A 60948-nucleotide genomic window follows, 5' to 3' on the forward strand; every position below is an offset into this window, starting at 1 on the left:
GTTGCTTGTGTCTGCACTTTCGTTTGTAGCTTCACGGTCATTTGTTGTTTTTGTTCAGTGTGTATTAGTGTTCGTGTTCATTTTCATCTCTTCAAATAAATAGAATATGTATCTATATCACGCTGCGCCTTGGTCCTCTTTTTCACTGAACGACGATCGTGACAGAATTACCCACCACAAAAGGACCAAGCAGCGCGATAAGCAGCAGCAGGAGCAGCGCACACAGGATTCATGGACTTGGGAAGAAATACTGGACGGTAAGGGACCTTGGGCACAACCGGGAGAATGTCGCCTCCCTCGTGAAGAGCTGGAGGCAGCTAAAGCCGAGAGGAGGCGATACGAGGAGGCAGCACGGAAGCGAGGCTGGAAGCCTGAGAGTCAAGCCCAAAAATGTCTTGGGGGGGCTACAAGGCAGTGTGTCGAAGTCAGGTAGGAGACCTGCGCCAACTCCCCATGCTTACCGTGGAGAGCGAGAGTACGGGCAGACACCGTGTTATGCGTTAGAGCGCACAGTGTCTCCTGTACGTGTGCATAGCCCGGTAAGGTACATTCCAGCTCCTCGTATTGGCCGGGCTAGATTGGACATTGAGCCAGGTGCCATGAAGCCGGCTCAATGCATCTGGTCTCCAGTGCGTCTCCTCGGGCCGGCATACATGGCACCAGCCTTACGCATGGTGTTCCCAGGTCGCCAACACAGCCCAGTGCGGGTTATTCCACCTCCCCGCACTGGTCGGGCTACGGGGAACATTCAACCAAGTAAGGTTGGGCAGGCTCGGTGCTCAAGGGAGCTAGTACGCCTGCACGGTCCGGTATATCTGGCGCCACCTCCCCACCCCAGCCCAGTACCACCAGTGCCAACACCACGCACCAGGCTTCCAGTGTGTCTCCAGAGCCCTGTTCCTCCTCCACGCACTCGCCCTGTGGTGTGTGTCTCCAGCCCAGTACCACCAGTTCCGGCACCACGCACCAAGACTCCTGTGCGTCTCCAGAGTCCTGTGCTCCCTGTTGCTGCTCCCCGCACTAGCCTTGAGGTGCGTGTCCTTAGCCCGGTACCTCCAGTTCCGGCGCCACGCACCAGGCCTACTGTGCGCCTCAGCCGGCCAGAGTCTGCCGTCTGCCCAGCGCCGTCTGCACAGTCCGTCTGCCCAGCATCGCCTGCACTGCCCGTCTGCCCAGCGTCGTCTGAGCTGTCCGTCTGCCAAGCGCCGCCTCCGCTGCCCGTCTGCCCAGCATGGTCTGAGCTGCCCGTCTGTCCTGAGCCGTCAGAGCCGTCCGTCTGTCCTGAGCCTTCAAAGCCGCCCGTCTGTCCTGAGCCTTTAGAGCCGTCCGTCAGTCAGGAGCCGCTAGAGCCGTCCGTCAGTCAGGAGCAGCCAGAGCCGCCCGCCAGTCAGGAGCAGCCAGAGCCGCCCGCCAGCCAGGATCTGCCAGAGCCGCCCGCCAGCCAGGATCTGCCAGAGCCGCCCGCCAGCCAGGATCTGCCAGAGCCGCCCGCCAGCCAGGATCTGCCAGAGCCGCCCGCCAGCCAGGATCTGCCAGAGCCGCCCGCCAGCCAGGATCTGCCAGAGCCTCCAGTCAGCCAGGATCTGCCAGAGCCGTCAGTCAGCCAGGATCGGCCAGAGCCGTCCGCCAGTCATGATCTGCCTCTCAGTCCGGAGTTGCCCCTCAGTCCGGAGCTGCCCCTCAGTCCGGAGCTACCCCTCAGTCCGGAGCTGCCCCTCTGTCCAGTGGCGCCCTCTAGGATGGTATTCAGTCCAGGACTCGCAGAAAGGGTCGCCGCTCCAGAAGCGCCACCAAAGCGGGTAATTAAAGCGGGTGACCAAAGCGGGTGATTAATTTCCAGAGGCGCCACCAAAGCGGGTGATTAATTTCAGTAGGCTAAACTAGCTAGCTGCATTCGCTAGCTAAGTAATTGAAAGTGAGTAAAATATGAAATATGGCTAGCTCTCTCTCTCTCTTGCTTGCTTCTCCTGTTATTTTCATTCTCTCCCTTGAGTCAACTACTCACCACATTGTATACACTGCAGTGCTAGCTAGCTGTAGCTCATGCTTTCAGTACTAGATTCATTTTCTGGTCCTTTGATTGGTTGGACAACATGTCAGTTCATTTAGCAAGAGCTCTGATAGGTTGGAGGACGTCCTCCGGAAGTTATAATTATTGTGTAAGTCTATGGAAGGGGGTGAGAACCACGAGCGTCCTAGGTTTTATATTGAAGTCCATGTACCCATAGGAGGATGGAAACTAGCTGTCCTAGTGAGCGCCTCCGCCCAAACAAGGCATTTGATTGGTTTGACGTGCTGCGAGGAGTCACTGATTTATGCCGGGTTCCACCCTTGTTAAGCAAATTTTGTACTATGGACTTCATCAGGCCTGGTTTTTGACTAGGTTATTGGTCTATGAACCAATTTACTGCCTGGGGATGTCACCTGGCAAGCCAAAACTCCCGCCCATGCAAACAAAGTCCTGTGTAGAGACTTACCCAGAAAGACTCAGCTGTAATCGCTGCCAAAGGTGATTCTAACATGTATTGACTCAGGGTTGTGAATACTTATGCATTTGGAAAATATTCAGAGTGTTTGGGGATTCCTCCATTCTTCTCTGTAGATCCTCTCAAGCTCTGTCAGGTCGAATAGGGATCGTTGCTGCACAGACATTTTCAGGTCTCTCCATAGATGTTTGATCAGGTTCAAGTCCGGGCTCTGGCTGGGCCACTCAAGAACATTCAGAGACTTATCCCGAAGCCACTTCTGCGTTGTCTTGGTTGTGTGCTGAGGGTCGTTGTCCTGTTGGAAGGTGAACTTTAATCCATTCATCTTTCCCTCGATCCTGACTATTCTCCCAGTCCCTGCCACTGAAAAACATCCCCAAAGCATGATGATGCCACCACCGTAGGGATGATGCCAGATTTCCTCCAGACGTGACGCTTGGCATTCAGGCCAAAGAGTTGATCTTGATTTCATCGGACCAGAGAATCTTGTTTCTCATGGTCTGAGAGACTTTAGGTGCCTTTTGGCAAACTCCAAGCAGGCTGTCATGTGTCTTTTACTGAGAAGTGGCTTCTGTTTGGCCACACTACCATAAAGGCCTGATTGGTGGAATGCTGCAGAGATGGTTGTCCTTCTGGAAGTTTCTCCCATCTCCACAGAGGAACTCTGAAGCTCTGTCAGAGTGACCATCGGGTTCTTGGTCACCTCCCTGACCAAGACCCTTCTCCCCCGATTGCTCAGTTTGGTGGGGCGGCCAGCTCTAGGAAGGATCTTGGTGGTTCCAACCTTTTTCCATTTAAGAATGATGGAGGCCACTGTGTTCTTGGGGACCTTCAATGCTGCAGAAAGGTTTTGATACCCTTCGGCATGATCTGTGCCTCGACACAATCCTGTCTCGGAGCTCTACGGGCAAATCCTTCGACCTCATGTCTTGGTTTTTGCTCTGACATGCACTGTCAACTGTTGGACTGTATAGACAGGTGTGTGCCTTTCCAAATCATGTCCAATCAATTGAATTTACCACAGGTGGACTCCAATCAAGTTGTAGAAACATCTCAAGGATGATAAATGGAAACAGGATGCACCTGAGCTCAATTTCGAGTCTCATAGCAAAGGGTCTGAATACTTACGTAAATACATTTTTTATATATTTTTTTATACATTTGCAAAAAAATCTAAAAACCTGTTTTCGATTTGTCATTATGGGGTATTGTGTGTAGATTGATGAGGATTATTATTTTTTTAATCCATTTTAGAATAAGGCTGTAACATAACAAAATGTGGATAAAGTCAAGGGGTCTGAATACTTTCCGAACGTGCTGTAAATTTGATATTTCTGTATTTAATTTTCAATACATTTGTAAAAATTTCTCTGAACACATTTTCACTGTCATTATGGGGTATTGTGTGTCGATAAAAAATACAAATGAAATCCATTTCGAATTCAGGCTGTAACAAAACAAAACATTCAAAGTGACTTACAGTTGACAATTTCGTCTTAAGATGGCTCGATGGGACAATCACATATCACAGTCATATTAAACAAAATTTTCCAAGATAAAGTAGCTGTCACAAAATCTGAGCTAGTGAGAGGAAAAAAACTCAAGTGCAAGTGTTGGTTCACGAAAGGCAGGATCAGGTGCATGGGAGACTCAACAGCGCACTGAAGCCAAATGAAGTTGGTTAAGACGGCATCTCATGGAGACATAACATGTTGATTTAAGGCAGCCCCAGGCACCTCTCTGATTCAGAGGGGTTGGGTTAAATACAGAAGACACATTTCAGTTGAAGGCATTCAGTTGTACAACTGACTAGGTATCCCACTTTCCCTTTCTATGGTTTGAGCTACTCCAGGAAGTGAAGTTGCAGGCTACCTTAGTGCTGCCCCCTCTCATTGAGTAACTGAAATGTAAGGCCGACCGGGGTAGTTGCCATTAGCAACTAAATTATCCTTAGCTTCTTCTGTGTGCATTTTTTAAATAATCGGTTCAAGGACATACATCTGGTATAATAGAAGCAATTACTGGAACAATTATTGCCTGTAAAAAAAATTACACAAAGATTAACATTTTTTCATTCACTGTGTTCTGCTAACAATGCCTGCAGTACCATGGTCGGCCTTGAACTGCTGTGGCTCAAAGCCACCACTAGAGTGAGTAGTGAGTCACGAACTCCATTACCCACAGCAGTGGTCAATGGCAGTCCATTTTCACATATAGTCCTCTTTAAAATAGCAGATCTTTGTCCTCTTTAGAGTGAACTCTGGGTAAAAAAAAGCTAAATAACTCCGTTATCTTTGTATTCTCACTGTCCTTGCCTTTGAATGAGTACTCAACTCTTTTGCCAGTTCACTTCACCTATTTTGTGGTCTGAGTCCTCTTTGCATTCACATGTTTCGCTATGTATTCGCTATGTTTAGAGAGGGATCTTTTCCCAACATTCACTCATTGTACTCTGGGTTTTTACAAAGTGCAGCACAAGCCATTCCATCTTAACGTGTTATCGGAGGGCTATATTCACTGAGTGTATATGCCCTTTCCAAGACATAGACTGACCAGGTGACTCCAGGTGAAAGCTATTATCCCTTATTTATGTCACTTGTTAAATCACTTCAAACAGTGTGTAGTATATTATTCTACACAATACCACAAAATTCTAAAGTAAGTACTACATATGATCGAGGGTTACTCCAGTGTGGAGTATCGTATTCTACAGTTTACTACCAAATGCTATAGTAAATACTATAGTATTCTATAGTAAACTGTAATATTTTGTTCATGTGGGACTAGTTGACCGGTTTCCTATGAATGATCAGATAAGACACACACAATTGGTGGTCTGTTGCAATGGTCCAGGATCTACAGTATAGGTAATAGGCTTGGAGAGTCCAATTCTTAGAAGAATAACTGTAATATGTAGGCTACCTATGAATGAATAAAGTTGTGGCTGATGTTCGGGAATGAGGTTTCACAAAGACACGGAATGCACGCACAGACAGTAAAGTAGATTACTGGATTTCCCAATGTCAACAGGAAACTTTGGTCATCATCCCAGCTCTCCCAAGACACAAACAGAAGCCCGTTGAATACCTGGTACTCACACATGTCCTGATTGTGCCCACATTTTTAGACAGGTGTGTCAACAATTAAAATAACTGATTCTGGTTGGTCCTTGATCCGATTACGAAAAGCACAAGCTACTGTACATAGTGTATCCACGGCTCTACATACACCCACAATCCTCCGGTGGCTGGCCCACCTCTAACCTATAAGTGTCTCCCCAACAATGGCATTAGTTAATTGCTCCTCATCCTCTTCTGTGTCATGTGGATCTGAGGCGTCAATGGTCAGTCAATCTAGTGTGGTGTGGACCTATACACTCTTAGAAAAAAAAGGGTTCCCAAAGGATTCTTCGTTTGTCCCTATAGGAGAACACTTTTTGGTTCCAGGTAGAACTTTCTGTGGAAACCAAAAAGGGTTCTTTAAAGGGTTTTCCTATGGGGACAGACAAAGAACCCTTTAAGGTTCTAGATAACGCACGCACGCACACACACACACACACACACACACACACACACACACACACACACACACACACACACACACACACACACACACACACACACACACACACACACACACACACACACACACACACACACACACACACACACACACACACACACACACACACACACACACACACACACACACGCGCGCGCATGCAATAAAAAGCACTCCCTGAGGTCAGTTCTAAGGACAGCTGGTTTAGTATCCACATTTGTACCCAGAAGTTCCAGGAGAGATCACTGGTATAGTTTAGTGACTAAATGTCTATGGTTCCATTGTGAATGAATCCCATATAGGTCTTTCTCATTAGATTCAGCACCTGTGGGGGTTACAGAGAGAATTCATCACATACAGGTGGAGTCAAGGCTGTGATGGACACTTCAAGGAAATTGACACACACTTAAGTCTTCACACACACACACGAAGAAGAAGAGAGGGTCAGCTCCTCTGGGGTGAGAGAACCAGAGACTTCAGTATGCACACACAGAAGAAGCCAGTCACATAGGTGGGGAGTCAAGTACTTAGAGGGCTCCGAAGGATGGTCCCAAGACAGAAACATGGACGGGAAATGACCACAGAGAGAGCGAGTGATGGAAGAGTAGAGGAGACAGAGATGAGAGGAGGTTTGGCAAATGTCAGGTCCATGAACTGACCTTACTAAACCATACACATGGGACAAACATTATGAACCTACAATGATTAAAGGGACGATAGATGATGTGTGTGTGGTGTCACTCCGCGCCAAAGAAGCCTTACTACGTTGTTCATAAAACCCTTAACCTTTCCTTTTGATGAACTGCTAAATTCGAAACACACACTCTGAGACATGAGGCATTACAGTTTTGAAACTCACGTCAGCCACAAATATTTTATCTCCTGAGACCCAGAGGCTACCCGCTACCTCTTTGTGTGTGTGAACTTCTGTGCTACTCGCTGCTAACAGCAGTAGTAATTACATTTTACCAATCACATGATAGTGTGCCACCTGCCACACACGCTCTCTCTCACACACATACAGTTGAAGTCGAAAGTTAACATACTCCTTAGCCAACTACATTTAAACTCAGTTTTTCACAATTCCTGACATTTAATCAGAGTAAAAATAAAGAAGTTTACATACACTCAGTTAGTATTTGGTAGCATTGCCTTTAAATTGTTTAACTTTGGTCAAACGTTACGGGTAGCCTTCCACAAGCTTCCCACAATAAGTTGGGTGAATATTGGCCCATTCCTCCTGACAGAGCTGGTGTAACTGAGTCAGGTTTGTAGGCCTCCTTGCTCGCACACACTTTTTTTTTATAGGATTGAGGTCAGGGCTTTGTGATGGCCACTCCAATACCTTGACTTTGTTGTCCTTAAGCCATTTTGCCACAATTTTGGAAATATGTTTGTGGTCATTGTCCATTTGGAAGACCCATTTGCGACCAAGCTTTAACTTCCTGACTGATGTCTTGAGATCTTGCTTCAATATATCCACAAAATGTTCCTACCTCGTGATGCCATCTATTTTGTGAAGTGCACCAGTCCCTCCTCCCTCCTCAGACCAGAGGACATTTCTCCATGTGCAGTTGCAAACCGTAGTCTGGCTTTTTTATGGCGGTTTTGGAGCAGTAGCTTCTTCCTTGCTGAGCGGCCTTTCAGGTTATGTCGATATAGGACTTGTTTTACTGTGGATATTGATACTTTTGTACCTGTTTCCTCCAGCGTCTTCACAAGGTCCTTTGCTGTTGTTCTGGGATTGATTTGCACTTTTCGCACCAAAGTACATTCATCTCTACGAGACAGAACACATCTCCTTCCTGAGCAGAATGATGGCTGTGTGGTCCCATGGTGTTTATACTTGCATACCATTGTTTGTACAGATGAACATTGTACCTTCAGGCATTTAGAAATCGCTCCCAAGGATGAACCAGACTTGTGGAGGTCTACATTTTATTTTCTGAGGTCTTGGCAGATTTCTTTTGATTTTCCCATGATGTCAAGCAAAGAGGCACTGAGTTTGAAGGTAGGCCTTTAAATACATCCACAGGTACACCTCCAATTGACTCAAATTATGTAAATTAGCCTATCAGAAGCTTCTATAGCCATGACATCATTTTCGGGAATTTTTCAAGCTGTATAAAGGCAGAGTCAACTTAATGTATGGACATTTCTGACCCACTGGAATTGTGATTCAGTGAATTATAAGTGAAATAATCTGTCTATAAACAATTGTTGGAAAAATTACTTGTGTCATGCACAAAGTAGACGTCCTAACCGACTTGCCAAAACTATAGTTTGTTAACAAGACATTTGTGGAGTGGTTGAAAGGTATAATTTCTTCAGTGTTGTCACATGAAAAGATATACCCAAATATTCACAAAAATATGAGGGGTGTACTCACTTTTGTGATATACTGTATACCTGTGTTCTTGGTTTGTCTGTTGCCAGTTCGTTTTGTTTCGTCAAGCCTACCAGCATTTTTCCCGGTGGTCCTGGCTTAGGTCCTGTTTTCTTGCTTCCCCGGTTTTTGACCATTCTGCCTGCCCTGACCCTGCCTGTTGTTTTGACCTTGTCACACCACCCTGGATTACTGACCTCTGCCTGCCCTGACCCTGACTGCCGTTCTGTACCTTTTGGACTCTGCTCTGGACTACTGACCTCTGCCTGCCCTTGACCTGTCGTTTGCCTGCCCCCTCTGTTTTTGTAATTAACATTTGCTACTTCGAAACTGTCTGCATCTGGGTCTTCTCCTGAGCCTGTGCAACGCCGTCTCCTCCCAAGGAGCCTCCATTGGAAGGCACGAGGAGTTGCTTTGTGGTCTTATGGAAGGGTTCCAGACCTTGGCCGAAAGCCATGACTGCGCGTTGAACACTGCTGGAGCAATTCCGCGGGATGTCTGTCAGGCAGCCTACCATGCGGTAACCTCCCATTCCCTCAGTAACCTGGCTGTTAGCTGCGCTGCCTCCCAGGCCACGCTGGTTTCCCGAGAGCCCCGGTTACCTCCCCCGGAACGCTTCGCTGGAGTGTCAGGAACCTTTCTGGAGTTTCTTGCGCAGTGTTCTCTCATCATCAAGCTGCAGCCCTCCTCCTTCCCCTCGGACCGCTCGAAGATAGCGTACCCTCATCACGCTGATGTCCAGGAGGGTTCTCGCCCGGGCTACGGCCGTATTGGAACAACAGTCGGTCGAATGCTTCAGTCTGGAGTAGTTTGTGGTGGAGGTGAAGAAGGTTTTTGATTATCCATTGCCAGGGAGAGAGGCTGCCCGGAAGTGTGGCAGACATGTGATGGATTTCCGCATGTTGGCAGCTGAGAGTGCCTGGAACCCAGAATCGCTGTTCGACACGTTCCTGCACGAAGTATCGGAGGAGGTTAAGGATGAACTACCAGACCGGGAACTACAGACGGATCTCGACTCACTCATTGCCTTGACCATCCGGATCGATGGGCGGCTACGGGAAACAGGAAGGAGAGGGGGTTCAATTCCACTCGTCCACCCAAGGATTCCACTTCGCCTCCAAGGCAGAAGTCCCCGATGTCTCCGTTGCCGAGAGAACTCGAGGCTACCCAAGTTCACCCAGAGAGTCTCCAAAGTCTGGCGAATCACCTTTTTCTCAGCCGATGCAACTAGGCAGAGCTAAGCTGTCCCCAGCCCGAACGTCTACACCGGCTTCACACAAAGAGTTGCCTGTATTGCGGGACTACTGGTCATTTCGTGTTCTCCTGTCCACTAAAAGACCAGGCTCACTAGTAGGGGCGGGTACTCTGGTGGGCCATACGGAGAACTTTTCCTGTCCCCTTACTCGCACCCCTTTCCATGCCATCCTGCTGTGGGGGAACCAATCATCTACTCTGGGGCCGATGAGAGTTTTATGGATGCTACTCTCGCGTCTGAGCTGGGCATCCCCACTCAAGCCCTCTCCATTCCCATGGATGTTAGAGTGCTGGATGGGCGCTCTATAGGTCGGGTCACCCACAATACCACTTCCATCAACCTACGAGTGTCAGGGAACCAGAGTGAGGCTATCCAATTCATGCTAATTAAGTCTCCTCAGGTTCCTGTGGTATTGGGATTCTCTTTGCTCCAGCGACACAATCCTCTTATTGACTTGACTGCTGGTGCCATCATAGGCTGGAGCCCATTCTGCCACGCCCATTGCCTGAAGTCAGTGCAGCCTGCCCCGGGACGTCTTCCCGGTGGGCTCGGGAAGTTGCCCCGGACCTCTCCGCCATTCCCGCGGAGTACCAGGACCTTTGGGAGGTTTTCAGTAAGGCCCAGGCACCACACAGCCCCTGGGAGGACTGTACTCTCTGTCGGGTCCGGAGACCAAGGCTATGGAGACCTACATCGAGGACTCCCTAGCTGCAGGGTGTATCCATCCTTCTGCCTCCACCGCCGGCGCAGGGTTCTTCTTTGTTGAGAAGAATGTGCGGATACGGATGGGGACGAGTGGAAGACTGCCTTCAACATGGCCAGCGTACACTACGAATATCTGTTCATGCCATTTGGCCTTACCAACGCCCCAGCAGTGTTACAGGCCCTGGTCAATGGCGTTCTCCACGACATGTTGAACCGGTTTGTCTTATTCTACCTCGACCCACTTAGCCCAAGAACACGTGATCCACGTCGGACAGGTCCTCCACCGCCTCCTGGAGAACCAGCTTTTCATGAAGGGGGAGAAATGCTAATTCCATTGCTCCACCATCCACTTCCTTGGTTACATCATCGCTGTAAGGAATGTACAGATGGATCCCGGAAAGGTGAGAGTGGTGTTGGATTGGCCCCAGCCTACATCCAGAGTGTAGCTGCAACGTTTCCTGGGATTTGCCAACTTTTATCGCCTCTTTATCTGGGGCTACAGCACCCTGGCTTCCCCCCTGTCTGCACTCACCTCTCCCAAGGTTCCATTCACGTGGTCCCCAGCTGCTGACCGTGCGCTCCGGGACCTTAAGCACCGCTTCACCACAGCTCCCATCTTGGTTCATCCTGAACCGTCCCGTCAGATCGTGGTGGAGGCCGATGCTTTGGATGTCGGAGTGGGGGCTGTCCTGTCCCAGCGTTCTACCCTGGACCTCAAGTTACATCCCTGTGCCTTCTCCCATCACCTTAACGCCACGGAGAGGAATTACGATGTGGAGAATTGGGAGCATCTCATGGTGAAGATGGTGGTGGAGGAGTGGAGACACTGGTTGGAGGGGGCGGAACATCTGTTCAATGTGTGGACCGACCACAAGAACCTGGAATATCTCCACACTACCAAGCGTCTCAATTCCAGGTAAACTAGGTGGGTGCTGCTTTTCACCCGGTTTAAATTCTCCCTCTTCTACCGACTGGGATCCAAGAATATCAGGCCGGATGCCCTGTCACGCCACTATCGCCCTGCGGCTACAACCTCAGATCCCGAGACCATCCTTCCCACCATGTGCCTGGCAACGGCACTCAGCTTGGGAATAGGGAAGCAGGTCCGTGAGGCGCAGCGTTCCCAGCCGAACCCCAGGGTGTCCCAGATAACCGGATGTTTGTTCTGACGCTGTCCGCGCCTCGGCCCTGGACTGGGCCACTCCTCCAGGCTTGTCTGCCACGCGGGCTCCCGTCGGACCCTGGCATTTGTACAGCAAAACTTTTGGTGGCCGACCAAGTTCCCGGACGTCTCCGTGTTTGTTGCTGCCTGCACGGTCTGTTTGCAGAACAAGACTCATCGGCAAGCTCCGGCTGGTCTCCTTCAACCACTGCCTGTCCCTCACCGTCCCTGGTCTCACATATTCCTGGACTTCGTCACGGGTCTTTCCCCGTCTGATGGCAAAAACTACCGCCATCCTGACAGTAGTGGACAAGTTTTCTAAAGCCGCCCACTTAATTCCCCTCCCCTAGCTACCCTCCACCAAAGAGAGGGCCCAGCTCATGGTGCAGCACGTCATCCGGATCCATGGACTCCCTCAGTTCTCGTACCAGTTCTGGAAGGCATTTTGCACGCTCATTGGGTCATCGGCCAGCCTGTCCTCTGGGTTCCACCCTCCGTCCAACGGCCAGTCGGAGCGAGCCAATCAAGACCTGGAGACGACTCTTCGCTGCCCCACCACCTGGAGCCTGCAACTCATGTGGGTTGAAAATGCAAACTTGCCCCATGTATAATCGGCCCTTTCCCCATTTCCAAAATTATTAGCCCCTCTGCTGTTCGTCTTCTGTTGCCCCGTACCCTCCGGATACATCCCACTTTTCATGTGTCTAGGATTAAACCTGTGTCTCACAGCCCATTGTCTCCTGTTCCTAGGCCCAACCCTCTCCCCCGTCTCATCGTCGGCCAACTGGCATACATGGTGAGGCGCCTCCTGACGGTTTGATTGCTGGGCAGGGGATTGGTCGGGAGGAGAGGTACTGAGGCCTCATTGCTGGGTTCCAACGCCAGCACCCCGGTCAACCTGGTATGCGCCCTGGTAAGATACCAGTTGGCGCCCCTAGGGGGGGGGGGGGGGGGGAGTAATGTCACACCCTGATCTGCTTCACCTGTCGTTGTGCTTGTCTCCATCCCCTTCCAGGTGTCGCCTATCTTCCTCATTATCCCCAGTGTATTTATACCTGTGTTCTTGGTTTATCTGTTGCCAGTTTGTTTTATTTCGTCAAGCCTACCAGCGCTTTTTCCCATGGTCCTGTCCGTCTCTAGGTCCTGTTTTCTAGCTTTCCCGGTTTTTGACCACTCTGCCTGCCCTGACCCTGCCTGCTGTTCTGTACCTTGTCACACCACAATGGATTACTGACCTCTGCCTGCCCTGATCCTGAGCCTGTCTGCCGTTCTGTACCTTTCGGACTCTGCTCTTTAATACTGACCTCTGCATGCCCTTGACCGGTCGTTTGCCTGCCCCCGTTTTTGTAATAAACTTTTGTTACTTCAAAACTGTCTGCATCTGGGCCTTCTCTTGAGCGGTGACAGTGTTGCTATATAGCCTATGTAATATTCTAACATGAAATAATTTACAGGGCAATTACACATGTAGACCCAATGAACAATGTTATAATATAGTGTTAATATACAGGCATTATAACCCCAACCTTGACCGATAGTAAACAGTGCAGGGGTCATGTTAATACAGTGGCTATTATATTGTGGAGTGAATTCTATTAACCCAACTGTTTGAAACTGAATTAATCAGACGTCGTATTGTTGTGAATGGTGCAATATTTATTTGAACAAAAATAAAATCGAAGTCACATGTTTCAGTCACACCTTCAAGAAAAAGTTCACACATTCACATGCGTATTCAATGGTTAATTTTTTGGCATTTATCACCCTTCATACCAACCCCCCACACCCAACACACACAGCAGAACTAACCTACTTTAAGTATGTATACAAACACACATACAAACACACACGTCAAACCTCCATACCTCCAGAGCCCCTGTGGAGCTCAGTCTGTCAGCAGGGCAGAGGGAGCCTCGTCTCCCCGTGACGGAAGACATTTCCCTGGAAGAGACACACCCCCCTCTCACCTCCTGCCCTAATTTTGTAGTCCTCCTCCTCCAGAGAGATATGGTATATTTACATGTCATCGAGATTTATTTAACCTTTCATTTAACCAGGTTAAAGCTTTCCGATGAAGCTTTGTATCTCCCCCTCCCTGGACACCCACACATGCACGCACAGACTCACACAGTACACATACAGACATTCATCCAGCATACATGCAGGCGCGCACACACATGCACATACAGTACACTCACGCACACACACACACGCATACGTACACACACACGCATACGTACACACACACACGCATACGTACACACACACACACACACACACACACACACACACACACACACACACACACACACACACACACACACACACACACACACACACACACACACACACACACACACACACACACGCACACACACACACACTGGGACTATCATATTCAGCTTGCTCTGGCAGTGTGGATGAAGTGAGAAAGAGGTCACTGGTTCCCTAATGACATAGTAAGGAAGGGAGATCCCATCGTCTCAGATGTGAACCCCTTATTTTAGAATCTGATTACTCATTTTCTGGGGAATTCGGATCCTAGAATCTGAATTAGTGGAACGGATGATCTGATTACAAGTGTTCCAATGACGTATGTAGGTTGGCGGCCATATTGGGGTATGAATGTTTGAATCAATTTGGATTATACTTACACACCCGCATGCGCGTGCACGCTCACTCAAACACACGCTGCAGCAGTGTTTATAATGTCTATGCATTGAACAAGCAACAGCTGAACTACGTTTTTGTGGTTCAGCTAAGTGTCTATGCATTGAACACCAATGGTTCTCTTGGGTCATCTCAGGCACTATCAAGTTAGTTATTGGCTTTATCTCATACAAAGACCTAAATTGTAAATGCTTGTCCTGACCCCCTCCGGTGGCAGGTGTCTTTGTGTGTGTCTTTGTGTGTGTGTGTGTCTGTGTGTGTCTGTGTGTGTGTGTGTGTGTGTGTGCGTGTGTGTGTGTGTGTGTGTGTGTGTGTGTGTGTGTGTGTGTGTGTGTGTGTGTGTGTGTGTGTGTGTGTGTGCGTGCGTGCGTGCGTGCGTGTGTGTCCAGTGGCAGGTTCTTAGGGATCAATGGTGTGGTATTATGGGTCCAGATAACAAGCTATAACAGAGGATATGACCTGGTAAATAACTTAAAAGGGATGGATGGTCATAAACCTATGGCTCTCTTATGCTGTTCGCATCGGTGTCTTCAGAAGATCAGTGTCTTTTGTGACGTTGTGGTCAGGTTGTACCCTGACTGAAGAAAGAGGGCCTTTACACTTTTTACACTCTTTTTAGTGATCAGAAGAATAGTTGACTCTAGTGCGCGTAGGGCTATATACTCCTCCCTGTGGTAGCTGATCAAAGCTAAACCTCAGCTGTTTACTGTCCCGTCCCTGTGACTGTTCCCTTTCAGTTGGTCACTCAGTATAACATACTATGGGGAGTCAACGACCAATTATATTCAGCTGAAACAAACCGAAAACACGTCCCACGGGCCAATGGATGGCGAGCACGCCCTCAGAAGTCCCGCCTTCCTGGCTAAAATACCGGGGCTTGCATCCATTTCCTCAATTCTTCGCTCTTCAGCTCGCCAAACTTTTAAAGCATGAAGGCTACCAGATTCGTCTCTGACTTCGGTGTCTGTTAGTGGGGAGAGAGTAATAGTCCCCATAGGTGTTGCAAGTTTTGGCTCTTGGTATCGTTTTTTTGTGATGGCTAAAAATACACACCTTTTTGCTCTGCTTGTGTAGCCAGTGCTTCCTTGCAGGAGTAAGGGGGCCAGTAGAAAGAGTTTGAACCTCCGACAGTGCTGTACGGCATGTGGTTTCACAATGAAAATGAAAGATACTGACGAGTGCTGTCCTGTTGCCTGGGGTGGAAACATGCCCAGAAGGCCTTGGGTCTGACCAGTTTGTGTGACTATTGTCTCCGGCTGGGTTCAACTTCCATTGGGAGTCGGGCTGACTTTGTGAGGAAAAATCAGAGTCCGGATTCCGGGGATGATATATCCTGTACTGCTCTGGCGTTCCGCCAGCGGAACTCCTCCCACATTCCACTGAAAAGGCAGAGCGCGAAATTCAAAATATATTTTTTAGAAATATTTAACTTTCACACATTAACAAGTCCAATACAGCAAATGAAAGGTACACATCTTGTGAATCCAGCCAACATGTCCGATTTTTAAAATGTTTTACAGCGAAAACAGCACGTATATTTATGTTAGCTCACCACCAAATAAAAAAAGGCATTTTTCACAGCACAGGTGGCAAGCACAAAGCCAACCAAACTAACCAAGAACCAACCAAACTAACCAACAAACAACTTCATCAGATGACAGTCTTATAACATGTTATTCAATAAATCTATGTTTTGTTCGAAAAATGTGCATATTTCAGGTATAAATCATAGTTTACATTGCAGCTACAATCAGAAATTGCACCGAAAGCAGCCAGAATAATTACAGACACCAACGTCAAATACCTAAATACTCATCATAAAACATTTCTGAAAAATACATAGTGTACAGCAAATGAAAGAGAGGCATCTTGTGATTCCAGCCAATATTTCCGATTTATTAAGTGTTTTACAGCGAAAACACAATATAGCGTTATATTAGCTTACCACAATAGCCAGAAACACAAGCCATTTCCCAGCAGCAAAAGTTAGCGATCGTAACAAACCAGCAAAAGATATATAATTTTTGACTAACCTTGAAATGCTTCATCAGATGACAGTCCTATAACATCAGGTTATACATACACTTATGTTTTGTTCGAAAATGTGCATATTTAGAGCTGAAATCAGTGGTTATACATTGTGCTAACGTAGCTACTTTTTCCCACAACGTCCGGATATTTTTCTGACACTTTTTCTGACACACATATTCTGACCAAATAGCTATTCATAAACATAACTAAAACATACATGTTGTATAGGAAATGATAGATGCACTAGTTCTTAATGCAATCGCCGTGTTAGAATTCTAAAAAATAACTTCATTACCACATAAGGCTTACGTTATGGCGAGAGAGTACCCAAAACCTGGGCGCAAAACTAATAGTACACAGTTCGACAGATATATGAAATAGCATCATAAAATGGGTCCTACTTTTGATGAGCTTCCATCAGAATGTTGTACAAGAGGTCCTTTGTCAAGAACAATCGTTGTTTGGATTTAGAACGTCCTTTTTCTCTCTTGAATTAGCAAGCGCACTAGCCAAGTGGCGCGAATCTCTCCTTCCTGAACAAAGGCACACAACGCAACACGCCTAACGTCCTGAATAAATTTCAATAGTCTAATAAAACTATATTGAAAAAACATACTTTACGATGATATTGTCACATGTATCAAATAAAATCAAAGACGGAGATAGTAGTCGCCTATAACGAAAGCTTTTCAGAAGGCAATTCCAGGTCCAACCTCGCGCTTTCCAGAAAACAGGAAATGGGTGACACGTCATTCCAAGAGGATTTATTCCATCTCAGACCAAGATAAACACTTCATTTCTTCTCTCACTGCCTCTTGACATCTAGGGGAAGGTGTATGACGTGCATGTATACTAATACGTATCATGCCCATTTATAGGCAGGACCTAGAACAGAGCCTCGATTTCAGACTTTCCACTTCCTGGTCAGGAAGTTTGTGCCAAATGAGTTCTGTTTTACTCACAGATATAATTCAAACGGTTTTAGCAACTAGAGAGTGTTTTCTATCCAATAGTAATAATAATATGCATATTGTACGAGCAAGAATTGAGTACGAGGCCGTTTAAATTGGGCACGATTTTCCCCCAAAGTGAAAACAGCGCCCTCTGTCCTCAACAGGATATTATCCCTGATTGGCTCTGGAGGGTTTTTAAGAGTGTGAATTGGATGACATTAGTCCGGGGCAGCCTGAAGCCCCGGCTTCGGATTCCGCCGGGGAGATTGAATTAAGTGGTCAGATGAAACAAATGCTAAGCTAAAGGACTGTTTTGCTAGCACAGGCTGGAATATGTTCCGGGTTTCTTCTGATGGCATTGAGGAGTACACCACATCAGACACTGGCTTCATCAATAAGTGCATCGATGACGTAATCCCCACAGTGACTGTAAGTACATTCCTCAACCAGAAGCCATGGATTACACGCAACATTCGCATTGAGCTAAAGGGTAGAGCTGCCGCGTTCAAGGAGCGGGAAGCTTATAAGAAATCCAACTATGCCCTCCGACGAACCATCAAACAGGAAAAGCTTCAATACAGGACTAAGATCGAATCGTACTACACAGGCTCCGATGCTCGACGGGGTTTGCAAACTATTACAGACTACAAAGGGAAGCACAGCCGAGTTCTGCCCAGTGACACAAGCCTACCAGACTAGCTAAATTACTTCTATGCTCGCTTTGAGACAAGTAACACTGAAACATGCATGAGAGCCTGAGCTGTTCAGGACCACTGTGTGATCACGCTCTCCACAGCCGATGTGAGTAAGACCTTTCAACAGGTCAACATTCACAAGGCCGAAGGGCCAGACGGATTACCAGGATGTGTACACCGAGCATGCCCTGACCGAGCATGCGCGGTTGGGAACAGATGCTTTGGCATAGCAATGGCCTTGGACCCAGCTCTTTGCTTTACTCCGGGGGTCCTGATTCAGGTCACCATAGAGAGGGTCTATCAGGAGGGACTGTTGTTGATTTTGGTGGCTCCCCATTGGCCCAGACAACACTGGTTCCCAGAGATCATCCGCCTGTTGGTCGGGGACCCGTTGAGGGGTTCCTTGTCGTCGGGATCTATTGTTCCAGGCACACGGGATAATTTGGCAACCACAACCGCAGATTTGGCATCTGTGGGTTTCGCACCTGGTTGAATTTGACGGCTAGGGGTTTACCATAGAACGCAATTACGACTGTACAGAGGGGGTTGTATACATACACTAAATATACAAAAGTATGTGGACAAACCTTCAAATGAGTGGATCTGGCTATTTCAGCTACACCTGTTGCTGACAGGTGTATAAAATTGAACAGGTCTAGCTAGACCTGACAGGGGTATAAAAGTGGAAATCGCTAAGAGCAACAACGGCTCAGCCGCGACGTGGTAGGCCACACAAGCTCATAGAACAGGAAAACCGAGTACTGAAGCGCATAGCGCGTAAAAATCATCTGTCCTCAGTTGCAACACTCACTACCGAGTTCCAAACTGCCTCTGGAAGCAAAGTCAGCTCAAGAACTGTTCGATGAGAGCTTCATGAAATTGGTTTCCATGGCTGAGCAGCTGCACACAAGCCTGAGATCACCATGAGCAATGCCAAGCGTCGGCTGGAGTGGCGTAAAGCTCGCCACCATTGGACTTTTGAGCAGTGGAAACGTGTTACTTTTGGTCACATAGTATATAAGTGGCGAGCGTTTGAGTGTTAGTGTCAGGTTAAAGGAGTTTCTCCGTTGTCAGAGTTCTTTGTTGGACATGTTGATGTTCTTGTAGAGCTTTTTGAGCAGGGCCTTTCTTTTTCCACATTGAAGGTTGATATGGCAGACATCTCGTCGTGTCATGTAGGGATTGTTGGCTCTACCTCAGGTCTCAAGTCCGCCCTGCTCATGGCCTTGGCCAAGCGTGGGGGATTTCCACTCGCTATTAGTACACCCTTCCTGTTTGGAGTTTGCGACCTGGCAACTCCAAAGTGAGGTTACATCCTAATGCAGTTTTTTCTCCTAAGGTTATACCTATATCATACAGGTCCCTGACTTTTGAGCATTTCCCCTGTCTCACCTCCTCCGTTCGCTTCCAGTGAACAATAGAGATCGCATGGCCTGGGTCTGGTGCTAGCTTTACGCATGTATGGATAGGAGCAAGGATATCCTCATTTTTATTCATGTTTTTTTTAATACAATAAATACACTTACAAACGACAGCATACAGACGCACACAAACACCCACATCACCCCTGCCTATACCCACCTGCTCACACCCTCATCTCCAGTGCCTGTGTATCACTCTCCGCTCCATGGCCTCAAACTGCACCATTTTGTTTCTCTCCATCACCCATGCGCACTTTCAACATTGAGACAATTAAGCATTTGATCTTTCCTTTGTGATTTCCAGTTTTGAAGTATATATTTTTTCAAGATGAATGACGAGAAAAATAACATCCAACCCATTGAGTATTTCAATTCACCCTCATATGGTATGTTTTGAAATATGCAGACTGTCACGCCCTGACCATAGATTGCTTTGTATGTTTCTATGTTTTGTTTGGTCAGGGTGTGATGTGGGTGGGCATTCTATGTTGTATGTCTAGGTTGTCTATTTCTGTGTTTGACCTGGTGTGGTTCCCAATCAGAGGCAGCTGTCTATCGTTGTCTCTGATTGGGAGCTATACTTAGGTAGCCTGTTTTCCATTGTGTGTTGTGGGGGATTGTTTTCTGTTTGTGCGTATTGCTTGCAGAACTGTTTCGTTTTCGTTCTCACTCTTTATTATTTTTTGTCAATTCAGTGTTCAGTTTATTTTGTTTATTAAAATGAACACGTACCACGCTGCACCTTGGTCCTCCTCTCCTTCCACCAACGAGAATTGTTTCACAGACAGATGAATTAAAAGTACATTGATATTGTAATACCTCTGACAGCCAACTTTCTAACTGTGCACATAACTTTTGGACATTATAGCATTCCCAGAAGGCATGGATTATTGAGTCATTGTAAGTTTTACACTCAAGACAGGACTCTGCCATTGTGCTGTATAATTTGTGAGTTTTGTCTGCGTAATCAATTCCATACATTAGTTTAAACTGGATTAAGCATACATTTCAGTGAACTGTAATTTCATTAGTTATGTTCCAACATTCCCTCCACCTTGTGCCAACATCAGTTATTTTTATGTATTGTTTCCAGTAGCAATTGTTAGTTGAATAGGCTCTCTGCAAGGTTTTATATCTTACCTATTATATTAATATTCTTTTCTGACTCAAATAGGGTTCCCTCAAGATTACTCTGATGTCCACAAGATTTCAAATAAGAATTTCTTGATATAAAACTTTTAAGTTGCTTGTATTTTAAAATATCTACATTGGTCAGTCCAAAATTCCTTCTTAATTCTGTGAAATATATGTATTTCCTATTACCAAGTCATTTACGGTTTCTACGCCTTTGTATTCCACATAGACAAATGTGTCATTGAATTCTCAAAAGCTATCCAAGGATTGTTCCATAGGGTTGTGCTTTTAGTGAGTGATATTGGTTACTGTAGAGTACGTTTCATTTTCTTCTATATTGTTATAGTGTTCTTAACTATGAAGTTGTTCATGTTCTTAGGTTTATCCTTAGAAACTAGACGAGTTAAACGATTCTCGGGATGAGTATCCTCATCTTCAATATGTACCCATTGTTCCTCTTTAATGCATTTAACTATATGTCGCAAGTAAATGCACTCGGTTACGAGATGTAAAACGTAATTTTTTATTCTAGGAGTTTTATTTGCGAATATAAAGTCCGTTATGACCAAGTATACTCTTCGGTGGGGTAATTGATATTACCGAGAATAAATATTCAAACTTTCGGAGCCATGCCATTCTGAAGAGGTTTATTCTACCTGTAAGATTAATGGGAATATAGTTCCATTTAATTAGATCTGCTTTCATATTTTTGAGTAATGGGATAAAGTTATCTTTCGTTTTTCAAATACTCCACAAATTTCTTGTTAACAAATTATAGTTTTGGCAAGTCAGTTAGGACATCTACTGGGTGCATGACACAAGTCATTTTTCCAACAATTGTTTACAGACAGATTATTTCACTTATAATTCACTGTATTACAATTCCAGTGGGTCAGAAGATTACATACACTAAGTTGACTGTGCCTTTAAACAGCTCGGAAAATTCCAGAAAATGATGTCATGGCTTTAGAAGCTTCTGATAGGCTAATTGCCATTTTTGAGTCAATTGGAGGTGTACCTGTGGATGTATTTCAAGGCCTACCTTCAACCTCAATGCCTCTTTGCTTGACATCATGGGAAAATCGAAAGAAATCAGCCAAGACCTCAGAAAATAAATTGTAGACCTCCACAAGTTTGGTTCATCATTGGGAGCAATTTCCAAACGCCTGAAAGTACCACGTTCATCTGTACAAACAATAGTACGGGAGCTGTGCCGGACAGTCATTGGCTACCTATTCCCACAAGGTCGTGAAGATGGGGTCGTTGACTGATTCTTTGTCGGCTCCTTGAGCGACACTGTCTTGTAGGAGGTGAGTGCAGGAGCTGGATGAGGTCCTCCGCGGAGTCAGCTTGGTGGAGTCTGGGGGAACTGAGCACGAAAGGAGATCTGCGACCACATTGTCCCTGCCCGGCGTAAACTGCAGCTTAAAGTTATACTGCATGAGGCGGTCTCACCAGCGGTACATGCGGAGGGGCTTGTGACCCGACCTGGAGGTAGACGTCAAGGCTATGAGGGCTGGTGGTCGGTGCGCAGTGTGAAATAATGTCCTTAGAGGTAAATGTACCACAGGTCACAGGTCCAGACGCATGCTAGTGCCTCCCTCTCTCCAACGGAGTACTTCTGTTTGGTGGGCCTCAATGCGCCAGATGTGAAAGCCACTGACTTCGCAACACCATCCTGAAGCTGAGAGAGGACGGCTCCCACTGCAGTGGCTGATGCGTCACAAGTGACCAGAGTTGGGCTGTTGAGGTTAAAGAGAAGAAGCCTTTCCCGCACGAATGAGCTTGAGGTTCTTTCAATGAACTGTTCCCTGATCATTTAATCTCGAAGATAACCAAACTGACATGACTGCGCTAGCCCTTTACGATTGCTGACGTACTCGGTCACTGACTCACCCGCTTGCCGTGAGCGATGCCGAAAATGCTTCTTTGTGAAATGTCCATCCAAAAGTTCAACAGCTGCATCATGTGTGTGCTTCCCCGAGCGTTTGGAAGATGTGCAGGCTCTCGGCGCCAAAAGACAGTGAAGAATGGGCCTTTTTCTCTCAGGGATAACCACATCCTGTCTGGTAGCTAGCATGGACGTGTCAAACTGCAACTTCCATCGGTCCCATGGGATTGTTGATTTGCCCGCATGAGGCAAGAACTGCTCCGGTGGAGATAGGGATAATGCAGAACTACTTTCAGCAATCCGCGTTTGCCAAATGTTATGTTAAAAAACAAACAAAAAAAAACACTTGTTCTTAGTTGAAGCGGACGTTTATCTCAACAAGTAGCATCTCAAAATACAACGGAAATAGAAGCACCAAATCACCTAGTCATTTCCAATGAAAAGACATAAACAAAAAACTGTCCAATCATGGATGCTATACTAGCCAATCAATGATGAACACAACACAACGGAACCTGTGTGTGCTTGAGCTGCCGCGGTCCTCCTAGTTTGGTACCCTCTGAGTCGACGTGGGGCGCGATTGTATGTCCCCATAGTATGTTATACCGAGTGACCGACTGAAAGGGTACGTGCAGTTATGAATAAAACGACTGTTCCCTGAAGGAGGGAACGAGGTATGGCATATTTTGGCTACGCACCGCCAGGGCGCTTGGGTTCGCTGAAGAGCGGTACTGAATTGAGGAAATAGAGGAGCCCTGGTATTATAGCTAGGAAGACGGGGCTGCCGAGGGCGGGCTCGGCCTCCATTGGCCCGTTGGGCATGATTTCAGTTTGCTTCACACGAATAGGATTGGATGTTGAGACCCCATAGTATGTTATACCTCGTTCCCTTCTCCAGGGAACAATAGTTCCATTCATAACTGTACGTCATGTGGACTTTACCTTGTTTTGACAGTCAGGAGGCTCTCTCTGTCCCTGAGGTGGAATTTGGGACTAACACTGGGTTAGTTTGAGAACAAGTGATATAAATTAAAGGGAATTATTCACAGACACAGAGAGAGAAACAGAGACAGACAGTATCCCACTACTACTGTGCTCCGTCTGAAAACCGTTAGAATGTGTTAGAATGTGTTAGAATGTGTTTAGCTGTCGAGCATCAGTTTTGAATTTGAGATCATTATGAATAAGATTGTATAGACAGATCGTAGATTCACATTCCTACCCAGCTGCTTTGTGGACACAGGCGCTGTGGCCTCATTTATAAACGTTGCAAATGTACAAAATATACCCCAAAACATGGGTGCGGCTTATTTAAAAACTGAACGTGACGTGAGAATGTGCTTAACTTCCCGCTAACTTTTGACCATGCATACGCAGTTTCTAGTGGTTGAAGTATTGCATTGCAAGCAGGCAAATAGCCTAGTATTTCAACCTGGTCTCAGGGCACTTCCTATTAATCTGTACACTCCATTTAGTATGTTATGTTACATTTCGTATGGTATGCATTAATTTGTGGATGTCTAGCATCCATTTCTTATATGTTACAAATAGCAATCCGTATATGTTCCGAATTGCAATTGGTACAATATGTTATGAATTTGCAGTACATATACGTTACGAATTCCAATTTGTTGTGGCTAATGTTAGCTAGGCTAGCAGTTAGGGATTAAGGTTATGAGTTAGGTAACCTTAACCTAACATGCTAAGTAGTTGCAAAGTAGCTAAAAAGTATTTGCTAAAATGCTGAAGTTGTCCATGATGAGATTCGAACACTCAACCTTTTGGTTGCTAGACGTTCACATTATACACCCACCCACCCTCCTTTTGTTGTTGCCAACCTCTTAAGGATACGCCCCTTTTTTTCAATTTTTACCTAAAATGACATACCCAAATCTAACTGCCTGTAGCTCAGACCCTGAAGCAAGGATATGCATATTCTTGGTACCAGTTGAAAGGAAACACTTTGAAGTTCATGGAAATGTGAAAGGAATGTAGTAGAATATAACACAATAGATCTGGTAAAAGATAATACAAAGAAAAAAACAAACGTTCTTGTATTTTTTTGTACTATCATCTTTGAAATGCAAGAGAAAGGCCATAATGTATTATTCCAGCCCAGGTGCAATTTCGATTTTGTCCACTAGACGGCAGCAGTGTATGTGCAAAGTTTTTTAGACTGTTCCAATTAACCATTGCATTTCTGTTAAACATGTATCAAGACTGCCCAAATGTGCCTAATATGTTTATTAATAACTTTCATGTTCTAAATTATGCACTCTTCTCAAATAGCATGGAATTCTTTCACTGTAATAGCTACTGTAAATTGGACAGTGCTGTTAGATTAACAATAATTTAAGATTTGTATGAGACCATGCTGGGAATTTTGTGCAAATGGGGGGGATATGACACACTTATGAAAATAAAAAAAGTTAATATAATAAGATGCAATCATTTGCCGCTAGTGAGAAGAGCGAAGATAAACATGTTTGCATTCTAAAATGGTTAGAAATAAGCTTATATTTCCTATTTCATTTCCATGATCACCTTTTCTGACTGATGGTTTCCTACTTGCGAAGTACCCAACAATGCCAACAATGTCCCAGCTCTTATTTAATTGGACCCACGTTAGTGGTAAATCAATCAATTATTTCAAGTATTTTGCTCTGTGTTTCTTTTTTTTTCTTTTTTTTCTCAATGTGTCAAGTAGTTCTCTTTTTGTTTTCTCTTAATCTGGTTATGTGCAATTGTGTCGCCAGAACCAGCTGGCTGCAGGGACTCTTTAGGTTAATCTCCTTGCAGGTTAGGGCTTTGTGCGGGAAGGTTTGGGCATAAATCTCTATTTTTGTACATGCAGTCTTTTCAGAAATGGCACATAGATATTTAGTGTCAAATGTGCACAAAGGTTACAAGTTCAGTAAAGAGATATAGACTTGATAGGATATCATGGGATTGCCAAAACAAACAAAGTTGTATGACAGGTTAGGTGATAGTGTGGTCAAGTGGTCTAAGGCACTCCAATCTCTTTGGGGGCGTGGGTTTCGAATTCCACTGCTGTCAGGGTCCGCTTTTGATCATAGTGGGAGAACTAAATGGAACAGTTGGTAAACACTGGTATAAGTTGTTTGAGCCAAAAGGCAACTCGAGCCCGCAACTGTTAAAAGGTCAACATATTATTTTAGAGAGGTGGTCCAACTGTCAGTCAGTGGCTGTTGTTGACCAGTTGCATTCTGGGTATAGACCTTTTGAAGCAGAGTCACTGTGCACATTGGCCAAAGAGTCAACTTATGACATGTAGTACACAACATACCCCCTGGACAGGGGACTGTGTGTATACTGTACTTCAGTGGAGGGTGCTGAGGGGAGGATGGCACCTTGTAAATGGCTGGAATGGAGTCAATTGAATGGTATCTACCACATGGAAACCATGTTTGATACCATTCCAGCCATTATGAGCCATCCTCCTCAGCAACCTTCACTGCTGTACTTGTACATCAACTCTGCCTCATGCTCCAGAAACAGTAAACTCCAGCCCCACAGGACATTCTGGCTCAGACAAGGCTTACTAATACGTACACACACACAAATAATGAGGGACAGTTGAGGTGGTAGATGTACATGAACACTTTTATTGCAATAGCTCTATTGAAAGCAAAAAAGTTGGATAAATATAAACACTATGCTCCAAATTCCTCCGCTAGGACTTCACCCCCATCCCTCCTGAAGTGAGAACGAAAAAAAAGTCACCTTGGGGCGCAATTAACATGAAAAAAATACTATCATATTTAAATAATTTCTCTTTTTATTTTAACACCTTTTTTTCCCCGTAAGGACATACGTTGCAGAGAAATATAATGCACATATGAGGATTAACACCTCCACCGTATGAAGAACTGTCTGTTCCATAAAGCTAAATGACAATGCCATTAAATTCTGAAAGAAAACACAGGTAGCAATGAAAATGACATCGTCATGGTTGCCATCAATCAACAGCATTCAAAATGGTTATTTTGTAATACTACACAGCAGCAAATAAAATAGTAAGTTACAAAACATTAGGCAGAGGATATTTTTTTCCTTTTCTTTTTTTTAATACAAAACTGCTAAACGTCTACATCCTCAAACTCTTCAAAACTTTACCCCACTGTCTCTGTTTAGCTTAAAAATGATTTTAAACCCCGTCTTTAAGAGTTCCATCAAAAGTATCAACACAACACCCAAAAAACTATGGAGATTTAACTTCTGCACTTTCTATAAAGTAGATTAAAAAAAATAAAAATACTGTTGCACATTTATTTATGCAGTACCGTTTAGTTCCTCTGTAATATATTATGTAGTTATTAGATTTCCCCCCCATTATTTCCTAAAAGGGTTTGTTATTATTGTTAACTCAAAACGCTACGGCTCTGTTCCAACATCCACACTAGCATACTACTTAGTATGCACACTAGTAGCTAGTCGCATACTACTGAGAATGCATGTCCAATACATCGCTAGTGAGGAGTGTGGGACCCGACCATATTGGCCTATAATATATCATCAACAGAACAAAGTATAATCATCCACCAAATAGTACAGAACTGAACAAGGCTGATATGAGTGAGTATCGATAATCAAGACTATTTTTTTATTTAATTGATTAAGTAAGACTTCTTAAAATCAAAGTCTTGCCAAATAAAGCTTTCGTATTATTCAAATCTAATAGCTCAAAGCCGAACAGCGCTGCAGCGTAACCAAATATAAATAAAATCACAGTACAGCCTTTAAAAATGTGTTCCAACCACAGAATTAGAATGATGAGGATTCTAGTTCTATGGTTTCAGCCTTGGGTAGATATAGTAACAGTTCCTTTTCCATAACATACATTAACAGTAGGTTCTGTGCACCGCAACTGTACCATATAAGACATTGGTTGTACCAAATGGGATCTGACGGGTTGTTGAAAGTTTATTTATTTTTTGCTGGGGGGGGTCAACCTTTTCCACAGTCCATTATTCTGCACCAACAAATATATCATCATCATCATCTTCATACTTTAGTTAACACCGACAAGACGTACCATGATACTTTTGAGCCCTTCTAATCCCCCCCCCCCTTTCCTAACAAGCATCAAGCTCTTTTACTTTTTCACTGACATTTTGGTTCAGTCATCATCAAATGACTAAGAGATCTAGAAAAAGAGGGAAGGGAAAGAGGGGGAAGGGAGCGAGGGAATAATCAGGTGAGCGAATAAAATTAACACTCCAGTCACGCGATCGATAGTGCGACTAACATCTTCTCCCTGTTCCCCCCCCATTCCTCCCACAGACACCCATAGAGTGGGTTAACTATATAAAAGGCCGACAGAGTTTGCACAGAAAAATACACAACAGTACTCTAGCGGAACTCACTGCTTACAGCCTTTCAGAAGGGAGACAGGAGGGTACATTTTTTTTTAGGGATAGGGATATATATATATATTTTTAAAGGCATGGCACACGAGTCAAAATACTGAAATGAAAGAAAATTAAGAGGACACCCCACAGCGGTCTTTCAGTTAGGATGGTAACATGATCACTCCTCTGTTAAGTGGCGCACTGACACGTTTTTTCCCCCCTAACTTTCCTAACGGATTCCAAGCAACGTATTTTACCTTACTTGTACCTCATCTCTTGTATTTAACCCTTAGTTTTAGCTACACTTCCCAGCGCTAACCCTAAAGTAACGTCGTCAAATCCTGAAAACCTCTCTGAACTGGTTCTTGTGGATCCCAGTTTAGGCCGAGAATAGACCCTCACTCCCCTGCGCTCTCTCTCTCCCTCACTGCGGCCAGCCCCTACATGCTTGGCAATGTGAGGGGTCTAACGTGCGTAACCAGGGAAGTTAGGGGCTGGCAGAGGTGTGTGTCCGTGTGTGTGCATGTTGCACCTTGGGGGGGGGGGGGGGGGGGGGGGTGGAGTCAGGTTACTGGACCCCCAACGTCACCCAGCACACTTACTGATGGATTAGTGGAGTCACAGCAACAGGGGGCATCGTGTGTGTGTGGTCAGTCACTGTAGCCAGGGCCGTAACTACATGAGGACACAGCGGTCCGGACCTCAATGCTTTTTCTAATAAAAATAATCTATTATGGGTCAACATCTGAATATTACTTTCAGCAATGATAAAAGCTCAGAACGCTTACATTATTGATCTGACTGCTTTAAATCACGCCGGCTTCTTTGCGAACGAGTTGGAACCAGGAACCGTGGTTTGTTCACCTGCGTCCCCTGGATTTGCCTCCCGGATTTTCCTTTTTAGCAGCACAATCACCACTCTCTCAAACGGCTAACTTTGCCCGCTTGTGGCACAGGCCGAGGGCCAGCTAGAAGGATGAAGTAAAGAAGATCATGTTAAACGAAGCCTACCTCAACAGGAGCAAATAAATAGGTTAAGATCTCACAATAACTTTGCTTTACAGAGAGTAGGCTACTGAGACAGACAGTGGTGTGGCAACTCAGTGTTAAGGTTGAGGCAGGCTGCAATGGAAGCAGAGGAGTGGTGGTTCCCAAACTTGGGTCAGGGCCCCCCTGAGAAAATCTGTACTAATCTTTTAAAAACAGGTTAGGAACTTAAAATGTGTTTCAATATGAACATCTCCACATGGCCCATCTTCCCTATAGGCCGACATTACATTCGAATCGAAATGCAAACAATACAGTACACTGAAAATGACATACGTTTTCATTTATATTGGTAGCCGGTTACCCCTGGAGTTTATAGTTTACCCACCATTTTTTTTTTTTTTACCACTACATCACTGATATTAATACAGAATCATAATATTCTAATAATTCATGTGCATGTGATAATACGATCTGTGTGCTCTTTTGAAGTCCGTTTGTGCAGAGCTTGATTAGTAATGCCTAGGGATACAAACGTTAATGCCATGTCATTTGAGAAGAGAGACGTGTAAAAATGGGATTTTATGCAATTCATCACACAAACGGACTCAACAGTCGCTACGTGTCAGTTTGAATCATTCCTCCCATTTCAGGGATATGACATTACAATTGTATAGCTAATATATGTTTGTAGATCGACTGAAATGAAAGAATGAACCTACAGCAGCCACGGTGGTAATGGCAGAGGTCAGTTTTGCTGTTCTACAAATAGCTTCTTTTTTTATTGTATAGAAATGCAGTAAATGAGCCCCCCCCCCCCCCCCCCCCCCCCCCAAAACAATCCAGACCTCACAAAAACCTTGGTTACGGCCTTGACTGTAGCCTAAAGAGCACAGACAAGCGAAAGTGTATATGTGTATCTATCTCCATCCATCTGTGAGCCAGACCTGTGCTAATAAGGCCCTTAAGTGGAAATAAAATACGTGCGTCTTTTATGGAAAATATTGGGACTATCGTCGAGTCCAGTACCATTTTCTGCTAATAGAAAAATACTAAATAAACCATGTTAGAATAACAAATGCACTATGTGGCTTTAAATACATGTAGCAGTTTCTCAGTGAGAAGATGAGTAAACTCTAAGATTAGAGTAATACTTGAGTAAACTCTACTGACCAGTCTCAACCCAGTCTAAGAGTTGTATTATTATTTGGCTATTATTATTAACTTACAGCGATACCATGTTTGAGCGAAGCTCCCTTTTTTGCGCTGTAGATCAGAAATAATGTTTTTATATCTAAAGTCATTTAACGATGAGAGAGAGCAGCCTAAAAACCAGCCACTGACGAAACAAAAACCGGGAAAAAATATATTTAAAAAAAAAATACTAAAATGCAAGCGCCTTCAGTCTTCATCTTCTGCTGTCTTCGTGATGTTGTGGTTCAAAGGGGGCGTGACCTTGTGGGCCAGCCTTGGGGTCGAGTTTGAAGGGTGGTGGCGGAGGGCCAGCCTTGGGGTCGAGGTCAAAGGGTGGTAGTGGAGGGACTTAGTTAGAGGGGTGCACCCCTCTAACTATCTCAGATCAGATCCCTCCATCCAGCTTCATTCTGTAGAGAAAGAGAGCATCAGTTAACTTCACCAAAACAGTTGGTAGAGAAGCATGTCCCTTCGTGGCCCACACACATTCTGACAGTGGATTAGGCTGGGCTCTGGCTGCGCATATCCCCTGTATCTAAAGCGTGTGCGTATATCCCCCCTGTGTGCGTGCGTGTGTGTTTTAAGGCTGGCCTCAGTTGACCCTGAGCAGGGCTTTGATAGGGGCTTTGTCCTGTTGTAACAATGGCTGCTGGGTCACAATACAGTTGCTTTGAGAGAGGGCTTCAGCTGTGGTCTGGCTGGAGCGACAGGAATGCTGGCTAACACGTTCTATCTGTCTGTTAGGGGGGATGGAGAAAGGAGTGGGAGGAGATGGGGACAGAAAGAGCGAGAGAGAGGAAGGGAAGGAGAGATGGGGGAAACAGAGATAGAGGGAGAGAGATGAGAGAGCGAGAGAGAAGATGTGGAGAGGGGTCTTGGGGACCTTTTTACGGCAGTTTACTTAGACCATAAGAATATGCTCAGGCTCCAACCACTGCTGGACACTACTGTACAACAGCCTCAACTGACCCCATTTGGCAATGAAGCCCCAGCCTACCTCCGCCGAGTCCGATGAACTTGTCGATACCATTTTTAAGTTGCTGCGTACAGTATGAAGGAAACAAGATGTCATTTCGCAACTCAGTTCTAACTAGGATTAGAGTAATGATGAAGTCTACATGCTAGCTGTTCCCATAGACTTCCAGTCATTGCAGTTGCTAACTAGTGTTAGTGTAAATACTAGAGAGCATACTTCCTTTTTTAAGTTGCAAGCAGACATACAAATGGTATCCACGAGTTCATCTGACTCTGGGGAAGTAGATAAAGAGCTTCATTGCCAAAATCCCAAACTATCCCTTTAAGAAAAATACTTAAATCTGTTTTATTATGCTAAGTCCATGTTAAGTCTACATACCTCAACTTAGAATTTTTGTATATATTTATTTATTTAACCTTTAACTAGGAAAGCCAGTTAAGAAATTCTTATTTACAATGACAGCCTACCAAAAAGGAAAATGGGGGCCTGGGATTAAAAATAAATACAATATATAGGAAAAAAAAAACACACGACAAAACACACATCACAATGAGAGACAACACTACTACATAGCAAGGCAGCAACACATAACACAGCATGGTAGCAACACAACAACATGGTAGCAACAACACATGGCAGCAGCACAACATGGTACAAACATTATTGCTCACAGACAACAGCACCAAGGGCAAGAAGGTAGAGACAAGAATACATCACACGAAGCAGCCACAACTGTCAGTAAGAGTGTCCATGATTGAGTCGTTGAATAAAGAGATAAAGCTGAGATTAAACTGTCCCATTTGAGTGTTTGTTGCAGCTCGTTCCAGTCGCTAGCTGCAGCGAACTGAAAAGACGAACGACCCAGGGATGTGCGCTTTCGGGACCTTTAACAGAATGTGACCGGCAGAACGGGTGTTGTATGTGGAGGATGAAGGCTGCAGTAGATATCTCAGATAGGGGGGAGTGAGGCCTAAGAGGGTTTTATAAATAAGCATCAACAAGTGGGTCTTGCGACAGGTATACAGAGATGACCAGTTTACAGAGGAGTATAGAGTGCAGTGATGTATCCTATAAGGTGCATTGGTTGCAAATAACATCTAGCCGCTCCAGAGCACCATTACCCGCCGATCTATAAATTAAGTCCCCGTAATCTAGCATGGGTAGGATGGTCATCTGAATCCGGGTTAATTTGGCAGCTAGGGTTAAAGAGGAGCGATTAGAATAGAGGAAACCAAGTCTAGATTTAACTTTAGCCTGCATCTTTGATATGTGCTGAGAGAAGGACAGTGCACCGTCTAGTCATACTCCCAAGTACCTGTACGAGGTGACTACTTCAAGCTCAAACCCTCAGAGGTAGTAATCACACTAGTGGGGAGAGGGGCATTCTTCTTCCCAAACCACATGACCTTGTTCTGAACACCTCCAAATAAGTTCAAGGGTAGAGAAAGCTTTTTGGACACTAAGGAAGCTTTGTTATAGAGCATTTAACACAAAATCCAGGGAGGGGTCAGCTGAGTATAAGAATATCACCTGCATATAAATGGATGAGAGAGCTTTCTACTGCCTTAGCTGTTGTTGATGTAAATTGAGAAGACGTGGGGCCTAGGATCAAGCCTTGAGGTACTCCCTTGGTGACAGACAGTGGCTGAGACAGCAGATTTTCTGACTTTGTACACTGCACTCTGAGGTAGTTAGCAAACCAGGCCAAAGACCCCTCAGGAGACACCAATACTCACAAGAATGGAATGGTCTACTGTATCGAAAGCTTTGGCCAAGTCAATAAAAATAGCAGCATAATATTGCTTAGAATCAAGGGCAATGGTGATATCATTTAAGGTTGCAGTGACACATCCATAACCTGTGCAGAAACCAGATTGCATACCCGAGAGAATACTAGAAATCAAGAAAGCCAGTCAGTTGATTACTGACAAGTTTTTCCAACACTTCTGATAAACAGGGCAAAATAGAAATGGGCCTATAATAAAGGTCGACCGATTATGATTTTTCAACGCCGATACCGATTATGGGAGGACAAAAAAAGCCGATTGCGATTAAATAAAAATAATTATATATATAATGTTACAACAATACTGAATGAACAATGAACACTTATTTTAACTTTAAATATATTTTATTTATGTATTATATTGTCTCAAATAAATAATGAAACATGTTCAATTCGGTTGAAATAATGCAAAAACACAGTGTTGGAGAAGTAAAAGTGCAATATGTGCCATGTAAAAAAGCTAACGTATAAGTTCCTTGCTCAGAACATATGAAAGCTGGTGATTCAATATTCCCAGTTCCTCAATATTCCCAGTTAAGAAGTTTTAGGTTGTAGTTATTGTAGGAATTATGCATTGCCAGCCCCATTGCTAAGAGCTGCTGGCAAACACAGTGAAGTGCTGTTTGGATGAATGCTTAAAGAGCCTGCTGCTGCCTACCACCGCTCAGTCAGACTGCTCTATCAAATCATAGACTTAATTATAATATAATAAATACAAACCTTAGGTCATTAATATGGTCAAATCCGAACACTATCATTTCGAAAAAACAAAACGTTTATTCTTTCAGTAAAAGACGGAACAGTTACGTATTTTATCGAACGGGTGGCAACCCTAAGTCTAAATATTGCTGTTACATTGCACAACCTTCAATGTTATGTCATAATTATGTAAAATTCTGGCAAATTAGTTCAATGAGCCAGGCGGCAAGAGAAGTGACACATTTTCCCAAGTTAATATTGCCTGCTAAGAATTTTTTTAAACAAAATATTCTGTGTATTGATTTAACTTCTTTATGATAGGGGGCAGCATTTTCACTTTTGGATGAATTGCATGCCCATAGTGAACTGCCTCCTCCTCTGTCCCAGATGCTAATATATGCATATTATTATTACTATTTGATATAAAACACTCTGAAGTTTCTAAAACTGTTGGATCTGTTTGCACTTCCTTGCAAACCATGCAAACCATGCAATAATCTGAGACGGAGCTCAGAACATTAGCTCATTAAAACATTTTTTTAACAAGCGTCTGACAAATCAGGACAGGTTGTTTCAATGAGCAGCCATTACGATCACAGGCTGTAAAACAGTGATAACTAAAGGTCATTACAGAAAACACCAGACTGATACCTATCAGGATTATTTGTGAGGATAGCATCAAAGAGAGTAGCCTTTTCTGGATGTTTGGAGTCATAGCTTGTGGGATTGGTAATAATCTGAAAAAGATTTAGAGAGTCCCATTGCTTTAGGACTAGGTCAGATGGTTTAAGCATGTCCCAGTTTAGGTCACCAAGTAGGACAAATTCAGACTTAGTGTTAGGGGCCAGGAGAGAGCTTAGGGCAGGTAGGGTACAGTGCTGATGGAGGACGCTAGCACCCAGCAACAGTCAACAAAAAGCTATTTGAAAATGTAATGCTTAAAACCAGCAAATCAAATTGTTTGGGGACAGACTTGGTGGATACAACCGAGCACTGAAAGTGATCCTTGGTAAAAATTGCCACCCCCCATCTTTGGAAGATCTGTCTTGCCAAAAAGGTTATAACCAGAAAGGTTAACATCAGTATTCAAAACACTCTTCCTTAACCACGTCTCAGTAATGACCAAAACATCATTACCCACACTTTCAATTGATCCATTTTAGGTAATAAGATTCTTGTGTTAACGTGCAGAATACCCAGGCTTCTACAAGAGCAGAAATCAGTGAAGCAGATAGAGTACAAGTTAGAATTGGGGCTAGCAACAGTAGATGATGTACATGCACATTTCCAGAAATCATCAACAGTAATACAATCAAGGCACGCAATAGGACACCGGAGAGCTCTGCAGTGCTGATTTATGACATCTGCATGTGCATCAGATGGCAACAAGATCATATTGTACAGCAATTCCATCAGGTAACATGAATACAAAGCCGGCGAGAGGTGGTTAGAATAGGATGGGAGGCCAAAAGTCTGTGTAACCAAAATAGAGTCAGAGTCTCGAGTGTGGGAACAAAGTCTGTCCCACGGTTGGGTAAAGAAAGTTTGCTGACTACAACGTATGCAGGAGTCATGAGGCAAATAGCAAAATGCACAAGAAATACATTTAATATAAAACGACTGGAGGCGAGCGGAAGCTCGGGAGAGGGGCGAGTGTGGTGGCGGTACCTGTACCAGACAGGGGGAGACAGGCCAGGGCAGACGGTGAACAGATCACCAGGTGGAATGCAAGCAGCAGTGCAGCAGGCAATGGGAGTAGGTGTCACACCCACTTGGGAGAAGCTTTTATTTCTGGAGGCAGATTTCTTTTAGAAAATGCCAGTGGTCTTTGAACAGCAGGAGAGGGATTCAGAGGATGCTTCAAAGACTCCTGCCACTTGCAAAGGCCTCGAAACCTTTCACTTCACACCTTAGTGCCAATTGAATTTGTATCTGGTCTGTCCTTGCAAGCCTGGGAGCCTTAACTCAGCATTCAGTTCCCATAAAATATATCATTGTAATGTACTTTATTTTTCTTCTTGGCTTTCAAAATAGCATCAGACCAACCACTACTCACTCAGTTCCAGGTTGGATGGTGTCCTCAGTTTGTTTGCTAGAATTGGGCCCAACGTGAACATCACACCATCATTTGAGACTAATATATGAGAAATCAGTGGACAAATTCAGGTAGGTCCATCCCCGTTTTCTTTCTGGTCAGGTCTGGATTTGGTTCTGCGGTAAAAGGTAAACTGTCAATCAGTTTACAGGTTAAGTGTCCCTGATTAGCCAATAGCCAAGGATCTCCTGTATACCACCCCTACGTTGTCACAACACAACTGATTGGCTAAAATGCATTAAGGAAAGAAATTCTGTTAATTGAAATGCATTTCAGGTGACTACCTCATGAAGATGGTTGAGAGAATGCCAAGAGCGTGCAAAGCTGTCATCAAGGCAAAGGGTGGCTACTTTGAAAAATCTCAAATATATTTTGACCTGTTTAACACTTTTTTTGGTTACTAAATGATTCCAGATGTGTTATTTCATAGTTTTGATGTCTTCACTATTATTCTACAATGTAGAAAATAGTTACAAGAAAAACCCTTGAATGAGTAGCTGTGTCCAAACTTTTGACTGATACTGTGTGCACATACACACCTCCCCTAATGTTAGCCCCGTCACTAAAAGGTCCTCAAAAGGTCAAATGGCCACCAACGCTACTGTCCCAGGATAAGCAGAGAAGGCCGACTGCTAGACTGAAAAGGAAGGAGAAAGAGTGCGAAAGAAGGAGCGAGATTGACCTGAGAAGACTGCTGATGCCAGAAGGAGCAGGAAGAGAAGGAATTAACCTAGCTACATTGGAGACTAATCAATCCCACTTGAAAACCAATTAGATTACTCGGCTTCACCACCCTTCCTTCTCTTCCTCCCACTCCGTTTGCTCCTCTTTCTCCCGACCATCTCTAGTTTAGGGACTTTGGGTCAGTTCCATCCAACAGGTCAAGTCCAATAGATAAAATGCCATAATTAAACGATGGGAGTCGAAATAGGCTTAGTGGTAATGCCATTCACCCATGTCAACACAGTCTCTCACACATTTGTATTATACGTTTTGGAGTTACATACAGGTAAAAACAAACGTGTACTATGTTGTGTCTAGTCGGAGCGACCAGGCTGCCCATGTGGCTTCTCAACACTCAGTACCTTGCCTCCCCCTCATCTCCTCTGAAATGGAGAGTGCAATCCTTCCACTTGGCCTAAGGATCTGTGTGTGTATGTGTGGCCTAAAAGGTCCATCCCAGACACACCCATGACAAGGTGGTCATGGCCAAATGCCGGGTGATAGATAATGGGTGAGGGGTGGCATACACACAAACTACAGGAAGGAAAAACTTGAGTCATGCAACACACAAGAACGATTTAACGTAAATAACAATACTATATTATACTGGCTGACAAGGAATAACCTTCCAAGCCAGACCATTATGTAGAGTTAGAATCAGAATCGAATTCTATGTTTGGAAGTCAGAATATTTTACAATTGACATCACAATTCTGTAATGGAACCCATAGAGGAACTGTCTCTCTCCCGGAAACAGAACATGACAGTAACTATCCCATTGTCACCTTTAGATCTGGGGTTTAGTATATTAGCATCCCCATTAGCTACAACACATGGAGCAGCTACTCTTCCTGGGATCCACATAAAACGTACAAATACATACAAGTACAGAACAGTTAAACAAGAAAAACATAAGATATTACATTAAAATACAAAATAAAAATAGGGCTGAGGTCTAGTGGAAGGGTAGAGGTGCTAAGGGGTAGGGATGGGCATAGGGCTTCCCGAGTGGCACAGCGGTCCAAGACACAGCATCGCAGTGCTAGAGGAGTTACTACAGATCCGGGTTCGAACCCGGGCTGTGTTGGAGCCAGCCGCTACCGGGAGACCCATGAGGTGGCGCACAATTGGCCCAGCGTCATCCGGATTAGGGGAGGGTTTGGCCAGCTGGGATGTACTTGTCCCATCGCGCTCTAGCGACTCCTTGTGGCGGCCGGGCGCATGCACGCCGACTTTGGTCACCAGCTGTACGGTGTTTCCTCCAACACATTGGTGCGGCTGGCTTCCGGGTTAAGTGAGCAGTGTGTCAAGAAGCAGTGTGGCTTGGCAGGGTTGGGTTTCGGAGGACGCATGGCTCTCGACCACCGCCTCTCCCGAGTTTGTACGGGAGTTGCAGCGATGGGACAAGACTAACTACCAGTTGGATATCACGAAATTGAGAAAAAGGGGTAAAAAGCACGCGTAATCGAGTACTCAAATGGACGTCAAAACTAACACGTAAAAAAAATACTGTAGAACTATTTAGTGGAATGTGCTTTATGGCTGCCTGAAATGGGCAAGTACAATTTGGTCCCGAAAACAACTGACATTTTGTCTTTAAGACATTGCTAATTTGCTTTGACTTTAGTGTTCCATTTGTACATGTGCATTTGCGCGGCACAACAAAAAATGTATAAAGCCAAGCATCACAGTTCTTTTCCCTTAATTCCCTGTCTCCTCCATGTCTCACTCACTCAATTGTGTTCTGACCACTCCCTCTACACATGTGCCGAGTGCACACGCAAGCTCTCGTTAGGCCTACAGAAATATATGCCTATAAAAACGTTTCTAACTGATGGGATACCCAAGCAAAATTTCTTGCCAAATGACAACAGTTTTATCACCAATTCAAACTGGACTGGCTGATTGAAATGGGGAAATATGTGTATTCCAACAACGAGCTGCAGTTTTGTAATAATTGCGTCCTGTCTATTTTCCGCTTAAGCTACTTTGCGAACTGCTAGTGCCATTTAGAATCGGTTATCCTAGGCCAGGGCTATTCAACTGGTGGCCTGCGGGCCAGATCGAGCCCATTTATGAATTTAGAATGGCCCATGGATAAATTCTGAACCGCCAAAATCCGATGTTTAGTGCCAAAAGGAGATCCTGTAGTCCCGCCCATTAAGTACTGCCAATCAATATCACCAAACATACCACTTACAGCCAATCACAGCTTTTAACAGGGGTAGAGGGTCTGTTTGCCCAACTATTGGCTTTTCCGCCACAGATATCACTACACTGCCTGATACACTCGGGCTCCCGAGTGGCGCAGCTGTCGAAGGCACTGCATCTCAGTGCAAGAGGTGTCACTGCAGTCCCTGGTTCGATTCCAGGCTGCATCACAACAGGTCGTGATTGGGAATCCAATAGGGGGGTGCACAATTGGTTACATCTGGGTTTGGCCGGTGTAGGCTGTCATTGTAAATAGGGATTTGTTCTTAACTGACTTGACTTGTTAAATAATGGTTACATTTATAAAAATACCAAAAATATATAATAATAATCACCAGTGTGCGCTTCTAGGGTATTAATCAGGATACTAGATTTCCCTTGGTAAAAAAGAAAACAAAGCACACAAAATGTAAATTAAAATTTTTAACTAAATGTGACTCTGGGCGACAACATAAGGCAGATTTTTTTCCAACATTAGGACTGTTTTCCTCAAGAAATTCAGTCCACTTTATGATTTGTTTCCTTTTCTTCCTAGTATTGCGATACTGGTATCGTGACAACACTCTCCTAGAAAGTACACACAGGAAAATGTGGCGCCGGACATCTGACCAGCAGCACATTCATTTACCTGTAAATTTGAGAAATTTACCAGACCCATATGCAGTGGGTGCGTAACCTGATTAGTGTGTTCGGCAACAGTGCTCAGAATGACAGAAATCACATTTCGATAATGGTAATTCAAATGAACAGAACATACAAGTCAAATTACACATCAAATTTGATTTGTCACATTTGTCAAATACAACAGGTGTAGGTAGACCTTACCGCGAAATGTTTACTTACAAGCCCTTAACTCCATTTCTTGAAGTGCATTGTTGGTTAAGAAAATATTTACTAAGTAAAAAATTAAAAGTAACAATAAAATTACATAACAGTAACGAGGATATAAATAGGGGGTACCAGTACTGAGTCAATGTGCGTGGGTACAGGTTAGTCGAGGTAGTTTGTACATTGGGTTGAGGTAAAGTGACTATGCATAGATAAACAGTGAGTAGCAGCAGTGTAAAAACAAAAAGGGGGGGGGGGGGGGGGGGGGGAATCAATGTAAATACACTGCTCAAAAAAATAAAGGGAACACTTAAACAACACAATGTAACTCCAAGTCAATCACACTTCTGTGAAATCAAACTGTCCACTTAGGAAGCAACACTGATTGACAATAAATTTCACATGCTGTTGTGCAAATGGAATAGACAAAAGGTGGAAATTATAGGCAATTAGCAAGACACCCCCAAAAAATGGGTTGATTCTGCAGGTGGTGACCACAGACCACTTCTCAGTTCCTATGCTTCCTGGCTGATGTTTTGGTCACTTTTGAATGCTGGCGGTGCTCTCATTCTTGTGGTAGCATGAGACGGAGTCTACAACCCACACAAGTGGCTCAGGTAGTGCAGCTCATCCAGGATGGCACATCAATGCGAGCTGTGGCAAAAAGGTTTGCTGTGTCTGTCAGCGTAGTGTCCAGAGCATGGAGGCGCTACCAGGAGACAGGCCAGTACATCAGGAGACGTGGAGGAGGCCGTAGGAGGGCAACAACCCAGCAGCAGGACCGCTCTCTCCGCCTTTGTGCAAGGAGGTGCACTGCCAGCGCCCTGCAAAATGACCTCCAGCAGGCCACAAATGTGCATGTGTCAGCATATGGTCTCACAAGGGGTCTGAGGATCTCATCTCGGTACCTAATGGCAGCCAGGCTACCTCTGGCGAGCACATGGAGGGCTGTGCGGCCCCACAAAGAAATGCCACCCCACACCATGACTGACCCATCGCCAAACCGGTCATGCTGGAGGATGTTGCAGGCAGCAGAACATTCTCCACGGCGTCTCCAGACTCTGTCACGTCTGTCACATGTGCTCAGTGTGAACCTGCTTTCATCTGTGAAGAGCACAGGGCTCCAGTGGTGAATTTGCCAATCTTGGTGTTCTCTGGCAAATGCCAAACGTCCTGCACGGTGTTGGGCTGTAAGCACAACCCACACCTGTGGACGTCGGGCCCTCATACCACCCTCATGGAGTCTGTTTCTGACCGTTTGCACTACCTGAGCCACTTGTGTGGGTTGTAGACTCCGTCTCATGCTACCACTAGAGTGAGAGCACCGCCAGCATTCAAAAGTGACCAAAACATCAGCCAGGAAGCATAGGAACTGAGAAGTGGTCTGTGGTCACCACCTGCAGAAACACTCCTTTTTTGGGGGTGTCTTGCTAATTGCCTATAATTTCCACCTTTTGTCTATTCCATTTGCACAACAGCATGTGAAATTTATTGTCAATCAGTGTTGCTTCCTAAGTGGACAGTTTGATTTAACAGAAGTGTGATTGACTTGGAGTTACATTGTGTTGTTTAAGTGTTCCCTTAATTTTTTTGAGCAGTGTAGTTTGGGTGGGATCAATTGAGGTGGAGGGTCTGTCATGGTCTGGGGCAGTGTGTCACAGCATCATTGGACTGAGCTTGTTGTCATTGCGGGCAATCTCAACGCTGTGCGTTACAGGGAAGACATCCTCCTCCCTCATTTGGTACCCTTCCTGCAGGCTCATCCTGACATGACCCTCCAGCATGACAATGCCACCAGCCATACTGCTCGCTCTGTGCGTGATTTCCTGCAACACAGGAATGTCAGTGTTCTGCCATGGCCAGCAAAGAGCCCGGATCTCAATCCCATTGAGCACGTCTGGGACCTGTTGGATCAGAGGGTGAGGGCTAGGGCCATTCCCCCTAGAAATGTCCGGGAACTTGCAGGTGCCTTGGTGGAAGAGTGGGGTAACATCTCACAGCAAGAACTGCCAAATCGGGTGCTGTCCATGAGGAGATGCACTGCAGTACTTAATGCAGCTGGTGGCCACACCAGATACTGACTGTTACTTTTGATTTTGACCCCCCCCCTTTGTTCAAGGACACATTATTCCATTTCTGTTAGTCACATGTTTGTGGAACTTGTTCAGTCTGTGTCTCAGTTGATATATCTTATGTTCATAGAAATATTTACATGTTAAGTTTGCTGAAAGAAACGCAGTTGACAGTGCGAGGATGTTTATTTTTTTGCTGAGTTTAGGTCCTGATGGGAGGAAGCTTGGTCCCAGTGATGTATTAGCCCGTACGCACTACCCTCTGTAGCGCCTTACAGTCGGATGCCGAGCAGTTGCCATACCAGGCGGTGATGCAACCGGTCAGGATGCTCTCGATAGTGCAGCTGTAGAACGTTTTGAGGCTCTGGGGACCCATGCTAAATATTTTCAGTCTCCCGAGGGGAAAAAGGTGTTGTCGTGCCCTCTTCACGACTGTCTTGGTGTGTTTGAACCATGATAGCTTGTTGGTGATGTGGACACCAAGGAACTTAACTCTCGACACACTCCACTACAGCCCCATCGATGTTAATGGGGGCCTGTTCGGCCCTCCTTTTCCTGTAGTTCACAATCATCTCCTTTGTCTTGCTCAAATTGAGGGAGAGGTTGTTGTCCTGGCACCACACTGCCTATAGGGAGGAGGTCAGAGACCTGGCCGTCTCGTCGTTGATCAGGCCTACCACTGTTGTGTCGTCAGCAAACTTAATGAAGGTGTTGGAGTTATGCTTGGCCACGCAGTCGTGGGTCAACAGGAAGTACAGGAGGGGACTAGGCACACACCCGAGGGGCCCCCGTGTTAAGGATCAGCATGGCAGATGTGTTGTTGCCTACCCTTGCCACCCGGGTACAGCCCGTCAGGAAGTCCAGGATTCAGTTGCAGAGGGATGCGTTTAGTTCCAGGGTCCTTAGCTTAGTGATGAGCTTTGTGGGCACCATGGTGTTGAATGCTGAGCTGTAGTCAATGAACAGCATTCTCACATAGGTGTTCCTTTTGTCCACGTGGGAAAGGGCAGTGTGGAATGCCATTGAGATTGCGTACTCTGTTACAAGACAAGTAAGAGACCGCAAATTCACTAGCCTACGTCAATCTACTATCCACCATTGTAGAAAAGTACATTTTCCTCATCTATGGCCATAATATTGGGTCAAATTACATTCATTAGACATATGATTCATCATAGCTAAATCAATTAATGTATTAAATTAAGTTCCAAAACAACAAAAACACAAATTTCTGAAGCTTATACTTTGTAATAGTCAACACACCATAAATATACAATGAATGTTACACAGCATACTATGATTCCCAGGGTGCAATGCTTCACCCAGGGCTGCCAGCTGGCTACTGCTAACAAGTCCAGACAAACACAAAGTAACTTTAGTCTAAATATATTGCTGTTATTTCTAAGTTAGTAAATTTCACATTACTTTCAGGTTGCAATGTCATTGTCACTCAAACATTATTTGAATTTAGTTGCTAGTAGAATAACATTACAATGCAAATGTGTGTAAAATAGTTTAAATATAATTTTGCAACTATTCCTCCCTTGCACTGCACTGTTTTGGAACACCTTTTTCATAGTTGTTTTGGTGGGCTGGCCCCCATCTGCTCTGTAAGCAAAGCATTCCCATAGTTCACTTCCGGAGCCAGTTTTGTGAAGGCATGACGTTTTCATTAGAAGAAGCCATGCTGTCAGCATTCTCTCCCCTCCTGCTTTCTTCTCAAAAGTGGCTTGCTTTGTGTGAACTGCATGCGCAAGTAGCATGGCTCGCGTTCTAGTGCCCCCTTGAGGAGATCCAGACAAATTACTAGACAGACTGGATCCTCTCAATCTGTACGACGTGAGACAAATTTGACAGAAGTACCAAATTCCAGTACAGAACTGTTTCATGTTCTAGTATCAAAAAAGTACTTTAGTTTCAGTATACCGTGCAGCAATACTAGGGACACTGAACAATTCAATTACAGTGAACAAATAGGTGCGCAGTGAGCACACTACGACCTTAAGAACAGCATTAGCCAACTTCTACTGTCCTTCTATGGTCATACAAACACACTAAGCTTTGGCGTTGCGGGGGATTTTTTACACTCAAAGGCACATGATTACTCAACCAAATTCGTATTAGTCACCTCACATCCTCCTCCTAAGTGGATAGGATGGAACGTTTACTCTCCAGCAAGGCCTATTAGTCAGTCATCTAACGTCCCAGAGAAAACATTTAGCACAGCACAGGCACACAAGGGTTTCCGTTGGCCAAAAGCCGGCAATTACAGCTGATCAAAAAAAAATGAAAAGCCTGCCAAATTGACAGGCCTAAATTTTTGTAATATAACGCTTTTTAATTAATTGATTGAAATAGCAGTCATTATAAATACATTTGACAGTCATGTTTATCAGTATATTCGGTTCATTTGCATAATTTGGTGGAATTAAATTGCCGTCTGTATTTATGTTAGTTATTGGATAAATAACGACTATCACACACGCACAGCATCCTCAGCTGGTTTCTGCTGGAGTAAAACGTGTTTTTATAAGCCCATTCATTGCGCAACAATTCTAAAATGCTAACAATTTTGGTGCATGTTTAAAAACTATTTTTTAATATCTCAGCTGATAATTGAAGACTGCCTCCCATTCACCAGTCAAGTGCACGCAACAGTAGGCTATCAGATTGACCTCTTTACAATGTGAGCCAGTATGCATTTTTTTTTTTAAAACCTAGTTTAATTGTTTGAAACCTGAATGTTTTACTTCATATTATGAGGCATGTCTTACCTTGCTTCAAAGTAGCCTACAGGCAAAATCTGACCATAGAAAAAAATAATTGCCTCCATGTTTCTATTCAATTTCCCCTGCAATTTCTACCGATCTGTGTGCCAGTTACGATTGCTATATGCTCATTTTCGTGGAACAGTTCTCAATAATAAAGTTTGTTTTCAAAATCACTGTCAAGTGGTTATTATACAATTCTGAATTCAAGTGATAAAAATCTAAAAGATTACATTAAACTAACGAGAGCACCAGCCTCTGCCATATGGACACATTGACGATACACGTGATCTATTGGCGGCTAAAGAAATGAGTGCATGGAGTGCAGAGATAGGCCTACTGCTGCATTGGCCCATAGTTGACAATAAAAGTTATAGCCTAAGTAAAAATACATAAAGCCGACAATAAAATAAAAAGTTAAATTATAAAGATCCAGTTCTTTCAAATCGCATTCATCTCTATACTGAGCCTGCTTACCTCCCTTTCTATCTATCGGTCTTGAGCTATTGCTAGTTAAGTGCAACATTGTTTCAAATCAAAATGGGTCTGGCCTGAAGCTTTGCACTAGCGAACTTGCAACATTGTATCAACTAGCCTATTCTGGGCTATCAGACAACTGTTTTTGCCCAAAGGAAAATAGTAGTTCTTTCACACAGAGGCTTGGTGATTATCAGGAGAAAAATTGTTGGAAAGATTTTTCAAAATAGGCCTATTGTAAGGAACTATTATCATTTGTAATGGATGTTAAAAAAATTATAATAATTTACAACAAAAAAATGACTTTGACTATGTGATGTGAAGAAAGAAAATGACTGAGAAGCTCAGCTTATTAGTTGTGGATGTGGTGAGTTAAGAATCAGAAATCCCCAAAATGGGCACTTTCCTATATTTGCCCACAGAAGGCCAGGTACTTCTATGCATGCTCAGGCATGCGTGTGCACTCCGTTAACATAAACAGGACAGAGAAACCAGACACTTGCTCATACGGAGCACTCAAAACAAATGAAAGAAGAAGAAGAAGAAGAAAAAAAAAGTACATTTTTGTTTCCTCACAAGTGTAGCAGGTTGTGAACTGTAAATAATACATGCAGTGAAATAATGTAATGGTGATTAAAACCCTTTGACACGTACGAACACAAGGGTGGGATCATTCTACAGTGTTCCCTGCAGCGTGTGCTCAAACCGTGTGATTAGAACGTCAAGTTACGATTGACGCAACAGTCAGCGTTAGACCTGAACACCATTTTGCACAAACACATTCTTTACAAAGCTTTCCTCAATGTGAGCAGTTTATTTTTGGATGCAATGTTAAGACATCCATAGAAGACAGCATAACAATTCCCATCCACACCGGAAGATGTAGGCTACAAATCCGGCAATTTGCAGTTAACGGAAACCCTGGTCTTGAGTTTAATTTATTCAGACCCTTTACTCAGTTGAAGCACCTTCGGCAGCGATTATAACCTTGAGTCTTTGTAGGTATTATGCCACAAGCTTGGCACACCTGTATTTGGAGAGTTTCTCCCATTCTTCTCTGACGATCGTCTCAAGCTCTCTCAGGTTGGATGGGGAGCGTTGGTACTATTTTTAGGTCTCTTCATAGATGTCCGGGCACTGGCTGGGCCACTCAAGGACATTGAGACTTGTCTCGAAGGCACTCCTTCGTTGTCTTGGCTGTGTGCTTAGGGTCGTTGTCCTGTTGGAAGGTTCAACCTTCCAGTCTGAAGTCCTGAGCACTCTGGAGCAGGTTTTCATCAAGGATCTCTGTACTTTGCTCCGTTCATCTTTGCCTCGATCCGGACAAGTCTCCCAGTCCCTTCCACTGAAAAATATCCCCACAGCGCGATGCTGCCACCACCATGCTTCACCGTAGGGATGGTGCCAGGTTTCCTCCAGATGTGACATTTGGTATTCAGGTCAAAGAGTTCAATCTTGGTTTCATCAGACCAGAGAATCTTGTTCATCATTGTCTTTCGGTGCCTTTTGGCAAACTCCAAGCGGGCTGTCATGTGCCTTTTACTGAGGAGTGGCTTCCGTCTGGGCACTCTACCATAAAGGCCTGATTGGTGGAGTGCTGCAGAGATGGTTGTCCTTCTGGAAGGTTCTCCCATCTCCACAGGAACCCTGGAGCTCTGTCAGAGAGACCATCGGGTTCTTGGTCACTGTCCTGACCAGGGCCTTGCTCCCCCGATTGCTCAGTTTTGCCGGGCGGCCAGCTATAGGAAGAGTCTTGGTAGTTCCAAACTTCTTCCATGTAAGAATGATGGAGGCCACCGTGTTCTTGGGGACCTTCAATGCTGTAGAAATGTTTTGGTACCCTTCCCTAGATCTGTGCTTCGTTAGAGCGTTGGACTAGTAACCGAAAAAGGTACAAAATCTGTCGTTCTGCCCCTAAACAAGGCAGTTAACCCACTGTTCCTAGGCCATCATTGAAAATAAGAATGTGTTCTTACCTGACTTGCCTAGTTAAATAAAGGTTAAAAAAATAATTAATAAACACCCCAGATTTTAAAAATGCTACACAGTCGCTACATTCCCATTCGTTTTTATTGCAGCCTCGTTTGAATGCTGTGGTTACACAAAATGTGTTGAAATCAAATCTTGTGCTTATTGAGGTGGAATGAGCCAGACTTACATCGTCATTCATAGCAACTTATTACAGAGCGACTTATTATACAGCGATAAGGAAATTAATGAGCTCGTCCCAATAAAACGTCAACCTGCAATTAACGAGACAGGTATATAGCCCATGAAAAACACAAAAATTTGACCTAACATCTTGTGATTACATTAACATCTGTATGTATTTACGTCAGAGTGTTTGAGAGCAAGTTTGGGTTCTTCGACACACACACACAGGGGTCCAGTTGCCTGTGCCTGGGTAGTGTCCTGCTTTAGGGCCAGTGTACATTCTGTAGTGCACTACATAGGGAGCCATTTGGGGACGCAACCTACACATGCTTACTGCTAGGCCCAGCTCATAAATAAGTGTCAGTCTGAAAATAAAGCAGTAAATATAGATGGGAGGTATTGGAAAGGGCAGCTAGCGAACACTCAACAGCAGCTAGCTGATACACCGCTCTGCGAAATTTAACTCAGCCCCATACTACCAGTAACAAGTATACTCAGTCACACTCTGAAGGGGACCTATGGATGTGGGATAGGAATGGGCAGCAGCTAGCTAACGCCCTCTATCACAAGGCTAAAAAACTGTAGCTAGCTAGCTAAAACTCTCGCTACTCTGTACTCAACGGGACCATAACCAAGCTCCAAATAACTCCATGCTCCAGACAACCAGTAGGATACACTCACAAGTTCACACTCTGGAGCCTACCTATGGATGTCACAGGGATAGGAAAGGGCAGCAGCAAGCACAACGCTCTTTCAACCATGCTCCACACACACACACACACACACACACACAACCAACCCTCCATATACTCTCACTCTGAAGCCAGGGTCGTGTTCAGTATGTCACACATAGCAAATCGAAAAGGGAAGTCTGTGCTGTTATCAGACAACTTTGAATAGTACATTCTGCCCATGTTCCTGTTTCAAAAAGTTTCACTACGGCGTGCCCTAATGAACAGGACCTAGTAGCCCACTAACTTCCCTGTCTCACTCCATTTCAAAACATTTTCTCATGGAGGAAGAAATGGAAAGGGTACTGAAAGAGACTCAGGTGTGCCTGGCTGCTCAGGGCAGGTCACAGGAAGTGCATTCCTGTGTGATGATGCGTTTCCTGTGCCTCTTGCCGTGCTGCTGAGACACGCTGGGCCAATTAGAGCACATCAAAGACCATCCGCATGACTCAGACACACAACAGCGGAAAACACTTCAGTGAACACACCCTTCATCAGAAAATACTGTTTTTTCCCTGTGGAAAACCAAAAACACGCATACACACAAACAGTATTGTTTCTCCTATGGGAGCATGACCTCACTAAGGGGGGCAGAAATGGGTCAATGCAAGACACACACCTCGGGAGAAAACAGACACACCACACGTGAACACACACAACTACAGGTCAAGGTTTCTCCATATTACCTTGGTACTGTTTGACCCACTTTGGCGCACTGGGCAGGCTCAGCGTCAATGAACTTATACCCCTTTGTCCATTTCAGCCCCAGCTCAACAGTTAACATATGAGTCAGCCTGTGGTTGCATGAACCTGTTGAGTCAAACTATCAAGCACCAATCACCCTGGATGAAATTGCTCATTGTCTAGGATTTGTTTGTTTAATTAGATTGCTCATAGGATATGTTGTAGAAAAAAATAGGTTAAAGGCTCAAAAGAGAGATGCTTGTCTCACTTAACACCGGATAGACTGCACTTATCACACACACACACACACACACACACACACACCATGTTTACTAGGCTGACACCTCCTGCTTCTTTCCTAATGGGCTGTCAAACCAACCCAATCTTGTCTGTACTGTAGTAGGCATGTACTGTACTAACGGTACACTAATGTTCTGGGGCCGGATTCACAAAACACTACTTACGAAAAAGTAAGAAGTTTAAGGGGGGAAAAAATACAAGTTCACAAGATAGTTTGTAAGTGCAATTCCTCAAAATGTTTTTAGGAACTTTGCAAATAGCTTTCCTAAAAACTTTGTAAATATCTCCTTTGGTGGCATTGACATTAGTGACTTGCTTGAAAACATAAATAAGCCTGTGACAGGGATGATAGGATTTTGCCCACTATAATAAAGTGTTGATAAATGTAATACATTTGAAGCATCTGCTTTATGTCTCGAGAATATATATATATATTTTTTTTTTAGTTGGCTCGCCAACCATTGATACACAAAAACAAAATGTTATTTTTCACACATTATAGCCATCAGACTAGCTATATCAAAAATAAAGATAACCAAGGAAAGCACAATAAAAGCTTCAGCAAACAAGTGCTTGTAGTGATGCTGGAGGAAATAGCAGCCAGAAAAAGGTTGCTGTTGGGGAGACTTGATAACTGCGGGGTCACTGCAGAGACCAAAAAGAGAGGATGGCCGAGTCAGTCTCTGCCGTCGGGGGTATGGCAAGGGACAGTTCATGGTTACAAAAGTATCCATTCATCACAAGACAAGGGTTTAGCTGTCCTAAAGTAACAAATCTCTTAAGATCGTATCGTACCCCCCCCCCCCCCCCCCATTTTTGCCTAAAATAACATACCCAAATCTAACTGCCTGTAGCTCAGGACCTGAAGCAAGGATATGCATATTCTTGATACCATTTGAAAGGAAACACTGAAGTTTGTGGAAATGTGACATTAATGTAGGAGAATAACACATTAGATCTGGTAAAAGACAAAGAAAGAAAACGTGTTTTCAAATTTTTCTTTTGGTCCATCGTCTATAAAATGCAAGAGAAAGGCCATTATATGACTAAGGAGTCTAGGAGCAATTTAGATTTTGGCCACTAGATGGCAGCAATGTGCAAAGTTCTTGACTGATCCAATGAACCATTGCATTACTGTTCAAAATGTTGTATCAAGACTGTCCAAAATGTGCCGAATTGGTTTATTGATACATTTTCAAGTACATAACTGTACACTCTCCTCAAACAATAGCATGGCATTCGTTCACTGTAATACCTAATGTAAATTGGACAGTGCAGTTAGATTGACAAGAATTTAAGCTTTCTGCCCATATAAGACATGTCTATGTCCTGGGAGGGAAATTCTCTTGTGATTAGCATGACGTTGTAAGTAACATTGGCGCACGTTAGCTCAACCGTACCACGGGGGGGGGATCCTGTAGATGTTTTTAAGTACATTTCCAAGAAGAAATCATAAAACATTAGAATAATTGAGGAATGCCAGGTGTAAGTAGACAGACAAAAATAAACAATTCAATTGTTGTCAGTAACAGTTCGTCACTAACCCTCTTGATAACATGAAAACACTAGCAGCTCTACCAGCTCTGCTAGGGCGAGTAAAATGTTCAGAGGTGTTCTCTCATTGTGTCTGGAAATAGCTAGCTCGTAAGCTAGCCAACTTTAGCCAGTTGGCTTGGGTGCTTGACTGCCATTGAGGTCAGAACGCTCAGATGAACCCTACTCCTCAGCCAGTCCTGAATTGTTACGAGTACCACTTCAGCGTGGCAGTGGCACCTCCAGCCCCCACGGTGGCACGTGTGACACCCACACTGCTCAAATCACAAGCAAATGCAACCTTTTTTAGCCTAATAATTACCTTGGTTGAAGACTGCCTCAGCAGGAATGGTAGACTGTTACGGGTACTTGGAAATTGGCTGCTCTTCCTTAGCTAACTAGAAATATGTTTAAAATGTACAATCAGGGCTCTCCCTAGGATTTTCTGACAAGGCGGTGCTGATGTAGGCCTAAGGTTGGGTCATTTAACTTCCCCCTCAGGAAGTTGGAGCATTTTGCATTTTTGAATGCCATTTCCTGAAACAGAGTCTATATCAAACAATGTAGACAACACAGAAGTCTTGTGTTGAATCCTAAATGAAATTGAGGTCGTCGTCTCAGTGACACCTTCGCATTTTTTCTAGGTTAAAATGTAGGGGTATTGATTATTAGGTGTCTTTATGTCAATAGTCTAGTGAAAATGGCTTCTTAACTGTTTGGGGATTACTGGATTAGGGCGATATGGCCAAAATATAATCACAGTATTTTTCCAATTTTGGGTGGTATTTTATGTTTTTCAATGATAAAATTGTAACATTTGCTTTGAGTAGTGCGTGACCCTAGAATGGAAACACGAACAGTACCAGTCTAAAGTTGACACCTACTCAAAGGTTTTTATTTTTACTATATTGTAGAATAAAAAGTGAAGACATCAAAAATATTAAATAACACATGGAATCATGTAGTAACCAAAAAAGTGTTAAACAAAAATATATTTTAGATTCTTCAAAGTAGCCACCCTTTGCCATGATGACAGGTTACTGGCCCAACGCTCTAACCACTAGGCTACCTGCCGCCTTGAAGGAGTTCCCACATATGCTGACCACTTGTTGGCTGCTTTTTCTTCACTCTGCGGTACAACTCATCCCAAACCATCTCAATTGGGTTGAGGTTGGGTGATTGTGGAGGCCAGGCAATCTGATGCAGCAGTCCATCACTCTCCTTCTTGGTCAAATAGCCCTTATAAAGGACCTCCAGGCGGTGTATGTTGAAAAACAAATGATAGTGGGACTAAGCACAAGGGGTGGCAGGTAGCCTAGTGGCTAGAGCGTTGGGCCAGTAACCAGTTGCTAGATCGAATCCCTGAGCTGACAAGGTAAAACTCTGTTGTTCTGCCCCTGAACAAGGCAGTTAACCCACTGTTCCTAGGCCGTCATTGTAAATAACAATGTTCTTAACTGACTTGCCTAAGGAGAAAAAAAAAAGAGATGGGATGGCGTATCGCTGTGGTAGCTACGCAGGTTAAGTGTGCCTTGAATTATAAATCACCAGCAAAGCACCATCATCACACCTCCTCCATGCTTCGCGGTGGGAACCACACATGCAGAAATCATCCGTTCACCTACTCTGTCTCACAAAGACACGGCAGTTGTATCCAAAAATCGCAAATTTGGACTCATCAGACCAAAAGCACAGACTTCAACCGGTCTAATATCCATTGCTCATGTTTCATGGCCCACACAAGTCTCTTCTTATTGGTGTGGTTTCTTTGCAGCAATTCAACCAATCTCCTCTGAGCAGTTGATGTTGAGATGTGTCTGTTACTTGAACTCTGTGAAGCATTTATTTTGGCTGCAAATTCTGAGGCTGGTAAGTAATGGACGTATACTCTGCAGCAGAGGCAACTCTGGTTCTTCCTGTCCTGTAGCAGTCCTCATGAGAGTCAGTTTCATCATAGTGCTTGGTGGTTTTTGAGACTGCACTTGAAGAAACTTTAAGTTCTTGAAATTTTCCAGATTGACTGACCTTCATGTCTTAAAATAATATACTGTTGTTTCCCTTTGCTTGTTTGAGCTGTTCTTGCCATAATATGGACTTGGTGTTTTACCATCTTCTGTATACCACCCACACCTTGTCACAACAACTGACTGGCTCAAACTCATTAAGGAAAGAAATTCCACCAATGTACTTTAAACAAGGCGCACCTGTTAATTGAAATGCATTCCAGGTGACTACCTCATGAAGCTGGTTGAGAGAATGCCAAGAGTGTGCAAAGCTGTCAAGGCAAAAGGTGGCTACTTTAAAGAATCTCAAATATAAAACATATTTGGATTTGTTTAATACTTGTTTGGTTACTTCATGATTCCATATGTGTTATTCCCTAGTTTTGATGTCTCACTATTATTCTAGAATGTATAAAATAGTAAAAATAAAGAAACTCTGGAATGAGTAGGTGTCCAAACTTTTGACTGGTACTGTACATTTTAAGTGACTTCAATGGGTTGCTCTACTTTGACTGTTTGCTACTGTTCAATTAAACTTCAACCCCTCCCCCAAAAATCTGTATTTCCTGCACTCATTTGAGATCATTTACATACTGCCACGTAGGGCTGCAAGATATGGAGGGGAAAAAAGGCTTGTTTTTAACCAAGTGTTGCGATTTGCCTTGCGATTTAGATCAAAACACTTATGTGAACCGTTGGAATCACAAGAAAATAATGATTATTCTAATTCTATAGTTAGAAGATAATAGTGGGCACTTTGAATAGAGTGTTTGACATGACAACGAATGAAAATGCCAGGTGACGAGTTATTGACAGGTTAGGAACCAAAGAGTTAGTCATCATTTCCTAGGGCACCCTATAATCTTTGGCTACATTAAATATTTTCTCTTAGTTACATCATGTAGCTAACAGTCATGCTTCGCCTATCCTCTGATTTAGAAGATAAGGTTGTAAAAACAATATGCTGATTTAGGCCAAACCATCACTGGTATCAGGCTGTATAGCTAGCTACGTTTGCACTGACTCAGTACTTTTATTAGCTAGCTAGCCAGCTAACTAGCGATTAGCATTAGCGGTTAACACGACTTAGCCACAAGCTAAGACAAACTAGCTGTTTGCAGATGTAAGAAACACAAACGAATTGTGTAATTATAGAACGCTTGTGGATTTATATTAAGAAGCTAAGTGGAAACAGCATCGCAGTCATCAACATTGCTGCATGTGCTGCATTAACCATGCAGACTGAACGCAAGTGTCTCATGGTCGAGCCACAACAAACGCGCTCCTCAAGTGACAGGGGGCGGGGCTAGGTCTGTGGAAAGTGGCAGAGAGAGATGACTCAAGTAGCAGAGTAAACTATAACAATTGACTTCATACAAGGCGTATCACATTTAGAAAACCAAACATTTAAAATACTGTTATAGAAGGTAAAGTAAAAACCCAAACTGGTCCGTGCATCAATACCGGTATATATTAAAATACGGTACACCAAGGGCTGTGGCAGTCATAAAATTGTCAGCCGGTGACGGTCAAGCAAATAACTGCCAGGCTCAACTGACTCAGACCTTTGGAACATCTACATTTTAAAAAGTCTAATAAATCCATATAATATAGCCTACACCATCACAATAAATCCATTATTCATTTAAGACAGGTCTAAAGAAATATGAAAAAAATGTAGTCTATTTCAGAAGAACAGATTAGCATACTCTGAGTTGTCCTTATGTTAGGCCCGGATCTGGCTATGCCATATTGGCTGTGTTAATTTAGCAGCAGTTAATTTAGCAGCAGTTAATTTAGCAGACAAGATTTGCTTAGAATTCTTTTATAGTATGAAGAATACAATTGGACATAGCTGAATGAAATATATTTTCTCCAAACAATTTCAGGGAGTGCGCACATACGACTATTCTGTGTTGAGCGGTTAACAAAGAAACATGTCAATCCACTATCCCTCAAAAGTACAAAAGTTAACGTATTCTATTGGTCAACTTGTACTTCTGAGTGAGAATTACAATGGGGGATAGTAGGATGGGACAGATGTGGGATGCGATAGATCCCAAATTAATACAACCACTAATATAAAAAAAAACATTTTAAAAAATCAATGAGGCTGATGCAACAGATTAGAACATTTATCTTAAAATGTTGATAAACTATTTGGCTATTTATTCACATTATAAGTGCATTTACGGTCACTTGTTGTTTTCCTGCTAATTGTGCAGCAATGCGCACATGGCAGTAGGCTATAAACACGAATATTCCGTGACTGTAAATGAGATTATGCATGTAATGCATTATTAATGTGCATTTTTAATGGTGAAAATTATCTTCTCCAAATTCACACACCGCCTACGTATGCCAGTTAAGCTCTACACCCGTTGTAAAATTGATGGTGTTTAATTTTTTCTCCTTGCCCAAGTCCTCTGATTGGCTTAGCTCCAACTTCAGACAGTTGAGTCAAAAACCAATGTGCCAACTAGAAGTCTATTTTTGCATATTTTACATTCGTGTCTCATACCAGCGTACTTTGAACTCAAAATGTGTGCAAGTTTGCAGGTCTGCGGAGCGTCTAGTGCTCATTCTGAACGCTCAGTGTGAAACACTGAATTTAGGAAGGGACAATCTGTCAACCTTTGAATTTACAAAACGCTCTGAGCGCCCTCTGACACTCGAGTGAATTTACAAAGCACCCTTAAAATGTAACACCTTGGATGATTTTAACTCATGACTGATGCATCTACAGCATGATACAGGAATGCTGCTGATTCATAAAAAAATTGAATACCAAAGTGTGTGCAGAGTATAGGGCTGGGAATTGCCAGGGACCTCGCAATACGATATTATCACGATGCTTTGGTGCCGATACGATATACATTGCATTCTCACGATTCTGTGTATTGCGGTTCAATACTGTGATTCTGTGTTGCAAACATATTGCTCATTATATGTCTGCTGCAGTTGGAAAAGAGAGCATGAGAAAATGTGTTTTAATCAGTCATGGAAATAAAAAAAGTGCCGAAAACAAAATCGGCTCTATTTCAAAAGGAAGATGGAGAACAAACTATTAAGCAAAAATACTGGAGTGTTGGTGCAGGTACAGCCAACTAGTGCAAAAATAATATTGCGATAGTCAAAACGAGATGATATATCGTCAAATTATTTCCCGATACGCAACTATCGATTACCCCCCAATCACTGGTAGAGTACAGCAGGGGAGAATCCCTCTCCTCATTATCACCTTTTACACTGCAGGGCAAGCATGCCTCCCTGCCTGCCAACAGACACAACTGGAGGGCTACACACACAAACACAGAACTCCTACAAGCACACTGAACACAGAGCAGATGTAAGCACACAGACACACTTATGAGCATTAGGCTAATATACACAGACCCCCCCCATACACACACACACACAAACCCCACCTCATCCCCACAAAAACACTCCCTCCGTCACTCACCCGTGAACGTGGCAGTCATCCCGTCTGACTTGGTGAAGTCTATACTGGCATAGGCGCCGTTGTTCTCTGCTACCGGCACAGTCACATTACCAGCTGAGGGGGCGTTGGGGGTCGCCCCGGTTCCCCCCTGCTGCTGCTGGGATATGGGGAGTGTGTTAGATTCCTGGTCCTCTCTCAGCTCCAGGGCAATGTAGTTGAGGCCGTTCTGATACCCCACAGACACATTTCTGCACATATGTCCTCCAGGAGGGCCCCCAGAGGAGGCTGAGTCCATGCCCAGATCAGAGGGCCCTGGCTGGGCAGGGTAACCGGCCAAATCCACCCCTATCCCCTCCACACACATCCACACGCTGTCAAAGGAGCCAGAGCTGGCCCACTTGGAGCCCTCGGCCAGGAGAGCGCCGTTGAGGGCCGAGGGGTTGGCTGAGCCCGAGGGGGGATTGGTGCCTGTGCTAGAGCTTGTGGTTCTGCCTCCTCCAGGGGTGGAGGAGAAGGTTTCAGAGCTGTGTCTGCGTCGCCCCTGGGGGTCAGCACGTACCACTTTGGGGGGCTCAGGCTGGGGGCTGGAGGATGAGGGAGGAGTGATGGGGTGGGGGAGTAAGGTAGGGGGGTACCTGCCCTCCATCACACACAGGTGCTGCAGCATGGCTGTGGGGCTACTCTGTGTCCCCCGCGACCCCTCACCCTTGCTAAGGTTAAAGGTCATATCTGTGTAGTCATCTGTTCCCGTCCGCCAGTGAGCGCCAGAAGATCCAGGAGCTCCGCTCAGGGAGGAATTGGCGGTCAGGGGTCGAATGTAGCTGGGTGGGTTCCATGGGGCCACCAGAGAGGGTCTGGGGGACTGGTTCTTAGTCAGGCGGCAACCATCATCACCCCCACCCTCTACACTCATATAGTCCTGGTTCTGGGGAGGGGAGTGACGCTGCTCGACGGAGCCCATCGAGGGTGAGACGTACTGGTCAGCGAGAGGGCAGGATGTGGGGGGTCCGTAGGGATCCCCAAACTCGATGTTGATGTACTCGCCAGGGCTGGAGGGTCCCTGGGCAGCAGCTGGCTCACTAACCCTCAGCGACCCGTGGAAGCTGTGGCGGCCCAGGGGGAGGCGGTTGGGCCGAACCGCAGTCGTTCGCCGGTCACCGCGAGCTGCTTGGTGGTGGGCCCCGTAGGGCGGGGGGTGGTGGGCGTGAGGGGTGTCTGACCCCCCACTACTGAAACCCTTTGTCGTAACGCCAGTGACTTGGGAGTAGACGGGTTTAGCGGGGGAGCTCATAGGCACGTATTCCTCATGCTCCCATTTTCTCTGTTCACCATCTCTGGCGACGGGGGCCTTGTAGGAGCGAGGCAGGGAGAAGTAGGGACTGTATGATTTAGGGGTACCCTCAGGGTTGCTCAGTGTGTAGTACCCACCCTCGTTGGAGAGCTTCCGTCCTCCTGTCGCGTTCCCTCCTCTTCCACTGCTGTACGACATGTCCATGTACTCTCCAGTCTCAGGCCGCTCTACTATACTACCAGAACTACCGACACCCAGACCCATGTTACTGCTACTGCTGTGGGGACTTGGGGAGGCCTGGACTGGGGAAGAGGAGCTCGGTCCCCCTGGTAGCATCATCATGTAGCCCTGGGGGTCCGTAGGCTGGTGGGGTTGGAGCTGGTGGGCCGAGCGTGGGGCCAGTGCTGGGCTAGAGGCCTGGGGGGAGTGGGAGGGCTGAGGATGGGGAGGGTGTGAGAGAGAGTGGTGATGGGGATGAGAATGGGAGCTAGATTGCATAGGCATGTAATCCGGGGTGTCACGGGGTGAGGCTGCCACCCCACACAACATGGGCATATAGCCACTGTCTTCCTTGGCCGAGGAGGATGGGTAGGAGGAGAGAGGAGGGGGTCTGCCCTGGCTGTGCTCGGAGCAGGAGCTGTAGTCAGAGCGGAGGGAGGAAGAGGGGGAGGAAGGCTGGTTGCTGCTGCGGCCCAGAGACAGAGCCTCTTCCACAGACACCAACTCGTCCTGTGAGGTGGTGGTCTGGGTCATCTTTTGGTACACCGCCACGCCGCTGCTACCGCCGGCAACACCACCCTGACTCCCGGGCCGCGTGAACGAGTGTGTCCGCCGCCTCAGAGACCGGTCTTCGTCCGTCGACGTGCTCTCGTCCCGGTGGGGGGCCTCAGCGCCCCCAGAACTACTCACGCCGCCCGCTCCAAACACCTCGCGGTGCCAGCCCATGGCCATGTAGTCACTCAGGCAGTTCTCTTCTCTGATTGGTGGGGTGTTGCCCAGCGAATCGGGTGTGTTGCTACGGACTCGGAAGTAGCGAAAGTCTCCGGGGCTTGAGCCGTACTCGTCTGAGGAGTTGAAGCCTCCGTCAGAGGGGGAGCCGCATATGGACGAGCTGGAGGGCCGGGTGAGGGTGTCAGAGACTGAGCCGTGACCGCTGCTGCTGGACACGCTGACGGGGGAGGTGGTGGAGGAGAAGTGGGAGACGGGGAGCGAGGCGGAGCGGGTGTGGCAGTTGGAGCCCGGTAGCGCCCTGACGTAGCGCCCTCCTCCCCCAGTGTTCCCTGCCCCTCCCCCACCCTCCTGGCGCCCTAGGTGTATCCGGGCGGTGTTCAGGTGGATCAGGCTGCCGGTAACAGACCGGAATGGCCGGTTCATCGTCCCTTCACCTTCACTCGACGTCCTGAAGCGGTAGCCACTGGCACCGGAGCTCTTACTCGATGGTGGCGTACCGACCGCCGACTCGGTCCGGGAGCGGCGCTGGAGACCCGTCTGGCTCGGCGGCAGGTTGCCTAAGTGACGGCGAGTGGTGATGAACGGCATGGGGTTGGAGCCCGATGATTGGCTTTTACTCCTGGGGCGGATCTCTGCGAAGGCCTTCAGAGCCTTCATGGTCTCTAAGATGGTCTCGTGCATGTTCTGAGCCACTACAGAGTCATCTACCTGCATCCATATCTCCCCTGGTCCTATGGAGGACGACCGACCCACCTCGATGAAGAAGAAGCTTTCTGAGTGTCCACATCGTCTGATGTTCATTAGCTGGAGGTTAACATACGGTGTCTCAGAGTTTAGTTTGACCAGATGGATCGTTTTAGAAGAGAGACATAAACGATACACACCTGTGAGGTTCTTGGTCTGACCCAGCCCTTTGGGTTTCACGTTCACCTGCCACACCTCTTTGAAAACTGTACCTGGTGTGACTGTACCATAGCCATCATCCAACTCGTCAGAGTCTAGATGCCCCTTTTTCCCCTCACTCATCAGTTCACTCAGGGCTACATACCAGTCCTCTTGCTCCTGCTCGTTTTCAGCCACAATGGCAAAGTACTCATCCTTAGTGTAGAGGGCTATGAGGTGTTTGTTCTTGGAATCTGCTCTTTTGTTGACGGTGAAGCACTGATACAGATAGATCACCCGTTTCGGGGCTGCTGCTGAAGACCGGAGGCTACTGCGGAATTTTTTATCGCTGTCATAGTACTCCAGCCGGCTGAGGCCTAGGTGGCTCGCCACCCTCAGAACGAAAAACCTCTTGTGTCCGTGCTTCTGTTTCCGTAGGTAGCCACACTTCCGAATGTCGTCCATGACGACCCCTGAGGCAGCGACGCTAACGTTAGCATTCGCAGCCAATTGAATCGCAGCCGACGCCGCGTTCACCGATGCAGCGAGTGCGTGGTGGCTAGCAGAGGGGTCCTCATGTACCAGGTTCAAAGACGACAACGAGGCTTTCCTTACCGGGGACCCAGGGATGTTTTCACCAGAGAGAGTATGCTGCTGTTGCTGTGTCGCCGCCTGATAGTGGTGCAACAGCGGGCGTTGTTCTTTGGGCAGCGAGCTCTGGGGATAGTGATGGTGGCTGTGGTGGTTGGAGGGCGGCAATTGCTGATGAAAACGAGCTCCACTGCCACCACAGATATTCAATAACGGGGAAGGGGGTTCCCCATTTGAGGTGTAGCCGTTGGCTGCCGTAGCCGTTGGTGTCGTCCCGATGCCCCTCTGTTGCGTCTCCACCAACAACATAGCGGCTTTGTTTTCTTGGTAATTCATAAAATTGGCCATTTATATAACACAACCAAAGGTCACTTTACCTAAGCAGTGCTGTGGACCTAGACCCCATTCTTGTTTAGGAGACGGGCTCCGGCTGGCGCTGTTGTATTGTGGTGGCGCGATGGTTAGCTACAATCAAAGCAAAAATGTCAGATTGTTAAGTTAAAAACGACCGGTCCAGGCCTCTTCGCGAAAAACAGGTATCCAATATGGGGTTTTATGAAATAAAGCCGCCCCTGTGCAACATGCCCCCGTTTCTGTAATCGTTATTCTCCAAGCTAGCTAGCTAGCAACCTGTCCCCTTCTCCCTCTCTACATATCTCTACAGAGCGGAGCACAAACAACACGTGACTGGTGCGTCAGCCATAAGTAGGCGGAATAATGAGCCAGACGGGGCTTCTCATTGGAAGTTCAGCGAGATTGACAGGAACTGACAGGCAAACGAGACAATTATTTTGTGTCATTCGTGTTTACGTCAATACGGTGGACCAATGAGACATCACACATATTTTCATTAGTTAAAGAGAGGTATTCGAGATGATTGACAGCTGACTGGCCAATGATTATAGGTACAGTGATAGGCGTTCGTTGATGCTATCCCTTTCATTGGACAATATTGTTGATTGACCACTGTTTTGATTTGGCACGAAGGTGTTTTTTTTATTTAACTAGGCAAGTCAGTTAAGAACAAATTCTTATTTACAATGACTGCCTAGGAACACTGGGTTAACTGCCTTGATCAGGGGCAGAACGAGAGACTTTTACCTTGTCAGCGTTGGGATTCGAGCCACCAACCTTTTAGTTACTGGCTCAACGCTCTAACCACTAGGCTACTTGCCACCCCAAAATCTTTGCAAGGCCTTGGGGAAAAAGTGCCTCAAAACAACCCCTTGCCTCTTTCCCATTTGGTGTACTTTACAGATTCCAAAGAAGTGGGCTCCAGTAAAACCATTGGAATGGTTGGAGATATTACCAAACTGATAGCACTTATCCGATTATTTCAGATCTGCAAAATTGGAAGGGCCAGGTGTCACAGTCAGGGGCCACAGTAATTATTTATGGTGTTGTTTGTAGAATCTGTTGACAATTTGTGTTTTCTTTTTGCAATCATCTTGTTAGTTAGCTTGCTGTAGAATGATTAGTGGTGTGAATCATGACTCAGCATGCCTATGTTTTGTTGTTGCCGCTTGGCGCTTGTGCAAAAATGTACCTGTGACCTGCTGTCTGGTCAAGCTCCAGAGAGACAGAGATGGGTGTAAAGTATAATAATGAGTTTTTCATTCTTTCCAAACATTATTTTAATCACTATAGTATCATGATCTTTTCACATTCATTATTTGACATGGGACATCCCTGGATTGGACTAGTCCCCCCCGATCTTTATTTATTTATTTATTTTATTTAACCTTTATTTAACTAGGCAAGTCAGTTAAAAACAAATTCTTATTTACAATGACGGCCTACCCAACGTGGATTTATCAAGCTATACTGGCCATTGAAGGAGTGGAAACT

General features: G+C 45.0%; 1 protein-coding gene across 1 annotated transcript; it reads right to left on the reverse strand.

The window, feature by feature from the left end:
- Positions 1 to 30083: 30083 nt before the first annotated feature.
- LOC129865609 (insulin receptor substrate 2-B-like) lies at positions 30084 to 59763 on the reverse strand. Its single transcript, XM_055938516.1, has 2 exons — positions 55407 to 59763; positions 30084 to 30313 (listed from the first exon to the last, which is right to left on the reverse strand). Exons 1-2 carry the CDS (start codon positions 59446 to 59448, stop codon positions 30309 to 30311), a joined length of 4047 nt encoding a protein of 1348 aa, XP_055794491.1. The 5' UTR covers positions 59449 to 59763; the 3' UTR covers positions 30084 to 30308.
- Positions 59764 to 60948: the final 1185 nt, after the last annotated feature.

This window comes from Salvelinus fontinalis, chromosome 11, assembly GCF_029448725.1.
Source record: "Salvelinus fontinalis isolate EN_2023a chromosome 11, ASM2944872v1, whole genome shotgun sequence".
Classification (NCBI taxonomy): domain Eukaryota; kingdom Metazoa; phylum Chordata; class Actinopteri; order Salmoniformes; family Salmonidae; genus Salvelinus; species Salvelinus fontinalis.

Coding starts and splice junctions, on each gene's coding strand:
- LOC129865609 (XM_055938516.1), bottom strand. CDS start 59,448: ATGGCCAATTTTATGAATTACCAAGAAAACAAAGCCGCTATGTTGTTG.